The 72089-nt window shown below is 41.8% G+C and overlaps 1 protein-coding gene across 2 annotated transcripts; it reads left to right on the forward strand.

Moving 5' to 3' along the window:
• The first annotated feature begins 1488 nt into the window (after positions 1-1488).
• Positions 1489-37373, forward strand: LOC136857085 (protein phosphatase 1 regulatory subunit 3B). Of its 2 annotated transcripts, none has more exons than XM_067135467.2 (4): positions 1489-1646; positions 18251-18593; positions 19147-19899; positions 28687-37373. In XM_067135467.2, the coding sequence occupies exons 2-3, from the start codon at positions 18258-18260 to the stop codon at positions 19807-19809; spliced, it is 999 nt and encodes a 332-aa protein (XP_066991568.2). In that variant the 5' UTR covers positions 1489-1646; positions 18251-18257; the 3' UTR covers positions 19810-19899; positions 28687-37373. The 2 variants fall into 2 exon arrangements, with proteins under 2 accessions (XP_066991568.2, XP_066991569.2); XM_067135468.2 differs by having other exon boundaries at positions 19147-19717.
• Positions 37374-72089: the final 34716 nt, after the last annotated feature.

A 72089-nucleotide genomic window follows, 5' to 3' on the forward strand; every position in this document is an offset into this window, starting at 1 on the left:
CAGTGTCAGACCGTTTAGACTTCAACGCCTTAACGATCATGGCCACCAGGCGGGCACCAATATAAATTACTGTAGTTGACAATAATGACATAACTGTCGTAAATATAAATTAGTTAACCGCTTTTATTACGAATTATTTATTTATTTGTGGGCCTCCACCGCTCAGGTGGCAGCGCACCGGCCTCTCACCGCTGGGTTCCGAGGTTCATATCCCGGCCACTCCATGCGAGATTTGTGCTGGACAAGGCGGAGGCGGGACGGGATTTTCTGCGGGTACTCCTGTTTTCCCTGTCATCTTTCATTCCAACAACACTCTCCAATATAATTTCATTTCATCTGTTATTCATTAATCATTGCCCCAGAGGAGTGCGACAGGCTTCGGCAGCCGGCATAATTCCTATCCTCGCCGCTAGATGCGGGCTTCATTCATTCCATTCCTGACCCAGTCCAATGACTGGAAACAGGCTGTGGATTTTTCATTTATTTATTTATTTATTTATTTATTTATTCATTTGTTGACCTGATAATTGTCCACTACGATGCAATTCGTCCTTTGCTGTAATTATCATCGGCCACGTGTAAAAAAAAAAAAAAAATGTACTGAATCGTCTGTAGGACTATAACGTGTCTTTCATTCCATCCGAATTCAGACTTGTGCCGTGGGACGTCACAAAAATCCTGTGATAAAGTCCTTCCCTTGTTCCGACCTTTATTGATGTTTTAGACATTATATCTTATGGCTGTGGGTCTTCTGAAACTTTGCGTTACGGAAGTTGCGTCACAAAGTGTAACCCTAGCAACCGCAAAGGCTGTGATGTAAGGTATGGCCAGGCAATATTCCCTAGCAACCCTGTGTAGGCTCTGTTATGGCTGGTGGTCGTCTGAAATTATCAACCGTTCGTTCCTGGTCTCTTAATCCAGGTTTCACTTTATTTTCTTCCCTGTTCATTAAATGCCGGGCACATTCAGTAATATCACTGCGCCCTTGATCGATTTTTCCAAGCGCCGCCGTGGCCATGATCTGCGAATGCTGGAGCCTGCGCAGCCCCCTGCGTTAAAACCGGACTTGACAATAGCGTACACATCTGCTAGGCCGCGCTCACCCCAGAACGCTCCTACGTACTTTCAAAACAAAATAATAGAGATATTATGTTAACTTAGCGTAGGGTGCTATTTTAAAGCATGCAGACCATGCAGAATGCTGCGAAAGTCATGTCACCAGAGTAGAAATTGGCAATTTCTCTCAATATGTGTGTAGTTTATTATGGACAGATTTATAACACAGGGTGGCTGATCACGTGAGTGCCCAAAGTTGCCTGTCGGAAGACCTGTGCTGAAGGTGTACTATTGGCGCTCTCCAGATATCACGAACCACACCCCCGGCGAGGATTGGTTAGCGTGCCGGATACACGTGAACACGGTGCCTTAGCGCTCGAGTGTCTTGGCAGCTACATGCAGCCCAAGAGCTCAGTCGCGTTGTGCCGGCTAGCGAGCTGGTAGTGTGTGTAAGACAGCTTTGTGTGTAGAAAATGACTACGAGTGCGTAACATTAACTAGAAACAAGATTCACACACATTACCGAAACAGTCACTTGCGAACAGTTTTAAAATAAGTGTTACAGCATCTTCCGTAGGATACTCTGAAAGGTAAGTCTCACACATACATATTTTTATGAACTTGACAAATATTAAAACACTGTCATAACATAATTAAGCTGTAGAATAGATATTCTAAGCTTCTGGTGCTAAAAATATATTAAACATATTGTAAGTGATATTTTGTTTAATCGCTTGCTGGTTTCTGAGTAAATTCTTAGTTAATATCTGGTAGGTCTCGTTACTCCACAAATTTAACTCAACTAAACCGCATAGGCTGTATTTAAAAGGGCATTGATTCTTGATCCTCAAAATATCTTTCAAACTTATTGTAATATGAAATATATTTTTGTTTATGTTTAATCACTTAGGAAATATATTTTTGTTGATGTTTAATCACTTGCCTGGTAATTCTTTAAACTACAGTAGGGTATCAAATGTTTATTCCAAAATCTCTCGTAATTTAAAAACCTGTGGTAAGATTGCTCTTCTTCACATCTACACCATCATCCCCCAGTGCTGTACGAAATCCTCAAAAATGTGAAGGAAATATTGACAAAATATTTCCTTTTCTAGAACATTCAAATTGTCAAGACGTCTATCTAGACGAGCACGACACAAACGTTAAAATTGAGATACACATGGGTTGATAATGGAGTATAGATTAAATGGGTCTAAATTGTTTGTATGCACATGGAATTCCTGATACTAAATGTGGATACCGTATATCATAGCCTGTTGACCAAACCATCTCTCCAGAGCTATCAGAAGTAAACATGTTTCCAGCGTGATGGCAACTGTTATCAGAGGTGCTGGCTTTCCCATTTCACTTATTTTTAGTTCATCCAATCGTATGTGAAAATTCTCTTTGAACAGTAACTACAGGACTACAACATTCATTTTTTGAAATTCTTTCTAATTTTAAAATAATTTATAGAACATGTTGTTTTATATGTGTTTTTGAATTTTAGAGAGGTACTTATTTTAACTTATATTTAAGAGTACTTCTGTGTTCTAGTTCTATTTTAACTCTAATAGGGTGGGCTGATAAGAAGCCCCGACATTTGGAAACGCATATATATATATATATGTGTGTGTGTGTGTGTGTGTGTGTGTGTGTGTGTGTGTGTGTGGTCCGACTCGTTGGCTGAATGGTCAGCGTTGAGGCCTTCGGTTCAGAGGGTCTCGGGTTCGATTTCCGGCCGGGTTGGGGATTTTAATAGTGTTTAATTCTTCCGGCTCTGGGACTTAGTTTTTGTGTTTGTTCCAACAATTTTCTCTTCATATTCAGATAACACACTTCACTACCAACTACCACAGAAACACGCAATAGTTATTACATCCTTCCATATAAGGTTGGCGTTAGGAACGGCATCCGGCCGTAAAACAGGGTCAAATCCACATGTGACACAGTTTGCACCCGCGACCCCACAGGTGTGGGAAGAGCGGTAGAAAAATAATAAGAAGAAGAATGTATGTGTATGTGTCGCACTATGTGGGACAAACCAGGGGGAGGAAATACAAAAAGGCTGGGACCCAGTCATCTGTATGTGCCACGTATCTCCGGAGAGATAGGTGGTTTGTGAATTACTGATACCGGTGCGCCTTTGCGCTCCTCACTAGGTCTGTATGGTTGTGTTCATTCAATGGCTTTTAAATCAATGGGAGTTCTAATAGTTTGTGTGTGTGTGTGTGTGTGTGTGTGTGTGTGTGTGTGTGTAATGATTGTAGTAATAATTGACGTAAACATCGTCGCATTGTTTGTGACTAGACTGGCGCAGCAAACAATGCGGTTCGGTATGTGGCAGACATGGATTGTCGCCCATCCAGGTACTGACCACGCCCAGTGTTGCTTTGGGATAACAACACGGGCTTACCGGATGCATGTTAAACAGGGACATATATTGATATAAACAGCGGTTTATATGTTTGATATAAGTGTGCAGATGTTACATTTGGAAAAGCAGCATGTTAATATCAGCGTTGAGAGATGCACCCGCCTCGGCTACCTGTTTTCTAGTGTTTCAAAGTTTGAGCTTAAGAAGGTAGCGTGATGGTGCTTGCCTGGAAGTGAGAGGTTCTTGGCATAGATGTCGAGAGTAATATTTGTTTCTCGGGAGTAGTGTTTTTGGCTTGTCGGGATTTTAGTAACTTGGTTCCTCCAAGAAAGGAAGGAATGAAGGAGGTGGAGGGGAGGTATAACTTAGTACTTGGCTACAGGGTCCCGGCTACTCAATCCACAGAGGTGGCCCTGAAGTGCGATGAAGAGGGGGGGGGGGGGGGTGGTCTGGTTAGGGTCCAAGTTGTTAGTTTGAAGGGGAGGATATTAGGGGTCGGAATATGGGTGGGTATGATACCCTGAGAGGAAACTCTCCCAGTCAGCTACGCCGGTGGCTTTCTGAGTCTAAGCTCGCGGGTTTGACTCCAGCTCAGTCCGATGATATTGGTTGTGTCGGTATATTTACTGGCACATAAAATAACACCCTTAAGATATAATTATGACATCCTGTTGTCTCCGAAAATAGTTCGTGGAACCGATACGAGGCTGGCGTATTTGAACACCTCCAGACTGCGCCGGGATCGAACACTCTAATTAGAAATCCTGAAGTCAGTGGTCCGTCTGAGCCATTCGGCTAGGCTGATGCAATGTATGAGCCGCAGGTTGTCATCTGGTATTTAATCTTGAAAATATGGATAGACTATTTTTCTTTCTTTTCGCTTCATATTGGTGGGTTGTAATTTTATTGTAATTGACAGGTTTCATATTTTTGCATCTTTCCAGTAGTGGGTATTGTCAGTGGGATGATGGTGTAAGATGAGTTGGTCCCTCTACTAAAGTCCTAACGTGACCTACCAATCCGTGACTGAATGGTCAGCGCACTGGCCTCACGTTCATAGGGCTCGAGAGTTCGATTCCCAGTCGGGTCTGGAATTTTGGTCGCGTTTGGTTAATTTCTCGAGCTTGGGGACTAAGTATTTGTGATCGTATTCGTACAAGTCAAGTTTTCATATATACACACACACAAACGCATTAAACTACTAACCACCACAGAAACACACAGACTGGGCGAGATGGCCGTGCGCGTAGAGGCGCGCGGCTGTGAGCTTGCATCCGGGAGATAGTAGGTTCGAATCCCACTATCGGCAGCCCTGAAGATGGTTTTCCGTGGTTTCCCATTTTCACACCAGGCAAATGCTGGGGCTGTACCTTAATTAAGGCCACGGCCGATTCCTTCCAACTCCTAGGCCTATCCTATCCTATCGACGCCATAAGACCTATCTGTGTCGGTGCGACGTAAAGCCCCTAGCAAAAAAAAAAAAAAAGAAACACACAGTAGCTAATACTGCACCCCCACATAGTTGGCGTCAGAAAGGGCATCCGGTCATGAAACTGGGATTAATACACATTAACGTCGATCCCAGATGATAGGGATAAAGGGCAGGAAAGAAAAAGTGACACATTGTCAAAATAATAATAATAAACCAAACTCCATGGCGCAACAGCCCAGAAGGGCCTTGGCGTAACCAAGCGACCGCTTGAGGTGTCGTGTGGTCAGCGCGAAGAAACTTCTCGGCCGTTATTCTTGGTTTTCTAGATCGGTAATCATCATAATAACAGTATTAATTTTCCGTTTGAGTGCTGTTTTTTTTTGTTGTTGTTTTTTTTCAGTTAGGTCGCCATTTGTAAATGTGTGTTCTTATTCTTTGAAATATGTATCGAATTCTTTTTTCAACTCATATAATGTATTTTAATTTGATTGTAATGAGCAGCTACCGTATTTTTGTATATTTCCATTAATAGGTGTTGCTAGTGAGTGGTGATGTAAGATTTAATTTATTTCCTGGACCGTCATTAGACTGAAATCTCGTCTTTTTTTTTTTTTTTTTCTCTCTCTCTGCCCGGAGAAGTTCTTGGTCAATCTGTGTTCATTATTTCATAAAACCGAGTACAAAAACGTGTCTGTCTGAAGAGCCTTAATGCCACAACATAGGAGCTTCGTGCTTTTTAGGGACGATGGTGCTAATTTTGTAAATATAGCAAGTTTCATTTGGTACGAGGTTCGTTCTTTTGATTTATGCTCTTACTGCCGATAATACTCAACAGATCTCACGGCAGTGTTTGGCTTATACCATATGAAAGAGGGCAGTGTCGTTCATCATAAATCAAAACAACAGAAAGGATGTCGCCACACCTCGTAACAAATACAACGCGGTATATTTGCAAAAGCCTAAAAATGCGACGAATATCTTTGTTCTTAACCGAGAGGACGTATATACTTTTTTTACAGTTCGTTTTACATCGCACGGACACAGATCTTATGGTGACAATGGGATAGGGGATGGCTAGGAGTGGGGAAGGAAGCGACCGTGGCCTTAATGGCATTATCGTCCTGGCATTTGCACGTGTGGAAATTGAAAACCACGGAGAACTATCTTTAGGGCTGCCGACAGTGGGGCTCGAACACACTATTTCCCGAATGCAAGCTGGCAGGTATGCAACTCGAACCGCGTAGTCACTCGCTCGATGTCAGAGACGAATCGTAGACCTTCAGTTTATATAGAATCCATTCGTATCTGTGGTTCTGACTGATACAGTATGTCATTAGGTAATAGCTGAATAATAATAATAATAATAATAATAATAATAATAATAATAATAATAATAATAATAGCGTATGGGCTCGGGAGAGGCCTGGTGCGGGTCTTTTTCTGACAGTTGAGTGAGCGATTTTAAGTCAATTCTTTCGAATCTGTTGTCACCCAAAATTGGTCAAATGGGTAGGCTATAGCTAGTAACCCGAATGCTGATCGGGTTTTCAAATTGGTATGTTCATATGGCGATTGGTATCTTTCCCCCTTCTGATGTAAGATTTTGAAATTGTAAGAGGAATGTAGTCCGGCGCCATGGCCTCGGGGCCCCGGGCTCTACTGTACGTTGGGTTGTGGGATTTTTTAAAATTATGAACGGTTAATTCCCTTGCCTCGGGTTTTGGACGTTGACTTTTTGTTTTACGACCCGAAATACTATTCATGATTAATGGTAATATTTATGGAAACTTTCCTGCAACTCACACACTGCGCAGAACGTATCTCTCACCACAATAGCGCTTAAGTTCTCATAGAAGGCCCACCTTTGTCGGAGATTTTTAAGTTTTCACGATACATAATCGTTCTATATCATTAATTTCTTTTCACTGTATGTTTCACTTCCTGTGACTTAAGTTAATTTTTTAGTTATTTTGCATTTTTAATTGGATTCTGAACTGTCATGATTTCCACTTTCGTGTGTGGGAATTCTCTTTGACGTCCCTTTTCAACCCTGACTGTTGGTGTTACGTAGGAAGTATTTTCATCTGTCTGGCCACACGAAATTATTATGCCTTCATGATTTTAAGCACCACCTGATGGTTAAAAGGACTTGACCGCTCTATAAATAGTTTCGTGGCAGGTATCATAGGATCACCACGGTGAGGTTTTAACATAATTTTACCGGTTTGGGTCACGTAGTTATTAGCTTGCATTCCGGAGATAAGAGGGTTCGAATCCCATAGTCGGCTGGACTGAAGATGGCTTTCGTGGTTTCCCGTTATCACAAGGCTACACCTTAATTAAGGCCGCGGTCGGTTCCATCCCCTCCCCTCTCCTAGCCCTTTCCTATCACATCGTCGCCAGAAACTTGTGTCGGTGCGACGTAAAGAAGATTGTTGTTGTTTAACATAATTTCGTGAAACCTGTCAAGAGAAATGAAGTTGGCCTACCCGACTATCGTTCTGTAAATATCGATTAGAGTACCGGAGTACGCCTACGATTTAAGCGTCAAAACAGAGGAATGTGAATTGCATATTTCTGCAGCTTGTCGCAGTGGGGTAATTTTAGGTTGCTGGTAGACTCATTCATTCCATGTTGTGGGTGAACCAGCATGCCATGTGACTGCCAGCGAGTTATTTTGGACTCTTGGACATCTGCAAATGTGAGATGAGTTTGGCTTTTCTCCCAAAGAAAAGACTATTTAGACGTTTGTACGTCACACTGCTAGAACTTTAAAATATGTATCCTTGAACCTCTTTCTATATATGTGTAACCTTAAACGTTATCTGAAACAGCTGTTGAGAATATATTGCTATGGCGATTTTCCATCCTTTTGGCCAATGACGTTCAAATTCCTTAAGTGCTTTTATAGAGCTCAGTATGTGGTCATAGATAACAAAAGCTTTCACATTCCAACTCGTGATTAGTATTGTTCATTAGACTATTTCCTTGTGAACGAATTCCTCTGTCAACTTGTACTGTTCTCTTGATGTTGTTAAGTGTAGATACGAAACTGAAAAAGGAAACCAATCTCGTTGCTTTACGTGACTGCTGATATCGTAATCATTGCATCCAGTTTTACGTAGAATCCGAACCACAGGGATGTGAATTTTCACTTGCATTAGCCGGAATTCGAGCTATGTCAGTCTTGAGAAGCCATTAATGATGTGGCTTGGCTATAAAGTTTCTTGCAGCTGAGAAGGCGTCGAACCAATGTTCTTGTAGTAATTGCGAAGGTGAGCAAGTACTACATGCCGACAATCATCTCACCATCGCATGGTCACTGGCTCGCCGGCTTATGCAACCTTGGGCTCCGTTACGTGTGGTTAACAAGTGCTTAATAGTGTGGGATGGACGTGCTCGACCGCACGAATTTTAGGTCGCTCTGACGAATTGACTGGCAGTAATAGGATATGCGAAACAATGCATTCGGTTCAGTCTCTTGTGTTAAGATTCCCGGCCGGGTCGGGTTTTTCATTTACATCCGATCAATTCTTTGGACTTAAATAGTGGGTGGGGGCTTGCCCTAACTCTCTGGTCTTCATACAAACACACCACACTACTAACCACCACAGAAAAACATCCCTACACATAAGGTTTCGGTCAGGAAGGGCATCCGGCCATAAAACAGGGGTAAATTCACATATTCCGACAGTTCCCGACCCCAGCATGGTGTGCGAAAGGCGACGAAAGAATGGATTTTTAACAAACACAGGCTGGCAAAATGATTCGGTTCGTAGACATTGTACAGTTAAACCTCGATAAAACGAATCTCAAGGCATCATAAAACTACATTACACGTACTTCAATTTATAGAGATTTCTAGCTATCAACGTTTCATTTTAAAGAGCATTCATATTTTTCAGGGAGTCATTCTCAAATTTAATAAAAATGTTTGAAAAATTATATATTGTTTATAAAATCAGTTTTAAATACTCTAATAACCATGTTTAATGAAATTGTAACAGATTTCCTTATAACATTTTTATTTATTTCCCCAGTTATGAGCATGAATCACAACGATCATCACAATTACATCACTTGATGTGTAGGCCTATATGAACTGTAAATTAGGCCCTACTTGTACTTCTTTCTGTCGCATGCCTGGCTTGTTTTTTTCTTATTTCGTATTGTATGTGCGCATGTCTCCATCAGGATTTTAGTACGTTGTAAAATACGGGACAGTGGCTCTTAGAGTAAGACCAATACTAAGCTGCTGAAACTGTGTAGGTCCTTTCAACGAAATTAGCAAAAATGGTTGACAAAGAAACACTAAAAAAAGTAGAATATATGTAAAAATAACATTATTCCAGAATAAGAGTCCGGCTCCTTGCTTGTATGGTCAGCGTGCCAGGGAGCCCCGCGTTCGATTCCAGGCCAGGCCGAGGATTTTAACTGTCTTTGGTTAATTCCTCAAGGTTGGGGACTGGGTGTTAGTGTTCGCCTTAATGCACTCTTCTTCATATACGCACTACACTATCAACCACCACAGAAACATGCAATAGTGAATACATCCCTCCACATAGTGTTGGCGTCAGGAAGGGCATCCGACCGCCAAATTGGGCCGGATAGACTTCACTTGCCAATCCCAATAAATTAGAAATTAAATTAGAATTAGAAAAAAACATCTGTAGGGAGACGAAATCTGTTTGGTCATAAATCTAGAAGATGAAGCCAAAGTTAATAGAAAGATTATTTCATACAATTGTCAAAATATTAAACATTGGAAAAGACAGCAACATTTTTTCGTATAATAAGGAATAGGGGTATAAGGCAAAGGAAAATAATAGAACAGTTAGTTCCTTGTGGTCCTGAAGTTGAAAGGAGTATTTTATTCTACTCTATTCGGAAGTCCTCAGTTTTCTCATTACCGTACCGGTATCATCCTTATTCGAGATGGAGCCATTATTTGATTAATGCTGATCTTTTGTGAACAGCTGAGCACATTGTGCTCATTTTTCAAAATATCTTGACTACTAGTATTATGTAAAACTGTCGTGTTTTGAAATGTTGGCAGCAGTCTGTGTTGCCTTTCGGGCTTCCTAGTGCGGTTTTCTAATGTAACTACGGCCCACTGCAGTATTAGCTCAGTAGCGCTACGTAACCATGTATGGTTTCGCTAAATCGAAACGTAGTTATCGATCATTCCATTAGATAAAATATATTTAAAAATCACTTGTTCTTACGGCTTGGCCTGACGAATGTGGAAAACGACAAAATGAAACTTTTGAAGTTTTAAGTTTAACGGATTGACTTACAACTTGATCTACATCTGTGATGGCAAGAACATACCACCTTGAATTCTTGGTCAGTATGAGATTCAGGTCAGAAAGTATACGTATAATAAAGGCAAGAATAAAAGTTTTCCTCTTGGAGCCTTTGGAATTATGTTACCACATTGCGTATTCCAAGCCTGCCTGGTTGTAACCTAATTAGTCAGGCCGAAACTAGTACACTGTGTCACTTTTATCAGTAAGCTACAAGCTGTAATCGCTGTCGAGCATGGGGACACGTCAGATAACAATCTTGCTGACGGGATGAGCTGTCTGGCTGTATGGTTCCGGATACCCTGCCGCACGGATCACTGACAGATGAATCAACCGTAGGTGATTCCTAGTGTCTCCTAGTAGACGCTTTTAATCTTGGCGAGGAACACCTTGGACTGGTACATACACAAAGTGACCCTGTGGGTTCTGGCTAATTATAATTCAGACCGATTCCGATGTACAGTGTGACCACCGAATTACTACTTATTAATGGAACAGGAAAGTAGAACAGTCCCATCAGACATTCTCGCGAAGCATCTCAGCCAAGGTTAAAATCTCATCCAATGCATGAAGCATTGTTAGAAGTGGAAAGTCAAATCCCTGTGATTTCATTTCTAAATAAAACTGTTGTATTAGGGGCGGATGACCTAGATGTTAGGCCCCTTTAAACCAAGCATAATAAAAATAATAATGGCGTGTGGCCTCCATAGAGGCCTGGTGCAGGTCTTTCAGTTTGACGCCGTATAGGGGACCTGCGCGTCTATGAAGATAGGGCCCTGCCTATGATGAATTCTAATTATTAATACGCCCCCCCCCCCCCGAGCAATTGGAATGAACCAATTAAGGTTAAAATCCCCGACCCGGCCGGGAATCGAACCCGGGACCCTCTGGACCAAAGGCCAGTACGCTAACCATTTTGCCATGGAGCCGGGAAGCATCATGAAAATTGTTGGAGTTGCAGCTGATAATGGCAAGAGCAACAGCCGCTTAAAACTGCTCCTTATAGCACTTCTCCAGCCTTGACTAGAGCTCCCTTTTTGAGAAACTTGTTGAAGAATGAATGAATGAATGAATGAGCGAATCAAAGAAAGAATGTGAAATCTAGGATCCATTGAGATGGCGTGTATTTTTAGAATATTTATTTATTTATTTATTTATTTAGTGGCTAATTTAGGGCTCTTAGCCCACTCTTAGTATACTAACCGCGTATCATTTTTGAGAAGTGATCATGGTGATCACTGATCAGTTAAACGTTTTTTCTTCATTAAGTGTAAGTAAATTGGGTATAAAACAATGAAGATAGTTGCAATAAAACAGTTTCCTTGAAAACATCTTCCATATAATGCGGTTACGAATTAATCGCATCGTTTGTTTTATCGATCTAATTCAGGACGACACGGGAAACAAAACTAAGAGAACAATAGAGGAGAGATGTCGTCACTCCGGCTGAGAGCTCCCTACTGATTCATAGAGACGGAAGGGGGATATAGATAGAGGGCTGTCACGTAACAATAAGTTTTTCCTAAGAGTGAATTAAATACAAAATATGAAATATATATTACAACATTTTATTATCCAACTTGACTGGCTCCATTTTTGAGGAATTGTCACTTATCACAAGTATAAACTACCATGGATTAAGCTGGGAGGCTGTTATGTTAATAATACAGTAGTACTACGTGACTATTAATAATTATTAATAATATTACTATTTTGTTCTAACTAGTCTTAAATGCGCAAATACGTACACGAAACATGTATGTAGCTACATTTATAGGCTTATTCTTCACACTACGAAATTATACTGAACAGTGGTTTATAACTATGACCGCGATAGAGTACTGCACTGTACACTCATGTGCTCTATAGCTCTTGATAACTCTGTCCGTGTGCCGCTTTTGACCAAGTAGGCGCTCCGGAAATAAATATATTCTCCGTTAAAATGTAGTTGAGTTGATCTATCCCAAGAGGGTTAGGAAGACAGATATTCCCAGAAATGAAAATTCCATCTGTGTAGAGTATACCTATTTCATTCAAAAGTTTCCCTTCCGTGCATCAAGTTGCGGGGCATGGTAACAGCGTGGCATAGTCAGAGGCTTCTCACCAAAGCGGGCGAGGTTCGAATCCCAGACATTACATGTTAGATTTTAAAAATGAAAAATCGTGTCCCTGTAGTTCGGATTCTACGTAAAGCTGGATTTTCCGTAAAACACTAGCGGGAAAGAAACCCGGCTCTAGCTGTTTGAGCCTAAGTGTATGGGTTCGATCACGGCTTAGTTCGGCGGTATTTCAAAGTTCTTAAATACTCCAGTCTCGTGTTGATAGATTTATTAGTAGGTAAAAGAATACGTGCAGGGGAAAGGGTTAAGACACTTGAGCGTCTTCGAAGACAGTAAGAGGAGTTAGCGAGACGTAACTTATTATTATTATTATTATTATTATTATTATTATTATTATTATTATTATTATTATTATTATTATTATTATTCGTTAGGGCCACTAAGGACCGCGATATCTCAACTGTTCTTCTTGCGGGCCCACCTTTCGAAGTGTGCTTTCTTCCATGCATCAGAATGGACATGCTTCAGTCAAGTTGGACTTCTTCGTAGTGAACCAGTCTGAGTGGTGCTCGGAGATGAATGTCCGTTTCTGAGATTCTATACTTGAAAATATCTTTATCGATCTCCACCAACCAAACAAGAATCGTTTCGAGACTTCTGAATTAGGATAACAAAAGTTTACAGATTCTTTCAGCTGGCAGTCTTGAAGAGGTGAGCGTAAATTTTATCCTTATTTTCCGGATTATGCTTGATATCTTTTCAGTGTGGGTGTAGTCTATATTTCTAAGCTTCTCCGAAGTCTGTACACACCAGTTTTGAGACTGGGACAAAGCATTTTTCGGATAATCCTCCTTTCCTTAATTGCCAATTTTTCAAGCAGGCTATGCGTTCGAAGTGCATATAATGTTTCAGGTCTAATTACAGTTTGATAATGTCGAATTTTTGCATTTCGAGAGATGGACTTTGTTTTGAATTATTATTATTATTATTATTATTATTATTATTATTATTATTATTATTATTCCTCGTGCCTTAAGATATTGACGTAGGTTTTGCCCTACCTAGTTTGTACTGATACTCTTTAAAAAAAAACACATCCTGACCACAACTAATATCGTATTATCTCTGGACGGAGGTCAGTGAACTCGACCTAGTCGTAGCACAAATTGGCACGAACTTAACGTGCGTCACATATGTGGCAGGCGCCATGATCGGCGAGCAGCTTCTCGCGTAGTCAAGACGTGCACTTGCACGGGGAAAGTAGAGTTCACTGTGGTTTTGTTTCGCCATTCAGGAATTCCTTTTTGACAGTCATGAAAATTAATCGACTGCTATTCAGATTTATGATATCTTATTTGTTGAGGATGGCCCGTGTAAATAAGAAATACATCACGATTAAGAATAAGACCTTCTGAACCCAACATCACTAGCAAGATTCGAACAAGACCTGTTGGCAAAAGTTACTTGGATGCGTGACGTTACGTAGTTATTGGACATACATTAGACAGCAGTATCCATAATGGAAATACAATCCATTCGTAGAGCTACCAGTGGTGTCTTTCCATTGATCTGTCATATTCCAGGATAATAATAATAATAATAATAATAATAATAATAATAATAATAATAATAATAATAATGCAGTCTCCTCACGGAAGGTCACCACCATGGAGAAAACTTTCCTAGCTATTTTGTGTTTCCCATATTAGGGTTATCGTATCGTGGATGTCCAACCACTGTTGGAGGTTCGGTGCCCAGGATAAACTTTTTCGTAAATGTCCACGTTTCCGTCCCATCTTGCCTTTATGATCAGTTGCATCGGACTGCATTTGTCATTTCTGAAAATGTGACAGAGATTTGACTTCTCTGGGGAGTCTAAATTAATAAATTCATAATTAACCAGCCGTAAAACATGTGCGACACAGCGCATCCGCGACACCACCAGTGTGGAAGAGGATGAACTCGGCACGTGCTTCTGAGTTTTACATGGGATGGCTAGGTCAACATTTCCTTAGAGGAGTCAACATATGTGCCCCTTGTTTTATCTAACATCACGTGCAGCCGAACACATTTCATAATACCAGCAGAATGTGTGTCGTAAGCGGACCACAGCATATATTTCAATAGCTGTCCTAATCTCATAGTAGGCGTACATCCACAACCTATACAGTACGATAACAAAAAGAAGTCCATGGCGCAATGGTCCAGTAGGACCGTGGCTTCCCAAGATGACTGCTGCCAGGTGACCTGTAACCTAGATAGTGGAGTGCCACGTGGTTACTGTGACGACGTCCTAAGCTGCATTTATCGACTTTCTTGACCGGGTCCGCTGGCTTTCTTATCAATAGCTCCTCCGTTGGTCTTACGAGGCTGAGTAAATCCCGTTCCAGCCTTAAATCCAGAATTAGAATTCCTAGACTACTTGGGAATCTAACTCCAGGCCTCAGGATAAGACCTTTTTTTTTTTAAAGCAGGTGTTGAAGAAACATTCGTTAATGCACGACCAGACTACATGAAAGCGCTCTGTTTTAGACCACATGGATCAATGTTTTTAAGAGATTTTCCCCTGGAACAAATGGGTTGGATTTCTAGTTATAGACTACTTCCCATTAAGTCAGTAATAATCCCTACTGTGCCATTCCCTTGAAACGATGATAACCATCCCGCAACTTTATTAATTTCTCCATGAAGTTCTGTGTATGTTACTAGAATCCAAACTACAGAAACTCCCCAGTGAAAGTGAGTTGCATGTAGGCTGCCTTTTCTTTAACCATATAGCAGCCCTCTGGCAATCATCAAATCTCTTACAGTAGGCTAGAAATTGAACTTGGCCTCAGAGGATGGCAGCTAATAGCGCTAACCGTTACACTACGAAGAAAGACTGTTTTGATGGTGAAAGTATAGTTCCCAGAATCACTAGCTAGTCATTAAGCCTATGAGCGTATTATTTCTGTACTGCCGTAGGCCTAGAATGTAGACTTGTACATCGGGGAGATACACAACCGTGCTATGGGAGTTATTTTTGGAACCTTGTCAGCCCTACAAGTCACTCAGTGTCGTGAATCACGGGACTGTTTGCCAGAGAATCCACTCGACTTTATCGCAACTACTTGAGCTCCTGTGCAGCCTTCCTTGCGCCCCTTATCGTATTATTCTTAGCTCGTATCATGCTTCCACTTGCAAAGCCCACACAAAGTAGATCAGGACGGAATTCATACTCTCACATAATCTAGATCAGTAATTCTCAAAATATTTTAGGGCATGGAGCATTTTTCAGATCAATAGTTAAATCGCGGGACACTACTTCTTGACTATGGAAGATAAACATATCCGTTAAGTTTTACAATGTTAGACATCTGGAACATGCTTAATATGATTAATTTCATTCAAAATATTTCCTTTCTTCTCTACTGTTCATCCTGACTTTCCCTATTTCTTGGGTTCGGCACTACTTGTGGATTTGGCCCAATTTTTACGGGCGAATGCCCTTCCTGATGCCATCCTGGAAGTATTTACTATAGCGTGTTTCTGGGTGCCTGCGCCGCGGTCTAGGGGTAGTGACCCTGCCACTTGCCACCCGGGTTCGAGGTCCACTCAGCCTACATGGTTATACTTGAGGACTTATCTGTGTGATAGTGGTCCAGGTATAGAAAGCCGAAAATAACGTCGAAGAAGATTCATCGCGCTGACCATGAGTTATATCATAATCTGCAGCCCGTAGGATGAGCAGCAGGCGTTTGGTAGAGCTGGACCGTAAGGACTTTGCGCCATGGGGTTTGTGTTTCTGTGGCGGGTGGTACAGTGTGCGTGTCCTGTGTCTATATGAAGGTTTATTTAGACGAAGAGACTAACACAAACGCTCAGCACCTATGCTGGAGGAATTAACCATATCCTTCACCGGGAATCGAAGGTCGATCCTTCAGCCAAGGAGCCGGACTTACGAAGCACTATACAGGAAAGTCATTGATCAGTGTTGAACTGAGGCTCTAGAATAGTATCCAGACAGTAAATGTCGCTAGTAACAATCCTTTATGATAACTCCTTCACCCCAATACTGAGACTAGCCATTAATATGTCTCCGTTAAAATCAATGGTCTGAAAGCGAGTGAACAAAGTATTTCTGGGCATTGGCCTCGTTATGGTGAGATAGGTCCCGGGAGAGGTCAGAGATTATCAGTCCCAGCCTGGCTGGTTTTGGAAACGGGAATCGCGACAAGTTTATTTACGTAGTTCTTTTTTATCGTGTTTCTGCTTAGGAAGTGTGGGAGATAAGGTTAATAGCAAGTGTCAAAACACGGTTATCTCTGATGTCACGACAACTTTATCATTTATTTTCTTCTTTCACTTTGTTGCGATTAATAACAAAATGCTCTCTCATCTACTTGCCAATATTTCATTTGCTAATCTGCGACTTCTAAAATAAAATAAAACAAAATATTGCGAACTTTCCAGTGGTTCTCTTTCATTAAACGTTAGGCGCCAGTGACAGGGCTGTCTTCAATATCGCCAACAGATAACTATTGAACCTAACAAGTTCCTGAAGATGATGCCAAGTTTTAATAGATAGCCTATAACAGGTCAATGGAGTTGATTTCATGCTCTGCTGAATTTCATGGCGTAGTGTGTTCGGAAGTAGCTCATTTCTTACTGGTAGGTCTACGACTCCATGGTTGCGAGGACAGCGCTTAATCTTAAACGGATTATTCCCTTGGCTCGGGGACTGGGTATTTTGTTATCTCAGACATTCCTGCAACTTGCACACAGCAACACTCGGTCCACCACAGTAACACACAGTTTACCTGTCCACGGTAGGTACCACACTCCCTTGTCGGAGGGTCTACCCTCCAAGGACTGTACAGGCTAGCGATATCTATGGCTTTGTTCGCAGTACAGTCAGAAACTATTGCCAACTATCAGACGCATGCGCACATTCAAATTCGCGTTCGTAGTAGCGATCATCAGAGTTGCTGACTACTAATGTGTTGTTCGTACAGGGTCTTCAAACTGTTGGGAACCATCAGAAGACCGTTGGAACAGTTTCTTATCCTAGACGAAAACTCTTTACTCAGGGAGTCAGAATATGCGCGCATACCCACTGTCATCTATGTTCGTTTCATAATTTACCTGAAAATTACTTCACAGCCGTGATTATTCTCAAGTAACCTGCAAAATAAGTAAAATTTACCAAATATATAACCTCAGTTCTGTATTTGTGTATAAGTGCAATATATATATTTTTCAGACTTTCATTTTTCAATTTTTAAACTTGAAGTTACGAATAAAATCCTCATTAATTTCCGAAGCTCACAGAGTACACAACAAACACGTTGGTTCAAAACAGCTAGCATCTCGAACCACATCTGTTCGTTGTAAAAATCAGCTCGTCACGTTTCAAACCAGTTGCAAACCGCGCGTGCGCATATGGACGACAAATCGAACTATCACAGATTCATTCTGCGAACAAACTTTATACGAAATTATTTATACTTGATCTGCCAGGCTGGGTGGCTCAGACGGCGGAGTGATGGCCACCTGTGACAGGGTTGACATGTTCGATTCTAGCTCAGTCTGGTGGTATTTGTGTTCAAAATATGGTAGCTTCGTATCGGTAGATTTATCGTGGGACAAAATTCCTGAATGTAAAACAAATAATGTTTTTATTAAATTAGCAAAAATTGAAAATTTTCGGGCTTTTTCAATCGTAAAATAGCAGCGTTTCGCCCTAATGTGGCAGCGGGATCGTGAATATTAGAGTATGGTCAAGCGTATGGCATTCATACGTCACTAATACATATTTTATTTATTGTATTGAAACATAGTGGATTGAGGAGACCGCTGATCTCTTGCAGCTCAGGTCAGTGAACCATACTGTAGAAATTGGATATTCGTCCTTGGTTCTGCATTTCCTTTACGAAGTCGTAGACTTTAGCCTTTTTTTAAATCTTATGACAAAATGCTATCGCCTTTCAGGTCTCGCCTTACTATGACATAACCAGTGTTCGTCTGTCCGTTCCAACAGGTGTCAGATGTGCTCCCTAGCTGCTATGCCCGCAGACTACGAGATGCTGATGTCTCATAGCCCGCCAGTGTTTTCACACAGTCCTCCTCTGGGTTCAGGCTTCACCGATTACAGTAATAGCTACTGCCGCAACAATGCAAACTGGCGCCGCCCGAACTCGCTCTCCTTGGCGCCTCCATCCGCACCTCGACGTCAAGATCCTCTGACACCGCCACGACCCTGCCTAGTTGTCCGTCCCGAAGAGGTAACTTCAGACAACAGCAACAGTGGTGATCTGCTCAGCCCCACGCGGCTCAAGAAGAAAGTGGTCTTCGCAGACGACAAGGGACTAGCTCTCACGCAGGTAACGTATTATAATGCCTAGTTTTTGCAATTTTTATCTTCCCTTTTTACTCGGTAATTTCGCTGAGCATATGATCCTACTCCTTCCGTAGGGGCCCTTTTCTTCCAGTTCCCTCACGTCTAGCCTCAAACACTTGTTAAACTTTCCTTTCAGCAGTCTTACACAACAGCTAGCCAAGTCACTTGAGTGAACTCTTTATTAATGTCATCCATAGCAGATGTCAACCCAAACTCATCTCTTTCTAACATGAAAGAACATCCAGCTTCCCTACATGCTTAATTTCCACCATCCTGGGCAAACTTGTTTTCTTATTTATTTCACAGCACACTGAATCTCAGAAATATTTCGAAATCTTCTAGAAAATCTAGAACTCTAAATAAAATATGCCATTAGTTTTAACTTGCGCAACAAAACACTAGAGGATGTCCACTGATATATAATATCTGACTATTAATGCTAGAAGTATGGTGAAAAAGTTGCAAGGAAAAATCTTAATGTTACATATTGTTAAAGAACTCCAGTTAAAAGTATGTATATTTTCTTATTTTTCTAGGTCCGAGTTATGACTGAACCTTCGAACGCACCGCCGGCGTGGAGTTCTCAGTTCTTAGAGCAGGTGACTAAAGGACTGTCAGCCGAAGTAGCGCCAGAGCCTTGGGAGGTAATGTTCCCGCAACCAGCATCGGATTACCTGGATTTCCGCAACCGCCTTGACACCGAAAATGTCTCTCTCGAAAACGTGATCGTGCGCGAATCGGACCAAGTTGTAGTGGGCACCGTCAAAGTTCGCAACCTCGCTTTCCACAAGGAAGTTCTCGTCCGCTCTTCCTCGGACAGTTGGGCTACTCATGAAGACGCGCACTGCACCTACGTCCCTACCATCACTGGAGCATCGGCAGCGTACAGCCTCTACGATAAGTTCTCTTTCCGCCTGACATTACCACCGCGATCTCGCCGAATAGAGTTTTGCGTGTGTTACCGTGTCGAAGGTGTCGAGTACTGGGACAATAATGGCGGCAAGAATTACGTGCTGCTCAAGAAATCCAACAGTTGTAACACCTCTTTAGACGGCACAGCTCCCAATGGCAGTTCCCAGGATTCACAGTCTGGCTGCAGTACGACGGGTAAGTGCAGTGATGCCTTATACGTGAAGCTGGATGCGTGGTCAGAGTTTGCGAGTTGGAATCATCTGGTGAATGATGGACCTTACTGGTAGACCATGATTATAGTTTCATCTGCCACCCAAAGGTGGTTGTGATCTGTTGTTAAGGAGCCCTGTACACTCCGTCCACAGCCAGTCGCTAAGGTAAGAAACGTGCCTGCCTCTGTTCGTGTTAGCGTGCGATACCTCTTCTTTTTGCTCGTAGTTGACTTTGAAGGTGAAGAATATGAACTAGCAACTCTTAAATCGTCCATTAGGGTCTTTGCATCGCGTTTATCTTCCTTGTTCTCGTTATATTACTGTACCAATGTACAAAGTCGGTTTTGCTCATGGAAGTTCACTTGCCCATGGTGTTTACGATAACATTAGGAGTGTTAATGTCGAGAAATTGTAGTCGACAACTCGCAAGGAGAGAAAGTTAACAGTACGGAGTTTAACTTGAATATTAGCTTTAGTGGACGATATGAACTGCTAGTTCACATTCTTTACACTGTAAGACAGAACACTATTTGGTTGTTCATATACTTCATCGCTATGCACGGTTGGGATCAAAAACGGTTTGTAAGTTTTAACTCGCAGACAAAACAAAGCGGGAATACTTACCTTGGGATATTATCAGAACAAATTTAGAGAGTTAGGCAAATAAACACTCATGACAAACTTAACAATAGTGTTCTTGGACTTCGTAGGTAAATAGATGTATGATGAGTGTCAATAAACTTTGTAACAGAAACTACATGTTTGCTCATGCAGCCTTCTAGCCATCGCGTAAACTAGCGCAGTTTTCACTTCAGTACACTAGTTCTGTTAAGTGGTGAAACATAAACATATTTTAATTTTTAATAGGCAGATAATAGAGAGTATCTGGTAAGTCTGAGGGAGAGAAGGGGGAAGCTATAAACAAACTGTCCTCAATCTAGCGGTGTAATACTCCAGGAAATCATGAAGAGAGATACTTCACTTCAATAGTTGATACTGAGTGTTTTAGGCGTTCTATTCTAGTAGGCTACTGATTAACCTGGTAACAGAACTTTAACAAAATGTTATATTTCATGTAAGAACTTACCTCGGGAATGATATGTAGTTGGCAAACTTAATCTTGCTCTGTTTCCAGGATACTTTCAAACTTCACTATAGTTTCAGGACCGAGCGTGTTGACTGCGGGTATGGGTTGAACAGGTATAAGCTTGCATTAGGGACATGGTGGGTTCTAACCTCACCGTCGGCGGCGCTGTTGATTGTATTCCGTGGTTTCCCATTTTCACACCAGGCAAGTTCTAGCCATGGCCGCTTCCTTCTCATTTTGAAACTTTTTTTCCGATGACCTTTAAGTCTTAGTGCCACATTGAAACCACTAGATTCAGGTTCATTGTTTGAAGGTATTTCGTTGTAGTGTCAGTAGAGACCAATTCAATGAGAAGATTACCTTATGAAGTACATGACAACCAAACAGATCTCTGAAAATATAAACTTTACTAATGCAGTAGAACCTGTTCCTGTTACAGGGCTTGAGTAAGCTCTCGGTTAATGATTTGTGTAGCTTGCACCCTTCTCTGTAGCACCACAAGTCGTGTGGTATGAGGCATGGCTTTCGTGCGATTCATAATTATTTCCTTCCCTGTAATATTTGTATTCTTTAAGATACAGTCACGTGCAAATAAATGGAGGCACTTGGAAAGGTGAAAGACAAATGACGAATGTCTTATATTGCATTGAAATCCTAGCCTTCCAGTAGCGATATTTACACGTGACTGTATACAAATCTTCAAAGTTGTATTCCCATTAAAACTCTGGGTTTGATTTCAGCTTCATAATGCTGACTGGTGGAGGGTGTGAGGGCTGCCTGTTGTATGAATGTGACAAATGCATGTCGTAGTTTGTAATAACCTCTGCCTCAAATAGGACGTATCAAAATTCAATACTCAAACTTCTAGGGATGATAGAAGAGACAAAAACAGATCTTTTTTATTAAATAACCATAGGCCGGAAATGAATAGTTGGAAGTACATTTTGACATGGTTGAAAGTACGAAAAATATTACATGTCTATTTAATTGTAATCTTTTATTCAAATGTGCGTCGTTCTGCTCCATTGCACGCTCTGCAATTACGTGCCATTGTGTCATACACGTTCAAAGATTCCAGGCATGCGCTGTAGATAACACGCAGCTGCAAGAACCCGAATAACGAGCTCTTCCTGAGATTCCGTTGGGATCTTGCACACTCTCGCTCTTTAATTGAATGAACGAAAATATACAGTGTATTGAATATTTAATTTTTACCACCGAATTGTACTCGAAATAAACCGTGTTAAGTACATATTGAAGAGAACACCCCCTGTGGGTTCGGGACGCAGACAGAAGAATAACTAGCATCATCGATATATTTTGCTTTGGAAACAGTCCCTTGTTCCGTTTATATCGTTGTTTTAAATTATGTCATGGGAAGGTGGGTCATCGCGGGTCGGTCCACTGATTGTTTTAAGCTCATCATTTTTCATCGTCTTTTTGAATTCTTGTCGGTGGATGGATTTTTGAATTTTGATAATCATAGCGTTGCGCTTCATCACGTAGCGTTAGGGGCCGATGACCTAGATGTTAGGCCCCTTTAAACAACAATCGTCATCATAATTTAAGTACAGAACAAAACATAGCCAACCGGACACCAGTGGAATCCGAACTTCCAACCTTCGGATTTCGCGTCCGAGGCTCTATCCCACTGGTGTCTGGTTTGTCATATTTGTTTGTACTTAACATCTCTTCGATACTAAATATACTTAACACTACCTAATACATTGAAAGTATATTTCGAATATTGTGTGCTCTCACAGCACAGGCATTGAATGCTGAAGTCAAGGCTTGCTTATTTTTTGCTCTTGACTTTATGGGGACGATGGGACAGGAAAGGGCTAAGACTGGGAAGGAAGCAGCCGTGGCCTTAAGGTACAGCCCCAGCATTTATCTGGTGTTAAAATGGGAAACCATGGAAAACTATCTTCAGGGCTGCCGACAGTAGGGTTCGAACCCACTATCTCCCGAATACTGGATACTGGCCGCACTTAAGCGACTGCAGCTATCGAGCTCTGTAAGGCTTGTTTAATAAAATATGTAATATTGATTGTCTTTAAGAACGTCATAATTATTTAAACCATTGCAGTACAGTTTCTGATTTTGTCAATTGTTCGTTTCACATCCATGTTTTCTTTTTTTTTTTAATACCAAGAAGAAAACGGTTTATTTTTGTCTCTCCTCTCATCCCCAGAAGGTGGAATAGCCTCTTGGATTTTGATACATCCTGTATAATTCTCTAGGGATGCTCATAAGTCAGTGTGTTCCCAAATAAGTGCCTGAGCAGGAACACTAGAGAATGTTGACCTTATCTTGTATTGATCAACTTGATCTGCGTGAAGTCGGCATGTGTGAGAAATACTGTTGTGGTGTGATTTTCTGAGCTGTCGAATATTGAAGTACAGTAAACTTCCGATCAGACCTATTCATGTGCGGGGTATTAGTGTAACATAAAAATAATTGAAAGTTAAATAAATGTACTGTGGATTACATTTTTTCCTACTTTTGAACTAGGCTTCCTCTAAGTTGAGAGTTGCGAAGTCCTTCTCCGCTGTTTCACTACGTCATCTTGTAGCGAATGCCGAGATTGTGCGAAGAAAGTTGGGAATTTTTAACCTGTCAATTTTTTGTGTCAAGAAATGCACGATATACAGGACACGGCAGCTTCTTCCTCAGCCCTACCGGAGTTACAGTAAATACACGCAAATACAGACATGGCTTATCACAGAAGACTTCACTGGACACGTGAAAGGTTAACAACCGCCATCATGTTCGATCTCGTAACGTGGGTTGCGCCAGTTGCTCATGAGGTTGACACATGATCTTGACTTGTTCATATGCGCGCCGTAACTGGCTGGAGAATGGAGGCGACACAAGGCTATGGCCGCGAATACTCGCTACTTTGGCAATGGTGCCAATGAGATAATTGCTGATTTAACATTGACGTAACAGAACACGGAATTAGAGTGGTGCATTCGCCGAGGCCGTGTTGATATAGAGCCTTGATACCTAGTACCAGTACACACTGTTCTTGCTCGCAAGTGGTGGCATGTGCTTGGCTAACACAAACCATCGAGCAAAGCCAACATCACTTCCGTTTGGACTTTTCTTGGCCAATTACAGTTTGTTTAGGTATAGATGGTCCTACCCCAATCCTTAAGGGTTTGAAACTCGTGAACCATAAGCTTAGAGTGGCGACCACAGGATCCGAGATAAGTCGGTCCCTTTTTCCCCCACTTGTTTCAAGCTCCTTTGTCATCTTTTTTAATCCAACATCTCGTTAGAGACTCTTGTTCTCTTTCGACTCTGACAGTATAAGGTTTGCGAGGTCTATGTAGCCTTCCATTTTCCCTTCCTAGGATTAGTATTCAGAGGGACTGATAATATTCTTGTTCCTCTTTGACTAAAACAACGACAAAAAACAACTACCACAACATCCATGATAACACTAGTAGACCTCTCATCGTAGGGTAGGCCTATATTTCATTTCTCTCGCTTTTCTTCTCCTTCTGTTTATGTACTTTCCATTGGTCGTTTGCTGAAACGTTATGATACTTTCAGGAAATATTTTTAAAAAAATTTCAGGGACGACCTTCAAATACATGTAACTCTAGATCATACTCATTGAAGGATGGACACTCCTGTGAAATACTGACGACCGAGCCCTTTAGCTACGCGGTTCGCATCACGTAGCTGTCAGCTTGCATTCGTGAGAGTATGTTTAAACCCGACTGTTGGCAACCCTGAAAAGGGTGTTTCCCATTGTTTCTCATTTTCACCAGGTAAATGCTGGGGGCTGAACCTTGGCTATTCCCTCTTCTCGGTGTGAACCCGCGAGCTTGTGATTCCGAGGTCAGCATTCTACCATTGATACTCTGATGATGATGATAATATAATAATAATACCCAACCGTGATGAATTTGGTATCCTATCATTTACTGATAAATGTAGGAGAGTTCTACTAATATTGCAAAGATGTATATTTCGAATCGGCGAAATTTAGACAAAATATGAACTAATCAAGAAACAATCGCGAACCTCGCCTCGTCTTCCTATATATATATATATATATATATATATATATATATATATATATATACCTGCCTGCTTAGGCGGCCCTGTTGCTAGATAGGCTTCTTCCTGCTCAGTCCTAGCATTTCCCTATCCCATACGCTTCAGAAAACTTGGCTGAGTCTGTGTGGTGTTAAAACACTCACAACAGCTGCAACAACAACAAATATACTGAAGGAGAAAATTACACCTTGGTCCTTCTTAATCTTATATCGTAACAACCACGAGAGCCCAGAAGTTGGTCTAGAAAAGCTGGGTCACAGTGCGGAGAGGAAAATCCTTGACTAAGCAGGTGAAGGCTAATACCAAACTACTGTATGTTCGGTGCCCCTTGGTTACTTTTTGTTTTATTGCTAGTGGCTTTACATCGCACCGACACAGATAGGTCTTATGGCGACGATAGGATAGGAAAGGCCTAGGAGTTGGAAGGAAGCGGCCGTGGCCTTAATTAAGGTATAGCCCCAGCATTTGCCTGGTGTGAAAATGGGAAATCATCGTCAGGGCTGCCGACAGTGGGATTCGAACCCTCTCTCTCCCGGATGCAAGCTCACAGCCGCGCGCCCCTAATCGCTCGGCCAACTCGCCTGGTCGCGTGGTTACTATTCTAGTCATGAAAATTATGTCGGGGGGGAAAAGTATATGTCCCAAAGGAACACTTCAAAGGAATAACTGCCATCACAGGTTAATCAGCAATATCTCCAGCATTAAGAGGCAGGTTTACGAAGTAGTTCACTGTGTGTCTTCTATGAAACTCTAATAGCAGGACCGATATCAATGCCAGTCATTCAAAAAAGCACACGGGGGCCGATGACCTATGTTAGGCCCCTTTAAACAACAAGCATCATCATCAAAAAGTACACAGCTTTAGTGTTAAAAAATCATAGCCGTGTATAATACAGACGGCTATGGTTAAATCCAACTATAAGTTTTAAGAGTAATTGAGCAGGCCATTGAGGTTGGCTCAGAAAAGAAGATATTTATGAACCATGCCCCCGATATCGAAGCGAGCATTACAACATACGACGTATTAATTGATCAATGCCCAATCCGTGATGAATTTGGTACCCTATCACTTACTGATAAATGTAGGAGAGTTCTAATATTTTAAAGATGTATTTCGAATCGGCGAAATTTAGGCAAAATGTGAACTAATCAACAAACGATCGCGAACCTCGCCTCCTCTTCCTGAAAACAATTATAAATACCTGACTGCTTAGGCGGCCTTGTTGCTTGATCGAGTAGCTGGATAAAATCTTGAAACGCTGTAGTTTCTAACAGTCACTGTATTCTTTTACTAAGTCAGTCCCAAATCATAGCTATTGTCTGACAAGTTAGGTGGGTCAAGAACTGGAACGCTGTAAATCTTTTTAATGCGGTATTTTCTTAGTGATGGCGATGGCGGTGGCTATTTTAATGAATAGGATTATAGACTTGCTTAGGAAGTTAGTTTCAATTCTCCTAGTTGTCTCATCGACACTTTGTGCTAATGCTGGATGCACACCAGGGGAAGTAGTCTCTGTAGTCTCGTACTGTAGGTTAATAATGCGGGAAGATGTCGTGAATGCCCACGAGGCCCAGTGCATACAACCCCTGCCAAGGCTGGCAAAATGAGGACGAGGACACCCAGTATATCGTGTTGTACAAACGTGTTCAGAATGAGTGCTGTGCATTCATATTATAATGGAAGGAAAATACTCGGAGGAGTTTCTTCCTTATATACATTTCGAAATATCAAGGATTAAAGTGTCACACTTGCCTCAAATAGACTTTGCAGAAAAGAGCTACTATTCGATTATTAGGTAGCTGTATATGTACGACGTCATCTTTTGGGGTTCTAGATCTTAAACCAAGGTTCATTCCGTTCAGATTAAACGTGACTACTCGCAGGAAATCGTTAGAAATTTTAAATCCAAAAATCACCGCGCACATTGGAACATGACGTAACTTAATATACGTTTATCTTATGATTTATTTTTTGAAAAGACTGCAATTAGCACAATTTTTTCCTTCGGTCATTTGTATATGTATTCGTATGCTGCCATAAGTTGCCTTGCCAGACCTTTTTGAGTAGCCGACGTCTTAAGGCCTAGTGTTCGTATTCACTCCTTTAAACTCGGTTATAGTTCACTTTGTATACACAGACTATGAGGTAAAAGTCGCGTGAATTTTCATATTTTTCTTTCAGTTCTTTGCTTTATTAGAAGAGAATGACATGTCACGGTAGCTCCTAGGGCACAGAACAATTTCGCGTTCGGGAGGAGATCTGTTTCATCGATCTAATTTAGTATAGGATGATCCAATTAGTACACACACATACACGCACATAATTATATTAAGAATGGATGACAGTTTCCTAACTTACGAAGTCTCTGTCCTCACATCAGGTTGTCCGGCTCGCTGGTATTACCTGGACGGGCGATGATCCTGATTGACAGGCCTCACTTTTCACTTCTCTCGCACAACCTATCACCCCTCTCAGCAGTTTCACACACGCAGGTTTGAACAGTCAGCTAGCATTCAGGACGCACGACGATTGTTGCTTGGCTCGACTCCAGAAGAGTCCAGTAACTCGCACAATCAACACAGTGAACTGTTACCTCACAGCCAACATGGCCGTTCTTCACTATCGACTACGCAGCACGTATTACTTGGCTTGACAATAACACAGCACCACTAAACAGCGACTACACTTCAACATTACTATTCGTCGTACTCAATCCAGTAACAACTCTGACGACACACACTACTGCTATCCAACTCCACAATCGATACTGACTCCGGTGGAACACTCACCACACACTCGATACTCCAACACAACTCCTCCTTGTTCGCAGTAGCCCTGTATTTTTATCTCTGGTGATAAAGAACTGGAATATTCGAGGTACGCCTAGAAAATAGGGTTGGGCAGACCGGAACATTAGGAGCTCGAGGCGGAGTGTTTCGGTACAGAGTGCCGGCACACGGGACTGTAACTGCGCAGTAGAGAACTTCGTGAGGCAACATGACAAGCTCCGCATCAGCGGGAATGTGCCTGTACCGAACGTGCTGTTTGTTGTTACGGCCAGCGTAAAGCTGCACGGAACGTTAACGAACAGTCGGGACACTAAAATTCGCGCCCAATAATCACGTTTATAGGCTGCGTCTAGGTTAAGATATTTTCGGTCAGTATGAAATACAGATAACACAGTTACAATGGCAGTACAGGTGTTTAAAAGTAACTAATCCAAGGATATTTTCACCAGTTGAATGTATCGGCCGGTATTTTGAGTAATTGGGGCCAGGATAAAACTTCACGGCACGTGAAAAAGCAGTCGGAACTCTGAAATATGCACCCCAAAAAAATCATGTCTGAAATGTTTTTAGGATAAGAATGTTTTCATTCGATCTGAAATACATCTGTCCTAATTACTCTGGCTGTAGATGTGTTTACAAATGTCACAGTATTATTTTCACCAATTAAACATATACAGTACTCGCACAATTCAAGAAACATTGGTCAATACCGGTACTCTATTTACGTACATTATATACTGTACAAGGAGAACACGAAAATAATCTTACGTCTGGTGGCCTCTAGCTTTGTTTTAAGATTTATTTATTGCCATTGCTGCTAGAGTTCTCACGTGGTGTTTAATTATCTTTCGTAGGCAACCTCTCCTCTAGAAGTCGGTATTTTACTCTTCAACAGATAGCGTTAGTGCCTCTAAGTGATTGTTTGTTGAAGCTGTTAGTTTCATGGATAGCTATCATTAGAATATCTCACTAAATGTATTCTTGTTTTCCTTTCTTTCCAGAATTCTTAAAGCAGGTTGTGGGTTTTGAGCAGCTCATCCACCACATCGCAAGAAGGGAGAGGAAGATAACATTGAAATGTTGAGGGTTACGAGAGGAATGACGGCAAGTAGTTACTGTGGAGCATTTAACTGATCCACGGGACGAAAACGGCAGCTGAATGTTTTCCTTAGTAGATAGTAACGCGAAATGCAGAGGAATCAAATTATCATCGTTGTCGTCGATCATTTTTTTGGTACACTTAGTCTAGATTTTATCAATTGAAGTTTCTCTGTAATCTAAATGAATACTGCAATAACAGATGTTGTTCGAAATTCCCGTAGACCTCATTAATTAGCTACTTAGTGTATACGTGAATACTAACATCCTCTTCCTAAGATTTTATTAGAGGACGTTTGCACGTGGTGTTTAATTACTCATCCATTTGCTAGGTAGAAGAGATTTAAGAAATTATCAGGATAGGTGTTATCTTGAATGAAATTAATGTACATCCTCTGCCGTAACAAAACGTTGTAACATGAGTCAGATGGAGGTAATCGGATCCTTATTCGCATTTTTCAAAGCTATTTTAGCAGATAGAAATATATATATATATAAACTGAGCCCTTCAAAATATATAGATAAGCCTAACATTTTAAAACATAAAATCCTAATTTTAATACCAGAAAAGAATCTATTTCATCCCGATATTACTTCAAAATTCTGTGAATATACAAAGTAAGATTTAAATGTTCTGATCTTTATGAATGAACTTTTATGAATGTCTTTTAATCTTTGTGTACATTAATTTCAAACGAATGAATGGATGAAATAAGTTGTACGTTTTGTGTAACAGAGAAAGCTTAAATGGGCGGTATTATAAAGACCTACAGTATTTAAAATTAAGTGGATTATTTCCAAACATAGATCAGTTATCGCGTTCTTGTGCCAAGCAAATTATCTGGAAAGACAAAATTTTCGAGAAGAACCAATGAAGAGGTCTTTCAGAATATATTTATTGGTGTGCAAAGTAAAGTTTATACAAAGGCGTAAAATCGGAGTTGTTTATTCTAGTACGTCCTCATTGTGCATAATTTAGACTGTGATAAAAAGAATCAAGGAAACGACTGAATAAGGAAATGATCCTATAAATACTGATCTAGGACGAAATTGTGAAAATTGTCTGGGAATACTTTTGTCCATAATCAAACATAATATCTACCGAGCAAATGGAGGTAACTGCAGATATTCTCAACAGTTAATAAAATAATAGCAGCTTATACAATATTCTGAAAACGAAACGAAAGCATTGCATAATTGTATGAACAAGTTTAATAAATGTGTGAATTCTGTGAGCAGGAAGGGTGTCGTGTAAAAACTAGGCGTGCATTCTTTATGAATAATGTGTAAACTTTTTACTGCATAAATGTTTTTATGAAGTTGCGTGAATTAGATCTTCTGATGCTGGTGCGTGAAGACAGAACGAACTGAAGTGTATCTTCTGTGTACTTATGACTGTGACTCAGAAGAAAAAGGTGTGTGTTTATATGAGAACAGAAAGACTGAGTTTTACTTACTATTTTTATTGTATATATGTTTTTCCAAGAATCTTTATGAACAAATGTGTTTGAGTTCTACGAGTGAACTTCGTTACGAACGAACAGAGGCTATTCCATTGTATATAGTTTACAGTTCCTAGCTTCTCAAAGCTTAATCTAACGTCTGGTGGCCTCCAGCTTTGTTTTAACATTTCTTTATTGCCCTTTCTGCTAGAGTTCTCATCCTACCTCTTTGTCATGAAACCTCTTTGTAAATACAATGACAAGATGTAGTATGACGACTCGTTTATGTAAAAAGCATGGTTGTTATTAAAAGAAGACTGCAATAGTTTATTTCTTAAGTATGTTGTTGCAGTTTGTATATGTAGTTATGTTTGTCTACATTTTATTAAATGTGTTTTTAATAGTGTGTCAGTTTAGGCAGAAATAATTGAAATGAAAGGGAATTCGAGGTTATGAGGGAATCTTATACATTTTTTCACAACCTCGGTTTCTTTTTTGATCTACTTAAAACATCTTTCAATGAAAGATGCCAAATAATGATTAATATATTAAATAGAGCTGAGAATATTTTCATATTGAACGTATGCCTCAGATTGTTCTTTTTTCCTTGCTTGCCATTACTTGAAAGTATGCATACGCAGTACACTATTACGAGGGTTGGGGCATAAATCATGGCAACTATTTTTTGCATGAATGTGGGATCCACCGGAAAATATACAGATAGGAGTGGAGAGTGTAAGGTGGTGTGGAATGTGTAAATAATGCTACTGTAGATCTGGAGGGAAATAATAATAATAATAATAATAATAATAAATTAAATAAATAAATAAAGAGCATAAACAGGCACTCGTCGCCGGCTTCAGAAGATACTGGCAGGAAGTCAAAGCCGGAACAGGAACAAAAAATGAAAAATGAAGTTGGTGGTTGTTACCACGCAGTCCATAGAGGCTCAACTCGATGTATATATATGTATAAATAATGCCAAATAGGTTTACCAGGAGTAGAATATAAAGCAAGGAAAACTGTATGTATGTTCAGTCCGGCAGCGATTCCGCTGGTGGGATCCTCAACAGCTCTGCCATCAGCTGTCATAGATGGCCTATGAATCACTGAAGAGGCGTACTAGGGAAATGAGGAGTGAGGTAGTTTCCCGTTGCTTTCCTCACAACGAAACTGTAGGCCATGAAATCGTTGTGCTACTTAATGGTAAACCCTCAAAGTAGTACCCAACGAGCTAGAAAGAGGACTATAGAGTGGCTATTGGACCGCCATATTTGAATCTACTTGAAAGCCACGTCCGCCATATTGTAAGCGACCAAATCGAGTGGGCTTGTGATGAAGCAAGTACAGAGGCTGCGGGAATAAATACCGTTTCACAGTTTTCTTTATTAGGGAAGCACTCAAAGATGCGCAATGTCTGTTTAAAAGGACATTAAAAAATACAAGATACAGGCTACGTACTTACATATTGTATAAAGAAAGAAAATTAGCGCATTTCCACTAGTCCGAATTACAAAACAAATCACAAGACATTGCCAAAAATTTACACCCACTTACAGGGAATGAAAATATAGAACAGAAAACCTTGAGCAAAGCAATATAACAACATCGAGAAATAATTCATATAACTTTAATAATAATAATAATAATAATAATAATAATAATAATAATAAATCCTGATATCTTTCCATTTACCTGGAATTGGCATTTTGTATGGATTTAGCCTAATTTTACGCCGGCTTCCCTTCCTGACGACACCTACCCTAGGTGGAGTGATGTATTTACTATTGCGTGCTTCTGTAGTGGTTTGTAGAATGTTCTGTTGTGTGTAGATGAAGAAGGTTATCCAGTCCCGGATCCAGAGGAATTAACTGTCGACTACCCGGTTAAAATGCTCAACCCGGTCGAATCTGGTGCCCTCTGAACCAAAGGCCAGCATGCTGATCATTCAGCCAAGAAGCCGGACACTAAACAACTTGGCAGGTTAGATCCTGGCTCAGTACGATAGTATTTAGGTGCTCAAATCCCTCAGAACTCCTGCGGGACAACATTCCGGCACCTCGGCTTATCCGAAAAAGTAGTTAGTAGGGCGTAAAACTAATAATAATTTACGAAAAATAAGTATTCTAGAGCCGTGGGGTACAAGGTTTGAAGTGAACAATGGTGTAATAAAGTATCCCTTAATAATAATAATAATAATAATAATAATAATAATAATAATAATAATAATAAAATAAGAACAAGAATTTGTAGGATAAACAATTTGAAATAATTGCTAAAAAAGAGAACAGTTCTTCTTGTGATAATGCTCTTAAACCACATAAGTTAACTTTCCTAGATAATTCACTTCGGTTATCTTTGGAAGAAGATTACGGTAACGCCGATTTTTATTTGCCTTATGTAGCACCCACTCAGGCACGCCTTATAGCTACGATGGGATAGGAAAAGGCTAGGACTGCGAAGGAAGTGTCAGTGGCATTAAGGCACAGCAGCCCCCGTATTTGCCTGATGTGAAAATGGGAACCACGGAAAACCAGCTATCAGTGCTGTCGGCAGTGGGATTAGAACTCACTATATCCCGAATGCAAGCTAAGAGCTATATACCGCGAACCACGTAGCCAACTCGCTCAGTAGTAGTGGTGATGTAGGACTGAAAGTCCTCATATTACTCCGTATCGTTGGCAAAGGGGATGAGGTGACTAGGAAATACTAAATATTGTAGGTGTGGCGTTGGACAGCAGGCGTCTTGTAACATCGTTGTTCACTTTATATTTATATTCAAAATGCTGGGGAAATGTGCTCTGTAGGATACAATGTAATAATAAATAGTGGTATTGGTTTTTCGTCCTACCGACTACTTAGTACGGTTTTCGGAGAAGCTGAAGTGCCGGAGATTTGCCCCGGTGGAGTTCCCTTACGGGCCGGTAAATCTACTGACACAAAGGTAACCTATCTGAGCACCTTCAAATACCAAATACAAGAAAATAAAAGTAGGCCTAATGTACACGTGCTGGATTGTGCTACACAGGCAACGTAATTCTGCTAATCGCCCAAAACTGTGTACTTTAGTAAAAAAAAAAGAATCTCATCTAAAATATGAAATTTATTCTTCGTGTTTTCTCTACAATTTATGCAATTGCATGCCACACACGTAGAGAGCATATTTTCTTCGATCTAATCTATTAGAAGTATCGCACCGTATGCGGAGAAATTATATGAATGGCGCTTAAACTATGGAGTCGCTATTTCGCCTTGGCACCACCCAGAGCACTGTAGCAGCCATGTTAGCCACTCTATAGTCCTCTTTCTAGCTCGTTGGTAGTACCCTAGATTGTTCACGCTACTTGCTGACGATGCGGGAGGCGTTGGTTACCAGTCTCCTCACTTTGTATGACTTTAGCAATCTCATGTTTCACAACCTTGGCAATATCTTCTCGTGTCCTGGAACAGTGTCCCATGCAATGGGTATTTCACTTGGGGAATGAGGTCAGTCACACAGACGGGTCCGATGAGTATGGTGGGCTTTCTAGTACTTGTCACGCTGTTCTTGCCTCGTCACATCCACTCTGCACAGAGCCTGAATCACTATGGCAGTGTCATCGCCCTGTGCGTGATATCTGTCCAATGCACCATAATCTCCTGCTGTGCCCATATACTGTGTTACGCTTTCCAGGACATATGGCCATTGTATGGTACACTGTGCAAATGTGAGGGAAAACATGGTTGCCATGACTCATGACCCAACGCTCATACATTATACTTGTAATATTTAAAGAAGCATTCTGACAGATAGGGCTGGAGGGAGGAGCATTGCACGGTGTTGCCACATTTCTGCATACCTTTCTCCTTCCCCTCGGTTCCGGCTCACTTGTTCGTCCATTCAGACCGCTGTGTTCTGTTGTGCACAACTAAGAAATGAGAGGTTTTGCAATTCCAAGCAACACGAGCTGGCCAGCAGGCTTATCTCCATGGCAACCATACCCCCTACTCCCTTATTTCCACACAGACAGACAGCAAACGGACCTCCCTCTAAGAAATGTCAGAATGCTTCTTTCTGTATTACGACCTTTTATCGAAAATGCTCTCATGTAATCTACTCTAATATCCGTAATCAAAACCGGCTCTGGATCCTCAATAGACGAGCATGTTATCTGTCAAGCCAGTTTGTTCATTCAATTGTATTATTCATCTCAGACAACTCATTTAAATAAAAAGCATGATTTGTTATTATAAGAAAACTGTAAAATGTTGGTGTTAGAAATATACACTGAATGCATATTATGAAAACTTCTTGTACACTGTCTTGGTATAATATAAATTTCTTAACTTTATATCTAGGCCTATATAGTTAGAGAAATGTTAATCTTATTTCATGACAAATAAGATTACTGCGTAGAAGCCAATGGGATTCGGTTAAAAATCTTGGGTGTTCTTGGGACTCGGACTGGAATTCTTTCAATCTGGAAGGTACAGTGGCTATTTGAGTCATACAAACGACGAACAGGGATTCTGCTAAACAGTTCTTCGTCGAACGCTTCGGTTGTCGTTGGACAACGGTTATCACATCAGTTAAACATTCTACTTTTGGTCTGAGACCTGATGTACAATATTACATTCTTTGTAGCCAGGATTCTCCGTAAGCCGGTGAAATGCGCTGACGTAGCAAAGGAAATTGTAATTTTTCATTATGTCCTTATAGAACTCTCGGACTACAGCTTAAATGACCAGTTCACGTACTCTGGGGAATCTAGGTCAGAATTTGAGAATATCCGAAATTTTCAACCGATTCCTAATTAGGAATCTCTGCTTTAAGAGAGGTTATGCCTTTCACAAACTTCTGCCAAACAAATTTAGTAGATATTCCTAAATTTAATCATCAGGTGTAAGATTTTGAAACAAACGTGCTACAACTTGAAATACATTTTCCATTTAAGTGCATAAGAATACTGTAATGATGGGAGGCTTTTCTCTGTTTTACCTTGCTGTATACTATAGTTTTTTTTTTTTTTTTTTTTTCAGTAATTACTTTTGTGATCAAAGGTTGTTCTCTGATAATGGAGATAAAAATCTGCGAAGCATATTATAGTCAGAAAAGTGTACTTTTACAGCTTAAGTAGTGGTTTTCAAGTTAACTGCCCGAAGGCTGGTTGGATCTACAAATAGCACCATCAAGCACCATATAAGGGAACCGCAAAAACAGACGGAAACGCCAAAATAAGAACTAGGCGTGATGAGGTAGTTCGCCATTGCTTTCCTCGCTGGACCAGTGAGTGCTATTGCAGCACGACTGAGCCTATGATCGACACTTTTCCAAAACACTCAAATGCATTAATTGGGCTCAAAATGACACTGATATAAGTGAATTACAGATCTGTTGGTTCTGCAATTATGTCTCTGGATGTTTATTTAGTTTATTGTCAGTTTCTGTTAATTTTTTGAAAAAATTCCATGAGGGTGGGGTGTTCTAACCCCCAGTAACTCCTCCTGGCTACGCCCCCGCTCAGCAGGTTCCATAATGTCACAGCCCTAAATTGGATTGGGACTCCGGACCTGTGCAAAGAGATAGGAGAAAAAGTAATGCACCTATCAAGAAAAGAATATGTACATATGTTACGTTAAAGTACTCCCTGCTCCTACGAATCTGCTTCATTACTCTACATAATACGGTATTTTGCATTCCTGGTAAAATGTCTGCTCTTCGCGATAAATTCAACGATTCGCTAATATTTGTTTGCAAGAGTTGTAACTTTTCAGTACGTAGAAGGTTTAGTCTATTGACTGGAAAATTCTAAATTCTCATGGAGGGAATTAGATATTTTTCACCAATAGAGCATGTTTTTAGTCTATTGACTGCCGTATTGAGAAAATTATTTAAATTTTAGAATTATTTTTATAAACTTAGAGGCATTTCCTAAGTACTAATATCATAGACTAAAATTTTAATTCCAGTGTGTGGGACCTGACAAATAAGTTAAACTATTCATTTTTGACTATTTTTCTCTCAAACTTAATTTTTCTCATTTCTCTTCGAAGCAACCACGGTTCTTATCCCAGTTATTGACTAGGATTTTTGAAATGGAAAGTAATATCCCTGTTGTTCGGATTACACATAAAGCAGGAGGTCTCGTGACATTCATCATTAAATCAACAATCGCTTAAAGCTACAAGCTTGCTTGCTTCCTTCTTGTTGCTTCTCAGTGAACAATCAGTTTATCTGAAGACCATTTTAATATTTTATCTTTACAGTTGATTCAGAATATAACTCTTTGAGTGTTTAGCAGTTCTTGACATAAACAAAGATTGAAACATTATACAGAAAAAAAGATTTTAACATTTGAAACCCGAGCGTTGTTTGAATCTGAGATAAATTTGGAGCACCACAAATGCCATTTTCCAATCATTTAATCCTGTTTATGCACTTAAAAGGAAAAGTATTTGGTTTACACGGAGTTACAGCACTAAAAATGATAAACTATCTTTAAAATACATCAAGGATCACAAGGGGCAAAGTTCATAATAAACCGGATTGAATACCTGGAATTGTCAGTACAACTTTACTGACAAGAGTATAATATATTTGCCTGGACTGAACTGCGCTCCTGATGTCAATATAGGTACCGTTAATAAAGAAAAGCAATTTTAACATTTTTTACTGTTATTTCGCGTACTGCTTCTTTCTATCAGGGGAAAATTCTGACTCCTTGGACAATCTTGTACAATACTATAGCTGTAAATATTAGACAAAATCTGTTTTAATTTCCAGATTTTGTGTAATATATATTTACATATCTGCTCAAAACTAGATTTAGCATGCTGCATATTATTAAAATGAATAATGTTTGTAACATGTACATAGTTTAATTTCATGATATTAGCTAAATCTTGTCACGACTGGATCTGTAAACAAGGTTGACTGGAACAAGATATTGCTACCACAAACAAAATAGTCATTTATGCTATATTTTATACTATATTTTATTGTAAATATATTTTTAAAGCCTTCACCAGCCTTATACAAAAATGTTCAAAATGTGAATATCATATTAGATTTCATTCAATTCTCTTGTCATTGAAAAAAAAAATGGATTTTTCAAATGTCTGTGAATGTAATGACATAATCATTATAATAAAAGCAAGTGTAAATATTTAAGAAATTAGTGGTTTCTATATCATTTACGTGTTTGATATGTATTTCCTTCTTTCGCCTCTCACCAAGGTGGCCGTGGTTCGAAACACTATAAAATAGGCAAGATTTGACATGAAAAGTCGCGTCCCAGTGGTTCAAATTCCATGTACAGCTGGAGGTCCTGTGGCCCTGGTCACTATATCTACACCTGCGTAAAACTGAAAGCGTTTTCATTTCACACTTTCTTGCATTATAGTCTGTGTTTGAAGGTATTGAAGGGCCGATATTTATATTTATTAACCCGACAAATGACAGGGATCAATATTTTCGACAATCCTGGTGGATCTCTAGTACCAGTGTCGGAAGAAATAGACGTTAAGCGAGAGAAAATTATTATGGATTTCGTGGACATACATAATGGTTAAGGCTCTGCTAACTCTAGCTTGTGCAAGGCCATCCAGACCTGTGTAAACCATTTTTATTTGATGTCATCTAGGCTGCCTGTGCGTCAATTCAGACGTTCCGGTTTACTCTCGGATGGCAGAGTAAAAAGGATCTCTCTTGGGTGATCCATAGATGAGCTTTAATTTTGCCAAGTAAACTCAAAATTTCACCCGAGATAACCTTAGGATAGGTTGCCGAATTAACTTCTTTCCTCCCTTATAAGATTCCACTAATCGTGCCGGGTTTGAACCCGCAAATTTTGGATACTGAGGCGCACACACTACCACTGATCCATCCAGTGACCTATCAAAACAAATTAGTTTGTCACAACGTTCTAGTTCTAAGTATTCATTATTATGCTGTTTTATTAATTATATACGCAGAGCCTTCTTTCGGGGGAGAGGGGAGTACGCGTACGGTACCCTTTGAACATTTTGAAACTTCATACGAGAAAGACATGTGCCTATATTTTCAGAGTTTTCACATCTGTGCCTAGCAAGTTAAAAGCTGTTATGTAAAAATAAGAACAAGTGCTGTAGGTTGGCTGTAGACTACTATTCATATAATTCTGACCACTGCATGCATAGCATCCCAGTTATCAGCTTGCAATCGGGAGACGGTGGGCTCGAACCCCACTGTAGGCAGCCCTGAAAGATCGCTTTCGTGGTTTCTCATTTTCATACCAGGATGGAGGCTGTACCTTAAGGCCATGATTTCTTCCTTCCCGCTCCTACCCCTTTCCTATCCCATTGTCGCCATAGACCCATCTGCGTCGGTGTGATGTAAAGCAATTTAAAAAAATCAAAACCGGAATGCGAGTTTCACTGTAAAAATAAAGAACTAGCATATACACAGTTCAAAAAATTAGGGGAACATGTGTTTGAACGTATGCTATGCTCCACAAAAGAATACATCACACCCAGTATATTATCAACTAAACCTATATTCTTTACCGTTGAAGTATACAAAAGAACATCGATGGATTTGCGTTCATTTTTAGATTACAAACGGAAATGTCCAAATGGGGGCGAAAACGAAGTGATAAGTCCTCCAGGGTGGATTTTTATCACAGTTGGAGAGTTTCAGTATGGTGTATGTCCTCCATGAGCATTTATCACAACGTGGCATACTCCGTATAAGTCGACGGGGGTCACGTTGCGGTATCAGGTCCCATTCTTCAATGAGAGCCTGTTCGAGGTCTTTGAGAGTATGTGGTGGAACAGGACGCCCACGAACACTTCTGTCAAACCTGTCGCACACATGCTCGATGGGATTAAGTTCGGGACTCATTGCTGGCCATTCAATCTCTTGAATGTCCAGTTCTCGCAAGACAGCTCTGGTGATGCGCGCTACATGAGCCCTGGCATTGTCGTGCATGAGTACGAATTCAGGGCCAACACCGTATACAGCAACCAACACATGCTGTAGCAGTATCTGCTCGATGTACCCCGCAGCAGTAATATTACCACGGACGACGAGTTCTCTGGCAGTTGATGAACGACGCCGCAACGCACAGATGGTCAAATATCGGTCATACTGTGGGGTTGTCATGCGTCCACGACCTTGTCCAACCTTGTGATCTGGCATGTCTCAATGTAGCGATTTCACAAGCGTTGGATAATTGACGGAGAAACATTGAGATCCACAGCAACACGACGAAAAGTTCATCTTTCCTGGATCAAAGTGACGGCCCTTGTGACTTGAACCTCGCTAAGCTCATGGAATGTGCTGGTTGACGTACAACGTGCTCAAATGACCGCAGTAGTCTGTGTACATCACAACGACACACGGGCGCACCGCTATTCACTTTGTTTTGAGGGTCACCTGACAATTTAATGCATGGCTATGCCTACAGATGGAGTACAACTTCGATTTGACATACCCTGAGTAGCTAAGGTGTCAAGGTATGCTGTACGACCATTGGAACCCCATCTACCAAATTAACGTTCACAGACCAGACGTTAAAAACATGTTCCCCTAATCTTTATGAACTGTGTATATTTGCTTAGAATATACATGTTTTTACCACTGACCTAAGAGACTGGATATTATTGTATCCTATCATGAATAAAAGTGACCAGACGTCCCGTATGTTACGGAACAGTTCCTTATTTTGAATAAGTATCCCCTTGTCCTGGAAACAGTTGGTGGGACCAGTAATGTTAAAGACCCCGTGGGCAGACCACATCACCAACGAGGAGGTACACCGGCGTGTCGGGAAGTTATCTGAAGTCTTAATCCCCTTAAGGATATGGAATGAAAGTTTGCAAAACCACCACCGCCACCTTCTGTGAGATGACGCAAGAAGAAGAAGAAAACTGTCCATTTACTAGGAAGTAAGCATTCATTTCTCGAAACAGCGAGCTGGAGGGATTAAGGAATCTCTTTTTGTGACAGGAATTCTGATGAGTTGTTTAAATATCACCTGAACCTTAATGTCAACTACAAGGAGACAGCACAGCAGGAAGTTCACCTTAACAGCAGATGCCGGTCTTCAAGAAGGTCGACTTGGAACTGCAGTCAAGGTTTATTCGCTTAGTAACAAGCAGTCATACAATGTAAAGTTAATATAAGCTAAAATACGTGTCTGTAGCAACTCATAGCTGTTTAATCACGTAGGATTATTTGCCCTCTCAGCTACCCTTCACCAAGGGATCGCAACATGTGTGGTAACCATGGTCATGGGTAGATCAGACGGTAGATCTGGTTTTCTGAGCCCTGGGGCGTACGCTGAAGTTATTTTCGCGGGGGGGGGGGGGGAGGTATTAAATATTAAAACTTGTGGACTTCTATAAAATAATGTTGGGTGCATATTGTGAAATTAGAAACACTAAATTAAAACTTTCAAAATAAAAACAAGTATTTAAGACACATTTATTGTCATGTTGCCAACGGCCGTAGCCGTGAGATCTCTGAAGTTAAGCAACATTGGGCGTGGTCAGGAGTTGGATGGGTTGCCACGCGCTGTTGGTGGGGGGTAAGGGAATGGAGGAGCAGAAAGTAACTGGCCACCGTACCGCACGTAAACTCCGGCTCAGGAACACCTCTGCGGAGGTTCGGATCTGCCTTCGGGCAGAATAACCCTTACCTATAGTCATGTTGATTACAGTAGCAGACGTCTTCTGGGTTTTTTGGCCAGCTTATAGATTATACCTTTTACGGTCACGTGTTTTTCTTTGTGTATATACAAAAGAGGTAACAAATTCAATCTTTCCCGTGGAGGCATATTCTGCACATAACATTTTAAATATTTCAGGGGTGAAAAGGAGCATTCTGGTGTTGCAGTGGTTACTGGTAAGACAGCAAACAGTTTCAGTACTCGATGTATTGTTGGGAAAATATCACTCTCGCAAAATGTTAAATTCAGAAATGAAGTCCATTGATTCAGGATGATTGCTTTTAGAAGAAAAACTTATAGATAGATACTTATATTTATTAATGGAAGCATCAAAAACGTAGTTCAAATTAAAAGCAAAACAATGAGCCACCTAAAATCTTCATTTGCAAGGTTGCTACAATTAATCACACAAGTTCTAAACTTAAAAATTTCGTGGGGGTGGGGGGGATTTATTCCCAATCACCCCCTCTGCGTACGCTCCTATCTGAGCCCACTCGTGTCGGTCTCCTGTGCGACGAAATACAAGGACCAAGACGTCTTTGAAAACATCGAAAGTAATTCGTGGAACATAAATCCTTAGCGAGTAGGATAGTGAAATGTAAAAATTAACAAAGTGGAATACTGTAAGAAAATCCCTACTTCCCGCCTTTCATGACCATGGACTTCGCAGACTGCAACAGCAACAGATTATTAATGCAATTCAGTAAAGTCAATAATAAAGAAGTCCGCCTCTGTGGCGGTACGAGGCCTGGTACGAGGGTTCCACTCAGCCTCGTGAGGTCAACTGTGTAGAGGGGGGTTCGATTCCTTCCTCAGTCATCCTCGAAGTGGTTTTCCGTGGTTTCCCACTTCTCCTCGAGGCAAATGCTAGCAGGTACCTAAGTTGAGGCCACGGCCGGTTCCTTCCCTCTTCCTTGCCTATCCCTTCCAATCTTCTCATCCCCCACAAGGCCTCTGTTCAGCATAGCAGGTGAGGCCACCTGGGCGAGTACTGGTCATCCTCCCCAGTTTTATATATCGACCCAAAGTCTGAAGCTCCAGGACACTACCCTTGAGGCTGTGGAGGTGGGATCCCTCGCTGAGTCAGAGGGCAAAAACCAACCCTGGAGGGTAAGCCGATTAAGAAAGAAAGAAGAAATAATAATAAGTTACAATAAGGACAGCAACGGGAAATTAGGGAGATATTTGTGAATGAGGAAAGGAAAGAATAATACTCTAAGAAATAAGAAAAACACGTAACATTTTATACAAAAGACAAGGCCGTACCCAGGGGGATTAGGGGGGTTCAGATCCACGAAATGGTATTACTCCTAGCCATTCTTCCAATCATCTGTGGTCGGCTTTCCCGACCCTCTCTTCCAAGACTGTCTGTTTTTGAACCTGTTCTTGGATACCTACATCGTGTTGTTTGAGGTGTTTTGAAACAGGACCTTTCCATTTCATTTTCGGTCGGCCCATTGGTGGATTTCTCTCAACCTCAAGCAGCTTGGCTCAATGTGCGACATAATGTTCAGGTCGTCTTTGAAGATGTCCGTACTACTTCATCGACTTTTCTTTAACCTTTCCTCAATGGAAACATACTGTAATTCAGAATTTTATCCAGTCGGGTTACCCCACGAGGCCATCTTAACATAGGCCTACGCATTTCTGCGACATGGAGTTTGTGCTCATCCGTTCTCTTCGTAGCCCAACATTCAGAGCCGTATAATATTTGATACGACCCCCCCCCCACACACACACACAAAAAAAGAAAGAACTTGACAAATTTAAACAGCATATACGGGTTTTAGAAAATTCAACCCATTAAATCAATTCTATTATGAGAGCAAGAATTCGGAAAATAGAAGAGCTGAATGTATTTATTAATAGATATAGTAAACAAATTTATTGAAAAATTATCAAAAATGTTAATTTTGATGAGATTTGTTTGTTTTTTAAATTTGGAATATATTTTGCACAGGCATTCAATTATTTACACTCCAGACCAGTTATTCTAGTCTAGAATTTCTTGCTTCGGCCTTTTGTTAGCGTCGTATACATACAGAAAACGGAAAACATGAAGTTGCCCATCCAGTCTTAATATTGTAAGTGTGGAAATAAATACCTATACAGTATGTATCTGAATTATATCGACAACAACAATCAGGGATGCTCTTCGTGCTATGTAAATAACAATGGTGGAATCGGATTGGGGGAGAAAATTTTCCGTTTCGGGAAAATAACGTTACTGTATTACTTCCGGGCGCTCGATTCAAATTGTGCCAGAGCACAAACCGCTGCCTGTTGCTGTGCGTCAGAGGGGGGAAGTGGGGTATATGTTAGACGGAGACAAAGATAATGAAATGAAATGGCGTATGGCTTTTAGTGCCGGGAGTGTCCGAGGACAAGTTCGGTTCGCCAGGTGCAGGTCTTTTGATTTGATTCCCGTACGCGACCTGCGCGTCGTGATGAGGATGGCATGATGATGATGATGAAGACAACATATACACCCAGCCCCCCGTGCCAGCGAAATTAAGCAATGATGATTAAAATTCCTGACCCTACTGGGAATCGAACCCGGGACCCCTGTGACCAAAGGCCAGCACGCTAACCATTTAGCCATGGAGCCGGACACAAAGATAATGCTCGGTGCGAAGGCACAAATTTCTCGTTTGTTTCGGATAGTCACTTCCTACCCCAGTAAACAGTGCACAGTTTGTTCTGTCAGTTTGCGGCAGAAATTGGTGAGAATGCCTCCGCTTCGGTACACCAGCAAAGAAATGGTGATATGCACCTAGCCTATGGCGCAGCAAATGGGAACGGGAGAGAAGCCGCGCGGATTTATGGCGTCCGGCACCCTAATCGCCGCAAACCTCATCATTCATCCTTGGTGTCCATTTGTAGGGAATCCAGAGTTTGAAGAAGCTGTTTTATAAATACTGTAAATGATAGTTCATGAACCAGTACGAGGTCTGTCGCGAGGAATGTTGACTCTTCTCATATGATGGTGTATAGTAGAGGATATGAAATCACCAACAATTGCACCCTTATCTATATCAATCGGTGCAAGAACCACACCGCTAGATTACTCATAATGCCTAACATTTGCAAGGTGGGTCTTAAACAGCTATGGGAATATTCTACATTTCTTACCATCGCTCCTGTTCATAAATTAGAATACATTTAAGACAGAAGGCGTGGTAAACTCCAGAAATCGGCACTTTTGGGCGGAAGAACACCATCATGAGACAGTAGTGTGCACATTTCAGCATCGATTTAGTGTTACTATCTGGGCCGGCATTATTGGCGACTTGGGCCGTATGTCCTTCCTCATCGCCTGAACGGTGAGGAATACTACCGTTTCTTGGTAGAATCACTGCCTGGGTTACTGGAAGATGTTCCTCTGGGTATTCGACAGTGAATGTGGCTATGACATGATGGCACTCTACCGCATTTCACTCTTCGTGTCACGGAGCACTCAAATGATGACTATCCAGGGCATGGTGGACCAGTTAAATACCTCCGCCCCCGGCCGATTTAACTTCCATGGACTGTTTCTTCTGGAGGAACGTGAAGACTTTAGTGTATGGGGAACCCGTAGAAAGAAAATATGATCTTTGTACCAAGAATCCAGGCAGCTTTCCAGGTCGTTCGTGACACACGTGAAGAGAATCGAGAGGTCACTACTAAATCGTGATGAATTATGCATCGAAGTAGGAGGAGAGCATATTGAACATTTACTGTAATCACATCATTGAGCGTACTGTTTCTTTCGTTCAGTGCGTCACTCCATTTACGATGCTGCGAGCAAAGGAATGCACAATCGTGAGGATGATAATAACGTTACTGAGATGAACAGAGGAGAAACGATCGGGTGCGTCGTGTGTCTTAATTAGCTACTGTGTGTGCAATTACGGCTGTTTAATAAATAACATGTGGATATTGCCTGTAAGAAAACAGGATAATCCTGTACTAGTCGAACGAGGAAACTTAGGCTACGGCCACACGAGCAGTTATACTGAAATTCAAGTAAAGAGCTTAGGAAAAGTATCCTTCCGCGTGTGAGCATGTCCCCTGTTCCCCCTTCCCGTCTCGTCAGGTTCTCCATCTCCGCCACAACCAGCTTATAATTAACGCCGTGCGTCCATCTGACAAGTACAGTACTTCATTCTGAAACAGTGAAGCATCAAACGAAATAACTTCCTTTCACATAGCTGTACTTTGATTACGTACCATACCTATTTATTCCTTTTTTTTGCTAGGGGCTTTACGTCGCTCCGACACAGATAGGTCTTACGGCGACGATGGGATAGGAAAGGCCTAGGAGTTGGAAGGAAGCGGCCGTGGCCTTAATTAAGGTACAGCCCCAGCATTTGCCTGGTGTGAAAATGGGAAACCACGGAAAACCATCTTCAGGGCTGCCGATTTATTCCTTTATTGACCATGTAAAACCTACAGATTACTGACGAATACCGAGGCAAGAGAAGCAAGGTTTATTTTTATTTCATAATGCAATTTGTGTGAGACACATGGAGACTTACAAGTCCGACTCGTTGGCTGAATGGTCAGCGTCCTGACCTTCGGTTCAGAGGGTCCCGGGTTCGATTCCCGGCCGGGTCGGGGATTTTAATCGCTTCTGATTAATTCTTCTGGCTCGGGGACTGGGTGTTTGTGTCCGTCCCAACACTCTCCTCTTGATATTCACACAACACACTACACTACCAACCACCACAGAAACACGCAATAGTGATAACATCCCTCCATATCGGGTTGGCGTCAGGAAGGGCATCCGGCCGTAAAACAGGGCCAAATCCACATGTGCGACACAGATCGCACCCGCGACCGCACAGGTGTGGGAAAAGCGGTAGGAAAAGAAGAAAGAAGAAGACATGGAGACTTACAACATAAGTATACGATTCCGTTCTCGTGCAACGACTGTCAGTGGCAGTTTCTCACAGTTAAAAAAAGCTGAAAAACCCACCCGTGAGTGGGATTGCAAAATACAATGCTTCCAGGAATGTTATAAATATTGTAGTTTCGTCATTCGGAAGGTAAAAACGAACTCATGATCCTCTCATGACAACATTTCTGCAGGTAGAGGACGGTTACGAATATAAAGTACACATTATTATTATTATTATTATTATTATTATTATTATTATTATTATTATCATCATCATCGAATACGCCAAGGATCCTATTCCCATACCGTGTTAAGGCCCTTCCTGTTTAATTTACGGGGAGTGCTGAGCTGACACATCGATCTTTCGCTGGAGACTTGGATTTTCCGTGGAGTTTAAATTCCAAGCGAGCGGCGTAAACACTGTACACAGAAACGCCGATCAGCTGCGCGGACTTTTTCACGTCTTCCACAGTCCACAGCGGATTCTAATCTCCTAGGCTACTGTAAACGTTTAAAACAATTTGGTTTCGATTTCCTACTTTATTGTTCTCCACTTTTATTAGCTTTAAAGTATTTCACAGGGGACTCAAGCGTCACAGCATCACGCACGTCTTGCTCACAGCTGGCAGCCATTATGAATACTGAACAAGTGAACATGCTGTTGCATTGCAGCCAGTATCGCCAACAGTTTTCTTAGATCCATCTTCAACGTCGCACATATTATGCGAACTTATCAGCAGTTGAATGAACTCGAACAAACTTACTAAGTACACAGTGCAATAAGATATCAATATCATATTAAATAAATATTATTTTGCTACATACACCACTGAAAACAATAACTGTTCATAGCCATCTACGTATGAAATATAAGAGTTGGTAACGAACCCGAATAACATACAACCTGTGATATATTTTTCATATTTATCATCATCATCATCATCATCTGTTTACCCTCCAGGTTCGGCTTTTCCCTCGGACTCAGCGAGGGATCCCACCTCTACCGCCTCAAGGGCAGTGTCCTGGAGCTTCAGACTCTTGGTCGGGGGATACAACTGGGGAGTATGACCAGTACCGCGCCCAGGCGGCCTCACCTGCTATGGTGAACAGGGGCCTTGTAGGGGGATGGGAAGATTGAAAGGGATAGGCAAGGATGAGGGAAGGAAGCGGCCGTGGCCTTAAGTTAGGTACCATCCCGGCATTCGCCTGGAGGTGAAGTGGGAAACCACGGAAAACCACTTCAAGGATGGCTGAGGTGGGAATCGAACCCACCTCTACTCAGTTGACCTCCCGAGGCTGAGTGGACCCCGTTCCAGCCCTCGTACCACTTTTCAAATTTCGTGGCAGAGCCGGGAATCGAACCCGGACCTCCGGGGGTGGCAGCTAATCACGCTAACCACTACACCACAGAGGCGGACAAAATTCCCGACCCTGCCGGGAATCGAACCCGGGAGCCCTGTGACCAAAGGCCAGCACGCTAACCATTTAGCCATGGAGCCAGACTATTATTATTATTATTATTATTATTATTATTATTATTATTATTATTATTATTATTATTATTATTATTATTATTATTGTTATTATTATCGTATGGCATTTACAAGCATAATGTGTAAAAATATACAATGACCATATAAATTAAAATATAGAAGTAATTAAACTAGAATGTCTAGCGTCGACCACCAGTCCACTGCACTTGGTGTCAATTGTCAATTCATGCAAAGCCCGTAAACCGTCCTCAAATGCTGACAGTGTCCGGCTCCATGGCTAAATGGTTAGCGTGCTGGCCTTTGGTCACAGGGCTCCCGGGTTCGATTCCCGGCAGGGTCGGGAATTTTAACCTTAATTTGTTAATTTCGCTGGCACGGGGGCTGGGTGTATGTGTCGTCTTCATCATCATTTCACACTCATCACGACGCGTAGGTCACCTACGGGTGTCAAATCGAAAGACCAGCATCTGGCGAGCCGAAGTTGTCCTCGGACACTCCGGGCACTAAAAGCCATACGCCATTTAATTTTCAATGCTGACAGTAGACAGCTCTCAACAACATGAAGCTGTCTGCTTCTCAGCACTACACTCATACGCAGCACTTTCACAATATCTCCCCTTTTTCATCATATATTGTACCATTCTGTTGGTTATAAGAATGGATATTTAACGCTGATAAAAGAATGCGCAACAGGACGCTAACTGTGAGGGCGTGATGCTATATGGAGAGCGGGAATCGAGAAGGGGATTCCCGAGGCAAGGCGTGGTCGTGTGCGATAAAGAAAGAATATATGAGGAAGGAAGAAAGAGAGATGGGTGTTGTCTGGGGGAGAGACGTGCCACCTTAACAGAGAATTTCAGCGGGAACCGACAGGCTCACCACGCTATGGAAATTGAGTCATAACTCCTATATTTGAAGGTTTTACAAGAAAGTAATAGGTTGGGAATCGGTGACAGAATTTTCTGAAGCCATAGACACCTCAAAGTCTATCAATATAGAGTTGAATAAATAACTACGTGGGAGGCCGACTGCCGTGAGAAAATGTTTCGAGGCCACATGCCAATCTCAAGTTGTTACCCGGGACTTCCCAGCGAGTCGCGTGGGTTCCTGGATTCTATAAGAGCAAGGAAGGTGGAAGGAGGTGAGCAGTCCATGATAAGGCCGCTGTCCGTGTGTGTCGCGTTCTGCTGATGCTCGCGCCAGAAACCTTTGTTTATGACAAAGATGGTGATTACTTTAATACGGTTGTGCTAAGGTTTATTCAGTGAATCGGTGATTCATAAACTTTCCAGTAACTATTCAATCGCATGATTGTATTTAGACGCTTTACAAGTGAGGTCGCAAGTGCCTAATTAACCGACTGTAGACAATGCAGTACGTGTAGACTTCATCATGAAGAGGTACGGGTAACCACGTAAATATATTGTGAGGTGCGGAAGAAGTGCAAATATAAACTAAAGTCATTTGTGCTATTCCTGATATACGTATGGGTATGAATCAGTCAACCATGAGATAGTGACAATTTGTTCGACTGAGTAGGTTGCTGATTTCAGATAGTAGATATTGCCTATATACATTCGTGCGCGGTTAAGTAGTTGAAGGGGAACGATGACTTTAACGTCGCAGATCGCCAGTACTGATTTTTGCATCGAAAATTAAATAAAAGTACCGGGAATGCTGTGCTGTTAATAAATTAGGCATTTCATTCCAGTGAAGACTCGTGCTGTGTTTCGAGAGACGTGTGATACGAGACCTGCCGACCACAACCTCAAGAAGAAGGCCTCATGAACGAGTCATCCCTCAAGAAGACGGCTTCATGAACGAGCAACCCATGGAGACTGGACGCAGAGGATCGACCCAGGACCACATTGCTACCATGATGGGCTGAGCAGGGCTGCTTAACCCCGACGGAGGGAGGAAAGAGGTCTCCAAGATGATAGATAAGTGAACAATAATTAATATATATGTGTAGGGTTGGGGGGTTGTTATGCAGAAATACGCTGATTAATTTGTAAATATAGTAAGGAGTAGGATTACGGCCCATTAGGCCATTTATCAAGATATTTCCTTTATATAATTTAGGTTAGGTATACACAATCGTAATTTTTATTGTCTATAGGTAAGCAAGGATTAAGGTAGCATATGATAGTATGACAGTACACATAGTCGTAGGGAAGCTTAGGCACGAGCTTAGATCAATGTTTCTTAGTGCCCGGCATCTGACGATATCTGCGTGTATTTATAGGTTAATCATGATAGAGTACCCTTATGCTGGGAAAGGAATCCGTTTGCCCAATGTAGAGCACGTATGCGGCCAGGATTTAATTGTTTACTCCATGTTTAGATTGTGTTGGATTGAATGTGAGGGTAATGGGTATAACCCATAGGCGATGTCACATATATTTGCGACCCTTTGTACTATGCCAAGTAAGGGCTTGAACCCATGACTTGAGGGTTAATTGGAACACGTCGCATTAGGCGGACGGCGAGATGGATATGTATAACAATGTGTAATACTCCAGGTGGTAGAAGCGAGACCCAGGGCGGTCTGTCACGGACGTTGGATAGTGCAGACACGTATGTTGATTTCCTCACTCATTTATTGTGGCGATTTTCGTCATGTGTTGAGACAAGGTTAAGGTAGAGTAGAGTTCTGCATGTTGGAAACTAGGTTATGCTTTTGTTTTGTTTGTGCGAGGGTGCTTCACGGCCAGGCCTTGGAGGTCGTTTACCTTGCCTGCACAGTGGGGAGGCTCGCAGCCATTTTTAAAATACAAGACGAGGGCTGGAATTCCTTCCCGCAGGCGAGACAAGCATGTGACGAGGGTACATTCATTCATCACCTCTTTCTCTCATACTTTATTTAACTTTGTTTATAATGGTAGGGCGGTAGATGGAAACGAGGCACTAAGAAAACTTGCTTAAGCCGTAAATTTTTGTAAATATAATGTTTGTTTGAATGGACCTTGGTTCACATCCACAATGGAGTGATATTTCATGCGAGATTAGAAAGGTTATATCTGTAGTCGTAGGTTCAAACCTATTATTTTGTGTGGGCAATTTTCCCAAATATATGTGGGGATCTTTTAGTGGCGTTATTTCTGCATGACAAATTCTCACCCTAGTATCATATACTTCATGTGCAGGTACAGCGTGGCTGTTCCGTAGAAGAGCACATTTGTCTCTTGAGTTCACTTATATAGTCTCCACACGACAAACCAACCAGATAGCGAATAATTTTTTTTGTTTGATGTTTATCTTATTCATGATATGAGCCTGTTGGGCATCCATTTTAGCACGATTAGTGCAATAAATTGTAATATAAAGGAAAAGAAATGTTGAGTTAAGAATACACAACTTGTGCTCAAAATGTCAGTAGGTGCGTTTGTGTTCCTCATTTCGTAGTAATGTAGTATTGAGTTCCCCATGATCCTCTCGTCATAGAACCCAAAATTAACGACCCTTTCTGCCGATTGTAGCTGAGCTGGTGCCTGTATGCAAGAAGAGAAGAGCAGGTAGGTATCATCCTGCAGTACAAATGTGCCCTGTAGGGTACAATATCGGCACCTGCCGTGGCCTGTTCTGAAACGGTTGAGTTTTGACCATTCATGTCGAGGAAGATCGAAACCTGGCATTTTCTTTCGTTGAGTCTTTAATCAGAAAGGCGTTGGTGGGTGGACATAGTTCCCAACGCTGTCTCCATTCTGCTGTTACACTGAATTTTTCATGGGAGTGTGCTGTAGATCAGTCCAGAGCGGATTCCGGGATTTTAACCTCATCACAGGTGGATGTCGTAAGGCATTGAACAAGAGTGAGTTCCTGTGTGCTAAGGTATTCTTGAGCAACTGTATTTTCGCTACTTTTCTCCTCAGATCTGGCGGAGCAATGTTTGCTAAAACAGGCAGCCACTGAGTAGGAGTGGACCTCACTGTACCAGTAACAACTCTCATGATTTCATTGAGCTGTACGTCAATCTTGCTCGAATGCACGCTGTTTTCCCACACAGGAGCGCAGTACTCACCAGCCGAGTATGCTAGGGAAAGTGAAGCAGGGAGGCAGGGAACAAGGAAGGACCCTCCACGAAGAGTGCTAGATAAGGCATTCGGCATTTGGTTAGGAAAAGTGAAGCAAAGAACAAGGAAGGAGCCTCTCCGAAGAGTGCTAGATAAGGCATTCGGCATCTGGCTAGGGAAAGTGAAGCAGGGAACTAGGAAGGAGCCTTCCCGAAGAATGCTAGATAAGGCATTCGGCATTTGGCTAGGGAAAGTGAAGCAGGGAACAAGGAAGGAGCCTCTCCGAAGAGTGCTAGATAAGGCATTCGGCATCTGGCTAGGGAAAGTGAAGCAGGGAACTAGGAAGGAGCCTTCCCGAAGAATGCTAGATAAGGCATTCGGCATTTGGCTAGGGAAAGTGAAGCAGGGAACAAGGAAGGAACCTCCCCGAAGAGTGCTAGATAAGGCATTCGGCATTTGGCTAGGGAAAGTGAAGCAGGGAACAAGGAAGGAGCCTCTCCGAAGAGTGCTAGATAAGGCATTCGGCATTTGGCTAGGGAAAGTGAAGCAGGGAACAAGGAAGGAGCCTCTCCGAAGAGTGCTAGATAAGGCATTCGGCATTTGGCTAGGGAAAGTGAAGCAGGGAACAAGGAAGGAGCCTCCCCGAAGAGTGCTAGATAAGGCATTCGGCATTTGGCTAGGGAAAGTGAAGCAGGGAACAAGGAAGGAGCCTCCCCGAAGAGTGCTAGATAAGGCATTCGGCATCTGGCTAGGGAAAGTGAAGCAGGGAACTAGGAAGGAGCCTTCCCGAAGAATGCTAGATAAGGCATTCGGCATTTGGCTAGGGAAAGTGAAGCGGGGAACAAGGAAGGAACCTCCCCGAAGAGTGCTAGATAAGGCATTCGGCATTTGGCTAGGGAAAGTGAAGCAGGGAACAAGGAAGGAGCCTCTCCGAAGAGTGCTAGATAAGGCATTCGGCATTTGGCTAGGGAAAGTGAAGCAGGGAACAAGGAAGGAGCCTCTCCGAAGAGTGCTAGATAAGGCATTCGGCATTTGGCTAGGGAAAGTGAAGCAGGGAACAAGGAAGGAGCCTCCCCGAAGAGTGCTAGATAAGGCATTCGGCATTTGGCTAGGGAAAGTGAAGCAGGGAACAAGGAAGGAGCCTCCCCGAAGAGTGCTAGATAAGGCATTCGGCATTTGGCTAGGGAAAGTGAAGCAGGGAACTAGGAAGGAGCCTTCCCGAAGAGTGCTAGATAAGGCATTCGGGCGTTCCCTGGGCAACGGTGGTACACCGGCCGATTCTTCTACGAAGACGCTGCTACACAGCAACAAGCAGATGATTTGAATGGTTATATAAGCCTAGAAACTTATGACGCATTTTCCTTCCGTTTTTGACACATTTGTTATCAGTTCAAGTGGATCATGTTTCAGATACACATAAGAGATGCTTCTACTTTCCTGGCCTCTTTCCCAGTTATCTGGGATTAGCACTAATGTAGATTAATCCGTATTTAACGGATGCCGGATGACCTTCCTGACGCCAACCCTATGAGGGGCGAGGGGGTAGTATAGTATGTTGTGTGCAGATGAAGACGTGTATTAGGACGATCACAAACACACAGTCTCCGAGCCAGAAGAATTAACCAAGTATGGTTAATTTCCCCGGCCGGTCCTTGAAACTAATCCGGGGCCCTGCACCAGTACACCGGGCGGACACGAACTGCGCAATTCAGAAAAGGTCGACGAAGTGTCCACTAATCCCTGTACGCGAATTCCGTAACTTACCCTTCAGGTAGAAGAGTGCGTTCATGGCTTTTTCCGCTAAACGGGTGCGTCCGCTACCTTGTAGCTGGACGCAGAGAAGAACTTAAAGAGCATAGTAGTGGTGAATCTAGTGCCGAGAAGGTAAGTTACTGAAAAGTGCTGTTAGACGTGTAGGATAGTGATACTAAATATGGAGAACAGCGTAACAGTAATACATAGTGAAAGGGGCCAGACACTCCTACTTTATCAAAACTTCACTTTCCGACATTACAGGAAAGTGAAATCTACTGGTGAACAGGGTTGGAGATGTTCGAAGAAGAACTGGGCAGTGTCTAGGCGCGTGGGAAATCACACTCATGATCCATCTTCAGTACAAGAGATAGGCAGGAAATCAGTAACGAATGCAATAAAAAGGAAAGATGAAGAAGATATCGACGAGCACCCAGCTGGATGAGCAGAGTGACATGGTCAGCGTATTAACTCATCGAGACATTATGTACATAAGGAACAACATTCACAGCACAAGACTTAGTAGGTACCATCCGAAATTGCCCAACTCAGCACACGAGGTACACTTGGCCGTCAATGTTGTCAACACAAACTCGAAAAAAAAAAAAAAAAAAAAAATTTTACTGAAAAATGATCTCAACATTGGTTTCATAATTTTTTCAACCGAATCAAATATTCGCTGTTTGTGAGGAAAGGACATAGTGTTGATGGATAGCACGTTTGAGTATGATCCTAAGTCTTTCCTGCAGTTATTTACAATTCATGGTATAGCGAGGGAATGTATATCCCATTGGCTTTCTGTCTGGCGAAAGATAAGAAGATGGCAACTTACATTAGCGTTCTCGACTGTGTTAAACAGGAATGTTCCAACAGAGAAATTTGTATCGAACCGAAGACTTTCGTTATTGACTTTGAGGTAGCAATCTACGGAGCCATTCATTCAATCTTTCCACAGAGTGAGATAGTTGGCTGCAGATTTCATCTAGCCCAAGCTTGGTAAGATTTTATTTCCTTTTTGTCTTAAAAGTTAATTTCTGCGATACAAATTCATTCACTTCCTAGTCGGTGGTGGGCATTAATCACTACATAATGAAATAATTTAACTATGCGTGAGCTCAAAACACTGGTTTAGGTCAAAAACAAATAACGAAAAGAAAACGCGTATAAGATTCAATTTGATTTTTACAAGTTAGATTATATTATTAGATAGCTGGATTATATATTATATTCTTGAATTTCCTTCCCTTCTCATGTTTCAGTCACATAACACTAGATACAACCTTCGAATATCCTCCTCCTTGACAAAACCTCAGGTCCTGTTAATCAAATTTACAATGATTTGCGGTCCCTTGCTCTAGTGCATAAGCCATGAACACGTTTTGAAATATATCTTTTTTCACTAGATGGCGGAAAATTCTGACGCTAGGTCTTGGACCAGTTTACAAGGAAACCGAGAGTGAAGAAGGGAAGTGGCAACATTACTGCTTCTCTCTAACTTACTTGAAACGTGAAGAAGGAGAAGCGTTTTTGCCATTTAATGAGCGTAATGCCAGAAAATCTATTACTCACACAGTTCGCTGAATACCTCATAGAAAATTATATTGATGAGGAAAATGCATCCTTCACCTTGTATTTGGACAGACGAGTCCTCTGCTCCTTGGAGAACGACAAACGAGTGCGAGAGTTTTCATTCTCGTTTTAACTCTTTGTTTGAATCGGCTCACCCTAACATTTACATTTTTGTGAGTAACTTGAGAAGAGGACAAACAGACTCTTACATTCGTCTGAATAGTGTCAGCTCTGGTTCCGTACCAAAACTGACAAAAAAAAACCAAACAAAGAGAACTTACTGTTAATCCAGAACAAAAGTTTGCAAAGGAAAAATGGTGAAATGGACAGATTGCACTTTTTGAAATGTGTTTCCTACAATGTTTCGTACAAAACTCAAATATTATCCTTAACTTATACATTCTGAATAAAAATACTTGCAATTGAAGCTCATTATTATATCCTCTCTTTGCTTTAAATACTTCTCCGTCATCCTAATGTTATCCTTAACTTAAAAGTATATTCTGAATGAAAGTACTTGCAATTGAAGCTCGTTATTATACGGTTTACTGATGTGTTCTTCGGATCCATGGCTAAGTGATTAGCGTGCTTCTTTGGACCAGGTGTCCCGGGTTCGAATTTAGTTCATTCGATAAACGCTCAAATCGGGTTATGTAGACCGAAGGCATCCACGAAATGTCACTGTAATATTTGTCCCAAATGGAACATAATAATTGTTTTTACACTAATAAAGTGAACAATCTGCGGTAAATTAAGAAATACCGCCGTTACTAGAGAAATATGTATACGTACGTACAGACAGTAGACAGGACTCCTTTATGTTGTATTCCGCTGCTCGTGCCGTCTTTTGTTTCTTTCTGGGGATCCAGAGCTTGCACCGACGAATGGGATTGCTATGTCTGTGAATTGTCACTATCTTTGTCCATATGATTAGCGCGGGCAGTTCAAACAGCAGTTCAAATGGACGAGTAAATATATTACTTGTTTGTTGAAAGGAAAATATCATGATCCCTGGACCAATAAATATATAATTTAATGAATGAGTTAGGGCACAAAACGAATGAGCAGCATGAAGAAAACGACACCTAATTCAAACAACTTCAGTGAGCAAAGACATTACACACGAAAGTGTTAGACAAACAAAACACGTACGTAAGCGCTGCGACGTAGCAGAAAAAATAGTTGTAAGGTAATAAAGTATGTATCCATATTATTCTCTCCAAGTAAAATATTTCGTACTATTTCTTAATTTACCGCAGATTTGATACTTTATTTGAGTAAAATGAATTATTATATTCCATTTGGGACAAATATTACAGTGACATTTGGTGGATACCTTTCGTCTACATAACCCTCAAATCGCCTATACGGCGTCAAATCGAAAGACCTGTACCAGGCCTCTTCGGAGGCCACACGTCAATATTACTGATGTATTGCGGGAAGTGGCCAAGAGAAAATCACAGGTCTGTTGCTAGTTGCGCAGTTCGTGTGCTGGCGGTAAAGGCAATTGTGGGTAAGTTGCAGAGTTCGTGTGTTGAGCAGGTAAAAGTTGCAGAGTTCTTGTGAGCCGCACCGATCATTCGTTTTGGGAGCCGGACTTTACACGTACACACGAGCCTGAAATAAACTTTCTTAAGAACATAATGCATATTATTATTTAATTTTTTACGTTCTACTATCTACTTTTATGGTTTTTGGAGTCTTAAGAACATTTCCTACACTTTATAGCAAAGAATTCAACCACTTAGCCACGGAGCCAGACAACCAGTCCTTGTAATGAATGGTGTGAAAGTGTTGCTCATAGGACCGGTTGGTGTATGTATTTCAGTGAGCTTGATAGACTGATATGTAACACAACATTCTGCCTCTGTGAGGAAAATAACAGGAAAGTACCTCACGCTAATATTAATTGTACGCCTCTTTAACAATCCCTGGGCTACCTATGGTAGCTGATGGCTGATTTTTTGAGGAACCAACCAGCCTTCGAGCTGAGAGACAAACATACATAATGCATTTTATTATTATTATTATTATTATTATTATTATTATTTAAACTGGGATCCTCAGTACCTCAGGCGGCCTCTCACCGCTCGGTTCCGTGGTTCAAATCCCGGTCAATCCATGTGCTGGACAAAGCAGAGGTGGGACAGGTTTTTCTTCGGGTATTCCAGTTTTCCCTGTCATCTTTCATTCCAATATCATTTCACTTCATCTGTCAGTCATTAATCACTGTCCCAGAACAGTGCGACAGGCTTCGGCAGCCGGCACAATTCCTATCCTCGCTGCTAGATGGAGGCTTCATTAATTCCACTCCTGACCGGGTCGAATGACTAGAAACAGGCTGTGAATTTTCATTAAGTACACTGAACGAGAGATATTTTGACTGTGACGATAAGAAATTGATGCTAGTAACACCATTCCTTATGCAGGCAATGAAATATTTTTCTAGCGTTTCTAAAGGGATTTTCCTTTCTTAGGACTTGATAATACTGATTTTACCGAGCTCGATAGCCGCAGTCGCTTAAGTGCGGCCAGTATCCAGTATTCGGGAGATAGTAGGTTCGAACCCCACTGTCGGCAGCCCTGAAGATGGTTTTCCGTGGTTTCCCATTTTCACATCAGGCAAATGCCGGGGCTGTACCTTACTTAAGGCCACGGCCGCTTCCTTCCCCTTCCTAGGCCTTTCCTATCGCCATAAGACCTATCTGTGTCGGTGCGACGTAAAGCCAATAGCAAAAAAACAACTGATTTTAATGTAGGTAGGTTCATTGACAGTGCTAAAGATGTGATTCGTTCATCGGAGCGCAGTTGAGATACCACCAGTTTAACCATCATAAAAATAGAGTTGCACGATAAGATTTACACGGCTGGGGAATAGTCCCCTAGCGGTGCGTTAATACACGTTTTCCTTGTACCGCACCGTTATCAAGGTGCTCGACTTCGTGCTCTGCTTATCGCTAAATGGAGATTGAGCTTATTGTGGATTAGGGTTGTACATCGTGTGCTGTAAATCGCTCCCAGTGTAATTCACGTTATGTAGGGTCAGTATAACTATGGTGCACATGTCAATCCAACGAATTCAGGGAAATGTAGTGTCTTTTAAATAGCACCCAATACGATCCGTGCCAGTCAATCAAACGTAATCTTGAGCGTATATGTTTCCAATTCCAAAATGTTTGAAATTGATTCCCATCACACTTCATTCAGGCTTAGAGTTAATAGCGGTTTTTTAGAGTTGTTGACAAAAAAAAAAAAAAGATTGCGACCCCGGTGTTGGTGTAGAAGTATAATTAATAAGCCTGTTCGAATTTTAAATTCTTGCATGATCTGCGTTCAGACCGGGGGGAGCCAGCTCGGTTTCTAAGTTTAAGATATCTTAGTACTGAACCATAACGTTTCATGGTGATCAAGAACGCTCTACCGGGAGTCGAAACTGGAAAGGCGCGAAAAGTAGCTTGGAGCTCGAAGGTGGGCAAGGCGAGCTAGACCGGGCGTGGCAAGATGTGTGAGAGAGCGAAGAAGCCAGGGAAAAGGATAGAACGACTCCAATACTGTTTGGGGATTCACCGACACCACACTTATAAGCAGAAACGCGGCATGAAGCAGGCCTGACAAGGTATGAAAATATGACGATGATTACTCCTGTTAACAAATTCCGGCAAAGTTCAAATAACAGAAAATTTTGTTGTAATTTACTGTGTGCTCCGAGCTGATCCGATGTACTAAGTATAATTGCCTTTCTTAGTATGATTTGAGCGGGATGAGCGTGGGAACCAAGCTTTCGTTTGCACAAAGGAGAAGCGTTTGTGTCATAGGGTTTCCCCGTGTGTGGCGTCTCTGTCAAGAACATATATAAAGGCGCATTGAGAGGAGATGGCATTCTTTGGAAGACAGACGATAAGACAGGATGCGGTGTGAGCTTGTAGCAATAATTGCCAGGATTAGAATATATAGTGTCGGTCAGTTTTTATTATTCGTATCCCGGAGAAGTAGTAATTACACGGAGCTAGGAAGTAATATGTTATTAAACTTTGATCCAGAAATCTGTGTGCAGTTGCGTGCTACAATGTTTAACACATACTTTTTACTTATGATTAGGAGCTCTACGGGACGAACTATAAGCCCGGATGGGAGACATGTTCTATAATTTCTTCAGTCCTAACCCACGATATGCAGAACTAGGAGTGACGGGAGTGCGCAAACACGCATCTTAATTGTGTGCGTAAAATTGCAGTTATTGGTGGTACGGGAATCTACGACAAGAGCTGATTAAGTACGAGACCTTCCTACAAACCAGTGCTCAAGCTGACGGCAGCACGATGGAACATACCATGGAACTGAACCGAGGACCAGCAGCCCAAGACGACGCTAGCGAAATGTTGGGCTAGATCCATACCACAGTCCAGCATGGAGGAGCCGTGAGGTCGCTATGTAACACATAAGTTTGAACAGATTTTTCTTTTAGCACGAGGGAAGGACAGTTCAGCTTCGCATATTTCTCTTTGTAAATAAACGTTCATTATGCCTTAATGGCGATCGTTCTTTGGTTTGTTATATAGTCATGTAAAGTAGTGTTATTCTTATTGAGATACGATCATTGGAAGTTAAAGGACGGAAATGCCTTATAAGCATCAAATGGGGAGACTCTTATTGGAGTGCCAGGAGACCTAAGGTGTAGGAACTCCATGTTATGTTAATGTGTATGAGTTTTTCAGATTTGCAAAAGAAATGCCAACGTTGCACTAGAAAGGGTTTTCGAAATAATTTCGTTAAGCTAACACATGGCTACGCACGTGGCATAAATCGGGGTCCGTTGCATGAAGAAACGAGATTTACGGAGTATATTCCGGATATTCTGGATGGCCTGACGCAAGGTCAAGCATGTAGGCCTGTGAATTACGAGTCTGAGGAAAATGACTCCGGACCATAGGGATAGGCTATGGTGTGTTATCGAGAGGCCAGGTGCGCTCGCAGCCTGTCCCTAGTGAAGGGATGCTATTTGGCTCAGCTGAGAGCTGCCTTGGACTGCCAGACGGAGAGAGGGGACCCATCAGCCATGTGTCGATAAGCAGATATGAAAGAGGCTTCGCCGTGTAGCTATGTGTATCTACAGACAGGTATATGCTATTGTTTGAAACAGCGAGGGGAGACGGCCTTCGTATTCCCTCAGTAAAGGTAAGGTCAATGAACGTCGCTCCAGAAGACGACCCGGAGATGCGATTACATCAGCAATCCCGCAAGACCAGTGTGTATTTTGTGTGATTATTTCAGATCCAGTAGAATATTTGTGATTTGTTTATTGTTGTTTGTTGTTTCTTGATTACGAGATCGGTCTCATATTAGCTTCAGTGTCTTTTTGGGGGTATCAGAAAGTCCTAAACTATGCATTCTTGTGGATTATATATCCCAAATTTAAATGGGAATAGTTTTAGTTTTCTTATCTTCTGGTATGCGAAGTTTTCTGTTGCTTATCGCATGTACCAGGACGTTTAAGTACGACGCATATAGTCGAATCTGTTCAAACTTATTTAAATATACAGTGCAGTGTTTATGTAACGCCCCACGGATTACAAGATTAATGATGTTTGATGCTTTGCCACTTGATGGCGAACAACATTAATTGTAATATAAATTGTATCGAGTTATCTAAGGGAATTTATTTTTCTTATCTACCTTTTACGTTTTAGCATATTAAAGTATTTCATGCAAATTTCAGTTCTCATTCACTCGCACAAACGCAATTCCTGTCGTGCTTACATCTATTAGAACTCTTATTTGGTGATTCTTGGAAACCAAAATTATGGACGTTCCGACTAGCCAGGTCAAAAGAGGACAGGAAATATGGTAAAATGTGGTTTATTACGTGATGTCCCGCTTTGTTCTTAATGATTTATTTGTTTGCCGACCCAGTAAGGTACAGTGCGAAAGGAGAAAATATTTGAAATAATTTATATAATGATATACAACCTGTATCTGAAAAGTTCGGTGAATGGTCGCCTAGTTTGTACACCGTGCTAGTTCGGACGATGCGCTCGGGCATACGTATTGCGAGACATGACACCAAGTGCCCCCCATCGGTCAACTCAACAGAGTTAAACGGAGTTGAACGCTGCAACACATCGCACAGAGTCAGTGTGAGGACTCTTGTCATTGCACAATGGAGTGCAAAACGGAGTAACGCGTTAACATGAAGTTTTGCTTCCACCTAGGCAAAATGGCAACGGAAACACATGCAATGTTAGTGCAAGTTTACCACACTCAAGCAGTGAGTAAAAAGTGCGTTTTTGACTGGTTTAAACGCTTTCGAGATGGAAAGGAAGCTGTTGAGGATGAGGCGCGTTCGGATCGACCAACCACAAACACATCTCCAGACAACATCGAACGAGTGCGACATATGCTTGCGAATGATCGGCGACTGTCCTTACGAATGATAGCAGATGAAGTGTGTGTAGGGAAGGACGGTGTAAGGACCATTGTTCACGAACATTTGAAAAAGCGGTAGATTTGTGCCCGTTTTGTACCCCACAACCTGACAGACGAGCAGAAACAAACTCGGATGGAAACGTCGGGAGATTTCATTGACGTTTGTGACCAAAATCCGGAGGCGTTGAAAACCATCATTGCAGGAGACGAGTCGTGGTGCTACCAGTATGATCCGGAGACCAAGAGACAGTCAATGGCGTGGTGTTCAGCGTCTTCTCCGCCTCCCAAGAAAAGTTGGCCCACAAAGTCCAAGATTAAGACAATGCTGATCGCCTATTTCGACAGCAATGGTGTCATTCATCATGAATTTGTACCCCAGGGCACACCTGTTAACGCGGAATTCTACGAGGGAGTTTTGAAACGGCTACTGCAACGCATCAGACGGGTTCGGCCTGAACTGTACTGAAGTGGACAGTGGAAGATCCACCACGACAATGTCCGTCCGCACACCGCGATCCGCATGACCCAGTTTCTCGCTGAACGCCAGGTGACTGTTCTTCCACACCCTCCATATTTTCCGGATTTGGCGCCGGCAGTCTTTTCTTATTCCCCAGTCTTAAATTAGCCCTGAAAGGCCCCCGGTTCGACAGTGTAGCAGGTATTCAACAACGCGTGACAAGGGTTCTCCGGAAGATTCCAAAAGAAGCGTTTGCTGCCAGTTTCCAGCAGCTTTACATTCGATATCAAAAGTGTGTTGCAGCTAACGGAGATTACTTTGAAGGTCAGTAAAGGAGATTTGTGTGTAACTTACGCTGCATTTATTTCATGAGACCATTCACCGAACTTTTCAGACACAGGTTGTATATTAATATTATTTTGGCAGAAAAGTGCACTGGATTTAGAATTTAAAAATATAAGAATATTACAGATAATACTGATACTGGAAGTGTTAGTAAGACTGATAAGTGTAGTTATGTTTTAATTGTAGTAGCGTTCCTTACTTTACAGGAACGCAAAGTTTTGGGATATATTTAGATTCTCAAGGACCGCAATAAAGTAGGTTTTATTGGGTTACCCCAAACGTTTCCTGTAGTAATTAACTTGTTTTCAAAGTAGGGGACTTATCCTGTAATATAAAATTATTTTTAAAAAATTAGGGGAACGTTAATTTGGTAGATGGGGTTCCAATGGTCGTATAGCATACCTTGAGACCTTAGCTACTCAAGGTATGTCAATTCGAAGTTGTACTCCATCTGTAGGCATAGCCATGCATTAAACTGTCAGGTGACCCCTTAAAACAAAGTGAATAGCGGTTGCGTCCGTGTGTCGTTGTGAGGTTCACAGACTACTGAGGTCAATTGAGCACGTTGTATGTAAACCAGCACATTCCACGAGACGTCTTAATGAGGTTCAAGTCGCAAGGGCCGTCACTTTGATCCAGGAAGGATGGATTTTTCGTCGTGTTGCCAAGGATCTCTATGTCTCTCCGTCAGTTATTCAACGCTTATGGAATCGCTACAGTGAGACATGCCAGTTCACAAGGAGGGTTGGACAAGATCGTGGGCGCATGACAACTCCACAGGATGACCAATACCTGACCATCTGTGCGTTGCGGCGTCCTTCAGTAACTGCCAAAGAACTGCAACAAGACCTCAGAAGGGTCACTGGAGTCAGGGTGTCTGACCAGACAGTAAGGGACAGGTTAAGAGAAGTGTCCTTACGACCCAGACGTCCTGTTGGAGTGCCCCGTTTCATGCAACAACATCGCGCAGCTCGCCTTCTGTTTGGCCGTACCCACGTCAACTGGCAACTTCGCCAATGGAGACCTGTGTTGTTCACATACGAGTCCATATTTTCCCTGACACAGCGTGGTGGACGTCAACATGTATGGAGACGCCGCGGTAATCTTACCGCTGCGGGTTACATCGGGCAGATACTGCTTCAGCATGTGTTGGTTGCTGCATACGGTGTTGGCCCTAAATTCGTAGTCTTGCACCACAATGTCAGGGATCATGTAGCGCGCATCACCAGAGATGTCTTGCGAGAACTGGACATTCAAGAGATGGAATAGCCAGCAGTGAGTTCTGACCTTAATCACATCGATTATGTGTAGGATAAGCTTGACAGAAGTGTTCGTGGGCGTTCTGTTCCAACACAGACTCTCCAGGACCTCGAACAGGCTCTCATTGAAGCATGGGACCTGATACCGTAACGTGAACCCCGTCGACTTATACGGAGCATGCCACGTAGCTGCCAAGCTGTGATAAATGCTCGTGGAGGACATACACTATACTGAAGCTCTCCAACTGTGATAAAAATCCACTCTGGAGGACTGTTATCACTTTGTTTTTGCCCCTATTTGTACATTTCCGTTTGTGTTCTGAAAATGTACGTGAATCCATCGATGTTTTTTTGTATACTTCAGTCCGGCTCCATTGCTGAATAGTTTGCGTGCTGGCCTTTTTTCACAGGGGTCCCGGGTTCGATTTCCGGCAGGGCTGGGAATTTTAACCATCATTGGTTAATTTCGCTGGCATAGGGGCTGGGTGTATGTGGCGTCCTCATTATCATTTCATCCCCATCATGAAGCCCAGGTCGCCTACGGGAGTCAAATCAAAAGACCTGCATGTGACGAGCCGAACTTGTCCTCGGACATTCGCGGTACTAGAAACCATACGCTATTTCATGTATACTTTAACGGTAAAGAATAAAGGTTTAGTTGGTAATATACCTGGGTGTGAGGTATTGTTTTGTTGAGAATGCCATACGTTCAAGAACATGTTCGTCTATATTGTTTTAACTGTGAATGATTTTTATCCTATTTCGATTGTTTTTGGGCTTGTTAATGTGAATGATCTAATCGTAAATGTCAATTACGTTAAATTTTCGTTAAATTTAAGTATTTTTATCCTTCTTATAATGTACGAGACTTGGTGTTTACGCTGTAATAATTAGAGGATGATCCTCTAATTCGAACTATTTTTCACTCGGGTGGGGGGTCTCAGCACACTCTCTCTCTCTATCTCAGGGTCAATTGGTATGTGCATTTCAGTGGACTTGGCAGACTGATATGTAACAGCACCTTCTGGCTCTCTGAAGAATGCAACGGGAAATTACCTCACTCCTTATATCCCTAGTACGCCTCTTCAGTGATGCCTGAGTTATCTACGGCAGCTGACGTGGATACAACCAGCCTTTGGGCTGAGGACTCAACCTACACGCTCAATATAATCATCCATCAGCATATTTACTAGGACTGGGATAGATTTTCATTCTTAAAGAGTAGTCGTTTTTTTCAACATCGTTTACCAGCCTGATCGTGTTAACATAAAGAAAACCCGTAAGACATAGAGCCTTCAGTCCATAAAGAGTCTTGGTTCAAACCATTTCTTATGTAGTAATATTGGCGTTGATTTTATTGAGATTTTTAAAAGATAATTACTCTCTTATAAGATTTATGAGTTTTCAAGTTTATGTATCATTTACCTATTATTTTTGACTTTCCCCCTTATATTGGTTGTACGTAAATCGCGCTCAGTGAAAATCGCATCCAACAAAATCTGTGTAAATCACGCCCCGTTTATGTACTCTGTCCAAGTGACTCCTTTATCAGTAAATGAAATGGCGTATGGTTTTTAGTGCTGGGAGTGTCCGAGGACATGTTCGACTCGCCAGATGCAGGTCTTTCGATTTGACGATCGTAGGCGACCTGCGGGTCGTGATGAGGATGAAATGATGAAGACAACACATACACCCAGCCTCAGTGCCAACGAAATTAACCAATGATGGTTAAAATTTTCGACCCTGCCGGGAATCGAACCCGGGACCCCTGTGATGAAAGACTAGCACGCTAACCATTTAGTCATGAAGCCGGACTCCTTTATCCTTGACCGCTTGACTTTCAACCCGATAAGAAACCGCTGGAATTCCCTATGCATTGTAATTTCCTTCTAGGTTACCCTTCCAGCTTTCTCTTTACCACCCTCAGTACTGCTCTAACTATCCAAGTGTTCAGTTCAGGCGCTTTGTGCGTTTGTGCTGTTATTTGTTAGATAAGAATGTTACAAGGACCACCCACGGTAAACCATGTGCCCTTTGTGAAGGAAACTTGTATACCGTAAACAAAACTGCTGAATACGGAACTGTGATTTGGCGTTGTCAAAAACAAAGATCAACGCGGTGTCAAGGAACGATTAAGACGAACGACGGCAACGTACTTAGTTCAAATGGGAATCGATCTGGAGCTCCAGATGACGCTTGTTGGGAAGCGTACAGGTCACTGAATCAGGCGAAGAAGAGAACACGAGAGGAAGATACTTTGATTTCTACAATATATTCTGAAGAGTTAGGTGACCTGCATAATCGAGGGTATGATTTTGTCACGGAAATGCCAGGACAGCAAATAGTGAAGAGGACGTTATACAACCAACGAGCTAAACTATAAGGAAATCAAAACGAACCAAAATCATCTCAAGAAGTTGAGCTTCAAGCAGAAATATTAAATATGAAGGGCAATAGCAGCCCCCACTAATCGCCGCTACTGGGTAAGACCCCAATTAGAGTATGGTTCCAGTGTATGGACCAACACCAGGATTACTTGATAAAACTGGAAAATGCAAAGCAGTACGATTTGTGCGCAAATGTTACAAACTTTAGACTGGAATGTTCCGGCTTGTCAATGGAGAAATGGCGTGAAGTGACATTTGTAGACGAATAAATTTGAGCTGACTTAACCTCAGTTAAAAATGTGATTGTTATGAGTTGTTTGAAATGATTTAAGAAAAGACTGCAGTAAACAAACAATTGATAGGGAATCTGCCACCTGGGCGTAAATCCTAAATGTAGATCAATGATTGATTGATTGATTGATTGATTGATTGATTGATTGATTGATTGATTGATTGATTGATTGATTGATTGATTGATTGATTGATTGATTGATTGATTGATTGATTGATTGATTGATTGATTGATTGATTGATTGATTGATTGTATGAATTGACATTTTGCCTTCATCAACCCAGGCAGCTAGTCTCGTTTCTTGAATTCTACGATCTTGGTTTTGAGGATCCTATGATTGCCGTGTGTGAGTTCTGAAAACAACGTTTTCATAATCCTGGTCTTCAATGGTCTTCCAACTTTTAGCGTGACGACGTCTATAAAATCAGGTTACATACTGTACATTCGAACCTTAATATGACGAAATTATGTGCTCATGTTCGGGATTATAGCTCCGAATGGTTGAGGTACCGTTTGATTAGAAACATGGCGCATGAGAGAAAATGTCAAACCCGATGGACCTCAGTTAAAAATGTATATGATTTGATTGCGATTATTTACACCATCTGATGAAGAACATCCGGATACCTACGTGAAACAGAAGACAGAGTTTGCTGGTAACATACTCTCTAATAGTCGACATTTTAATATGATGCTGGTCCGCCTTTTGCCTTCAACAAAGCCCTGGCTGGCTCTCTTGGGGTGACTTTCCACCATATGTCGGAACGTTTCCATGACAATGGCATCCCGTTCTTCCCGAAGAATCGTAGCCAAAAAACGCCTTGATGTTGGATAGTGGCGTCTGGAGCGAAGTCGTCGTTCTAAGTCATCCCAGAGGATTTAAGAAAAGACTGCATTAAACAAACAACTGATAGGGAATCTGCCACCTGGGCGTAAATCCTAAATGTAGATCAATGATTGATTGTTTTCAGAACTCACACACGGCAATCATAGGATCCTCAAAACCAAGATCGTAGAATTCAAGAAACGAGACTAGCTGCCTGGGTTGATGAAGGTAAAGTGTCAATTCATACAATCAATCAATCAATCAATCAATCAATCAATCAATCAATCAATCAATCAATCAATCAATCAATCAATCAATCAATCAATCAATCCGCTTTATGACTCGGAGCGTTATCATTTTGGTATAAACAATTGTCATCTCCGAACTCATTTTCCACGGTAGGCAGTAAGAAAGCATTCAAAATGTGTCGATATCCTTCTGACCGGGCGAGTTGGCTGTGCGGATAGGGGTGCGCAGCTGTGAGCTTGCTTCCGGGAGATGGTGGATTCGAACCCCACTGTCGGCAGCCCTGAAGATGGTTTTCCGTGGTTTCCCATTTTCACACTAGGGAAATGTTGGGGCTGTACTTTAATTAAGGCTACGACCGCTTCCTTCCCACCCCTAGCCCCCTTCCTATCCCTTCGTTGCCGTAAGACGTGAAGCAAATAGTAAAAAAAAATCGGTATCCTTCTGCGTTTACTGAGCGGTGCTGTCCTACAAGAGGGCCAAGTCCATGCACTGAGAAACCGACTCCAAACTTCACTGTTGGTACTATATATTTAGGTAGATAGCGTTCCCTGGACATTCTGTATACAAAAATCCTCTCAGTTTATCGCCCTAATTTATAACGTTATTTATTATTCCAAATTATCTATTTCTACCGTTTCAGTGTTGAGTGGTGTCGCTCTTCACATCACGCCAGGAGTTGCTTTTCATTAAGAGGGTAAATATTTGGTTCATTGGCAGCTGTTCGATCATGAAACGCTGTTACTTTTAATTCCCGTACACAGTCTACACAGTCATGGGAGTGGCTGCACTTTTGAAATTCCCTAGTGATTCTTTCTACTGACAGCCGACCATGTTCTCCCACCAACTCCTTTAATGTTTGTTGGTCCCTGGGTGTCACTATATGCGGCCAACCAGATCGTGGTTGTGCTGTGATTGTGCCTTCAAGTTTCCACTTTACAATTACATCACTGACATTAGATTTGGGTACATTCGTAAGGTTAGAAATGTCCCTTACAGATTTCTTGCACCGAGCTCGATAGCTGCAGTCGCTTAAGTGCGGCCAGTATCCAGTATTCGGGAGATAGTATGTTCGAACCCCACTGTCGGCAGCCCTGAAGATGGTTTTCCGTGGTTTCCCATTTTCACACCAGGCAAATGCTGAGGCTGTACCTTAAGTAAGGCCATGGCCGCTTCCTTCCCACTCCTAGCCCTTCCCTGTCCCATCGTCGCCATAAGACCTATCTGTGTCGGTGCGACGTAAAGCAACTAGCAAAAAAAAAAAAAAAAAAAAATTCTTGCTTAGTGGCAACCATTGATTACCTCACGTTGAAGGTCACTAAGCTCACCTGACCAACCTACAGTGACTCGCATAATTATTCGGACAGACATGATTTATTACATTTTCCTTTGTATTAGTGATTTCAGTAATAATAAATCACTGATATAAATTGAATACAAGTTTCTGTAAGAAATATAAAAACTAAACGTCCATCGTTCTTCTAATGGACACTGTTAATGAAAATATAATAATTAAAAAACAAAATAAAACCAAAACCAATATTGCACAAAATTATTCGGACACTTTCCTTTTTTACTTATGATCCTAACGGTTCAGCGCCTGGTTGTCTTTCCTTTCATTTTTATTACTTCCCTGAGTAGATTTGGCATGCTCTCCACTGATTTCCGGGTGTAATCGGGAGATACCTTCTGCCACTCTTCTTGAAATCGGTTTTTCAGCTGTTCTGTAGATGTGATTGTTGTTTTTCTTATTTCTTTATCAAGTTTTTGTCCCAAAGGTTCTCAGTCGCATTCAAGTCCGTGATTAAGGGGGAGGATGAAGCACCTTTGGGCAATTAAACAATAACCACATCCTTTCATTCCAGGTCATATGCTCTGGGTCGTTATCTTGATAAAACTTAAAATGTTCACCAATCCCCCATCTTTTCGGCACTCTTTTTCATATTGTCCCTCTGTATTCTAAGGTATTGAAAGTGGTCAATTTTACCTTCAGTAAAAACCAGTTCACCAACTCCATTCGTCGACATGCACCCCCACACTATTACATGCCCACCTCCATCCTTCACAGTTGCTTTCAGATTTTTCTCTTGAAGCTCAGTATTAGGACGCCGCCAAACTGTTATCCACTCATCAGACTGAAATATGTTAAATCTACTCTCATCAGCAAATATAACGTCATTCCACCACTCATTGTTTTTTGGCAAACAGCATTCTCTTTCTTCGATTTATTTGATTTATGAAGTGCTTTCTTCTTGTAATACGACCGTGAAAGTTGCCTCTCCTGAGCACTCTCCATATTGTTTAGGGATGCACTTTCTTTCCGGTGTCTGCGGCAATCTCCGTAACGAGTTTTGGAGCACTTAACTTGGGTTCCTTTTTTGTCTTTCTGGTGATATAACTCTCTTCTCTCACAGAGAAAGTTCTTGGACGTCCCGTATGCGGTAGATGTTCAGTCCAGGGGCGGCCGTACCTTATGTGCTGAAGTGCTGCAGCACATTGCCTGTTGGAAAAATAAATTAGTTTAAAAATATTATCTACAATCAAATACAGTGCATTGGAAAAGACGTCAGCCAAAGAATAGGAAATTATTCATCTCCCCTCACAACCAGGTAACTACTGGTGCGCTCCACGCCGGGTGCTGTGCGAGCCCAGCTCAGCGAGAACGAAGCTTTTAGCCAGAAACCAGAACTCTGCCTTTTGTGCGTGGGTACCCAACTTCTCCGATGCAAAGAGAATGTGTTCCGACAGGCTGTGGAAACAACAGCCAAGACATCACTTCACAGCGATTCTTCGTTCGACCACAGAGAGGCAGAACTAGCACTAGTCACACTTGCATTACGACCGATATGAGAACGAGGCAGTTGACACCCTCTTGACTCAGCTGTAGTATTAAAGAGGGGATCGCTCAAAGCAAACGGGAAAACAAAATACTGTAGAGCTGTTCCCGCCAGGTCTTTTAATACCAAAGAGGATAGAATACTACCAACTTGCCTATTCCACAGCCACATTTGTAAATCGATGAACTATAAAAATTGTACCTTTTATATTGTCAAAATAAGGACATGATATTGTGATTTTCTTTACTTAAAAATCTCTAGTTTCAAAATTTCAATATAAAACATAACATGTAATTTTGCATTACGACGTTGCTAGTTTTATTTCAATGATGTTGGTAACATTGGGAAGTTATGTTTTTGCGCGCTCACACCAAGTGTTTGAATTGGTGAATATTTTGCCATTGCAGGTGTTATTGTGTGTTTAATTATACAGGTTTATAGTGTTTTATGAGGAGTGTGTATATGTGTTCGGGGTTGTTTGCGTGTTTATTCAGTGTGGAAAACTCAGTGGAGAGCCCATTGAAAACCACATACCACCGGGCGAGTTGGCCGTGGGGTTAGAGGCGCGCAGCTGTGAGCTCGCATCCGGGAGATAGTGGGTTCGTATCCCACTGTCGGCAGCCATGAAGGTGGTTTTACGTGGTTTCCCATTTTCACACCAGGCAAATGCTGGGACTGTACCTTAATTAAGGCCACGGCCGCTTCCTTCCCATTCCTAAACACTTCCTGTCCCATCGTCGCCATAAGACCTATCTGTGTCGGTGCGACGTAAAGCAAATGGCAAACAAAAAAAAACACTACGTACCGGTATGTTTCTAAATATTTTTATTTTTTGGAGTGGGGATGGGTTACAGCACACAACTGATTTTCTGCACCAGCCGCCACTGGTTCAGTCCTATCTTCCTCCCGGAATCTTGTGATAATATCAGAGACTGTACTTTTCTTCATTTGTAACATTTCAGCAATTTGACGAATTTTACCTTTGGCTTGGTGGGAAAATTACTAGCTGCCGCTGTTCGATTGTGCTCTCTGTTCCTCTGCGGCCCATTCTCTCTTAAGTTGTATACAGTACTCTTTTTTTTTTTTGCTAGGGGCTTTACGTCGCACCGACACAGATAGGTCTTATGGCGACGATGGGATAGGAAAGGCCTAGGAGTTGGAAGGAAGCGGCCGTGGCCTTAATTAAGGTACAGCCCCAGCATTTGCCTGGTGTGAAAATGGGAAACCACGGAAAACTATCTTCAGGGCTGCCGATAGTGGGATTCGAACCTACTATCTCCCGGATGCAAGCTCACAGCCGCGCGCCTCTACGCGCACGGCCAACTCGCCCGGTACACAGTACTCTAACTCTCTGAATGTTTACATTCATACTGGCTCTTCTATACACGACCTCTGCATTGCAACTGACTTGTGTCCGAATAGTTTTGTTGAATCGCGTTAACTGCGTTCTGAGGTTCCAGAGTCACTGGTTCTCTCCTGTTTTCTGAAAGTACACATTTCAACGCCATGTTGAATCTGTCAAACTGGGTTCTGTCAGAAACTAGTTTGCGTGTACAATATTTTCTCTGAAATATCGGGACAGTGTGTAGCAAAGGCTATAATTACTAACGTGTCCGAATAATTATGTGAGTCACTGTATGTTTCTGTTATGTAGTCGTACTGAGCAATACAAACCTCCCAGTTCCCTTTTGTGCCGATACGATGCGTCATTTATGGTTGTTTACTGGTGTACAGGAGATTCCGGATACTTATGATCAGGGGGTGTATTTATTTAGCGTATAGTATGACCTGATTCTCTTCTCCGACTACGGAGGCTTCGCACCAGGGAGCACTGACAACTGGATGGTGGGACTTATCTGTAGCCTCACAGTTTGGATGCTACTGAATCCGCACACGGAATCCCACCATGCCAATCCCCCTAACAAACGAACATAGCAGAGAAATAGACATGACTTGTGCATGACACACACTCCTCACTAACATTACCTGGAATCAACGGGACTCGAACCGACTAACCACAGTGGCGTTATGTAATGACTTGATGCCTTAGAGATCATGGCAACCAGGCGGGCTATTTGAGCAATTAATAACTTAGAAGCCAAAAGGACATAGAAAGTGGTTAAGGTACCTAGAGATAGAGCATTGAACGCCTTACATTCGCTGGCAACAAGATTTGAATCCCAAAAGAGGAGCCCCAAATTTAAGGCTGGAAATGTTCTGGAAAATTCGTCGATCTGACCGTCTACATGAAAAATCCACAGCCTGTTTCCAGTCATTCGAACGGGTCAGGAATGGACTGAATGAATCCCTATCTAGCGGTGAGGACAAGAATTATGCCGGCTGCGAAAACCTGTCGCACTCCTCTGGGGCAATGACTAATGACTGACATATGAAA

The sequence above is a fragment of the Anabrus simplex genome, chromosome 1, assembly GCF_040414725.1.
Source record: "Anabrus simplex isolate iqAnaSimp1 chromosome 1, ASM4041472v1, whole genome shotgun sequence".
Taxonomy (NCBI): domain Eukaryota; kingdom Metazoa; phylum Arthropoda; class Insecta; order Orthoptera; family Tettigoniidae; genus Anabrus; species Anabrus simplex.

Bases quoted from the DNA above. Each gene is read 5' to 3' on its own strand.
- LOC136857085 (XM_067135467.2), top strand. From the start codon at position 18,258: ATGTGCTCCCTAGCTGCTATGCCCGCAGACTACGAGATGCTGATGTCT. The intron at 18,594-19,146 runs GTAACGTATTAT...TTATTTTTCTAG, and splicing joins AGGGACTAGCTCTCACGCAG to GTCCGAGTTATGACTGAACC.